At 37.2% G+C, this 69276-nt stretch overlaps 2 protein-coding genes across 2 annotated transcripts; one reads left to right on the top strand and one right to left on the bottom strand.

Moving 5' to 3' along the window:
* Nucleotides 1-43073: 43073 nt before the first annotated feature.
* LOC106135431 (zinc finger protein 423 homolog) lies at nt 43074-63350 on the top strand. The gene is made up of 8 exons (XM_013335720.2): nt 43074-43176; nt 48997-49214; nt 59298-59440; nt 60282-60489; nt 60655-61290; nt 61530-61799; nt 61981-62295; nt 62535-63350. The coding sequence occupies exons 1-8, from the start codon at nt 43074-43076 to the stop codon at nt 63348-63350; spliced, it is 2709 nt and encodes a 902-aa protein (XP_013191174.2).
* A 1343-nt stretch (nt 63351-64693) lies between these two features.
* On the bottom strand, nt 64694-68209 carry LOC106135430 (phenoloxidase-activating factor 2). The gene is made up of 7 exons (XM_060948785.1): nt 67900-68209; nt 67507-67821; nt 67238-67377; nt 66799-66896; nt 65801-66061; nt 65231-65432; nt 64694-64855 (listed from the first exon to the last, which is right to left on the bottom strand). The coding sequence occupies exons 1-7, from the start codon at nt 68207-68209 to the stop codon at nt 64694-64696; spliced, it is 1488 nt and encodes a 495-aa protein (XP_060804768.1).
* Between the last annotated feature and the right edge of the window lie 1067 nt (nt 68210-69276).

The raw sequence follows: 69276 nt of genomic DNA, 5'->3' as shown, positions 1-69276 counted from the left end.
ATTTTTCTTAGTAGGTTAGTAGTAGCAGGCTATTATATAAAATTATAATAAGTAATATAATAGTACGGCTATATATTTCAAACATTTGTCTAGTTGTAAACTGCTTCGTTGACATTCGTTGAATCCTGCCGAATAAGACTAAATTGGATTAGGTCACCTACATTTTTAAATAGATTACATGACTATTGTAATCTATTTTAAATTTGTACTTTTTCCTATGCTTTGATTTAACCAAATTACTTTCTTGTTTGCCCGCTAGGTGTCTAAGAATGACCATTCTTCATCCATCCCAGTGACCACTGGGGTAGGTACATTATCATGACAATTTCCACTTCAATTTTGACGACGTCTTATGATTTTTTACATACCAATATTTTTTATTTTGAAAAGCAGTAAATCTGTAATCAATTATTTTTAGTAAAGTCTGAAGATCATAATCATCTTAAAGCTTTACAAACCACTGTTACTGTAAACAATATAGTAATTGTAAATATTGGGAGATTCATATATTGTTCAAATGCTTCGGGCGAGAGGTGTAAAGATCACAATAAAACGTATGAATGTTTTATGCGAGGTAAAAGCCCTGGATGGACGTATTTGTAAGCCTTTTGAAGAGGGTTAAGTCAATTTAGCTTTGAGCGTCAACTTTTTCAACCGGCTTATTTAAGTATTTTTACAAAGTGAGCTTATTACTTTATTTCATGGTCAACCAGCTTTGAACATTTGAATTGAGATAAGAAACTTTGGACTCTAGGTAGGCACAATATGTTGATGACACCCTTTCTAGGGAAGGATGATAAGATAAGACTAGATCAGGAAAAAGCCGCTTTCAGCGACCTGGTTCTAAAGGCAAGGAATTAGTTCTCCAGTCCCACAGACCTACAGACCTTGTCGAGGTCACGGGGAATGAGAAGATATCGTGGTGTTTGGCACAGCCATTCAAAGCGTGCTGGGGCGTAGGGGTAGACAATGCCTTTATTGCGCCGCTCTCCCTGCCCATAAGAGGTAAAAAAAGGAAATGTAGGTAGGTAAGTAATGTATCGATTGTATAATTTTCAGCATGAAAATTTTAAGTAGACAATTAATTATTTGAAATAGTGACAGGTTGCTAGCCCATCGCCTAAAACAAAGTTCCCCAAACTTTTTGTGTCGCAGACACCTTGCCATGTTTTTCCGTCACGTGTTGGAGAGGCCCCTACTTACCCGATATTGATTTCCTGTATCCTACAACTTACACAATTTTATAAACATGTATAATAACCACACGGCTCATAAAAGTATAAAGAACATCAAAAACGGTTGATCATATCCACCGCACACAAAATATTTACTCATCAATTTCACGATTCGAATATAACGTAATTAGCTATAACAGCTCCTATTACTGTCAGAATCCTTTATGTTTAACGATAAGAACTTGATGGCCACGAGGGTAGCAGGGGTAGCGGGGTGTCGGCATCCATAAACTTGTAGAGGCCCGCCGAGAGCCGCGGGAAATTTCCCCTGGGTGGCGCGCACCTCCCTTGCCTCTGGGAAATACGGGAAAGCTATATCATAACAATTTTATGTTGATGTTGACCTCTCATCTCGGTTATCGGAGGCAACACTAATCGTTTTAATTGTGTATCTTGAATATCCTTACACTGCGTTATGTTAAGCGCATGTATAAACTTTGTATACTTCTCTTCTTCTCTCGTCCACATTCTATTCTAAGTTTAATTGATATTGTGAAGTTGACGTTGTTGTAGAAAATGCTGCAGTGCAGTTTGTTACCGCTTCTTCTGCACTGACGCCTTGGAAGCGGCAGTAAACTTAGTTTTAAGTAATTTATTTGACGTCAACCAATGTTGTTAAACCATATGTTTTGACAATTATTAAGCGATATGAAGTATCCTATAATAATGAATAAAAATTTTGAATTTGTATTTGACCTACTTGATCTTATTTTTTTTTACTACCTATTTTAACTTTTGCTCAAAAATTTCATTGCTCAAACTCGAAACAGTATTTCCTTTTGCTAGGCCTTTTACGTACCTAATGATATTGTACCAAACAACACAAAATTTCTTTCAAATCTGTTTTGCCATTCCAAATTGCAGAGTTAGAAAATGTGTTCGAATCTTTATTCCAACCGATTAACGTGATTGTAAAATTATCATTGAAGGTGTGAAGTAATAATGAACAAACAAAGGAATTATGAAAAATATAATGGATTCGTGTTTTATTTTAAAAGCTATTTGAAGAAATTTGTTATTGTGATCGAACCAATATACGTATATACATTACGTCTTTATCTTTTACGGGGTAGACAGGTAGCCAACAGTCTTGAAAAGACTGAAAGGCTAACACGTGGCGGTAGTTAATATAAAAAATGACAACCATTCAACTTAGTATTTTTTTTTCGCTTTATGCAATACATTTATTTTATTAAAAAAAAATCACAGTTCACATTTTCTCTCAATACTGTTTTGGTCTCTATGCCATGTGAAATAAGGACAATACGAACAACGGCTCCATGTACGTATGTCAGTATTATGAAGAAAATACGAATGTAAAACATTAATGCAATCTGTTAACATGACGAAGCATTCTTCTTTTTCCATTCCCAACAGACTTCCATAAATCACTCATGTGTTTTCACGCAAAAAATCCATAAAAGGTAACAACAATAAGGATTCATATTACGTAGGTACCGCGGTGGGTTTAATATTCATTTATTTGGTGGATACATAAGTAAGTTAAGAGATGTTGTCAATTAGGTATATTATAACTACTTACATATGAACATGTTATTATGTTAACCTTCCTTTTAACGATATTGTGGATGTGAAAATAATTCTTCGGTATAACATATATAAGTAGATGTGATATTAAGTTTTATTTTTGTAATTTTTTTAAGGAAGTGTGTTTATTTTAGAAAGGAAATAGAAATATTGCGTTACAATTAAGGACAGAAATGATTGATACTTATATATACCTACATATAGTCACGTCTATATCCTTTGCGGGGTAGACCGAGCCAACAGTCTTGAAAAGAATGAAAGGCCATATTCAAATTGCTCATTCCTTAATTTATTGTTTAGTAATTTTAAAGGTAACATTCATAATGATACGGCTACGCTATGTAGCTAACTCATGTTAAAAGGCTATAAAACAGTACTTTGTTTGGTTGTACCACCTAATTTATCATTTATTTTCTAGACCAATCGGCCTATCTTATTCGTACCTCCGATTATAAAACTATGTACCTCTAAAGAGCTTAAACACATCGTGAGATGTTCTCTAGATTTTATTAAAAAATATCACGGTGCCGGCTCCTTGGCTAAGGTGGTGGGTTGTGGAGGCCAGGTCCCTGTGGAAGCGAAGTTCTCGCCCGCCGCCCACGTCCCGCGGGACCCGGCCCGAACAGCGAGCCGCCTGCTCCCGAGGGACTCCCACTCCGTGCCCCTCCAGTCTCTCTGGGAAATAATAGCCTGAGGACTCTCCTATTTTAATTGATATACGTTCTTCCGTAGAAGAGCCTGTTAGTACAAAAAGAGGTGCATAATGTAACATTACAACAGCACGCTATCTAAAGAGAGCCCAATCCTGAGAAGTATACCTGTTATGCTCATATTATGAGTTGTCCATATGTCATATGCGTTAAACTTGCATAATATCGAAATCCCAACTAAATAATATAAATGCAGAGTGAGTTAGTTTGTTACCTACTGAACCAATCTTACCTTTTATCTCGATAAAAACGATATTTCCGTGGATTTCTAAAAAATACTTGTAAGTATTTAAAAAATAATTTTAAAGCTAGTTATTAATTAAATCTAAGTATCTTGATTAAGGTAACGAGTTGATTAAATAGGTACACATTGTCCAGTCTTCGACTAGCCGTAAAGCCCCGGGTTTGGGCTCCGGCCCCGTGACCATCGCCCACCACTGGGACCTCCTCCACTTCTCAATTCCCAGTCGGCATCATACTAACGCCAAACATATTAAAATTACAGTTTCCAAGGATACCCAACCGGCGAAACTACAACGACTTGTTCTGAGATGGGAATTCTGTTATTATTCCTTTGTGCTGCTATTCGCCTGGTCCTTAATCAAAGTTATTACCTACATCGTTTAGTGCTGCCCGTGGAATTGGTCGTTTCTGCATTATTATGTTACGTAACGACTTTACAAGGGAATCTCGGTAGATTTAGAGGTAGGACTGTGGCACATAACCGTTTATAAATTTTTAGAAAATATAATTTTAGACGCAGAACTCTTAATATGAAGGACTTACATGTTCAAAGCCGTGAACCTCTAGTAAATACCATTTGTGGTATTTAATTTAAGATTTGATTAAATAGGTACCCAATCGTGGACTAATGTTCCTAGGACTGCGGAACCTTAAAATTAAATTGTGTCTCGAACATGACGCTCGCTGACATCGTGTCACGCATCACATCGCATATGATAAAGAAACCTTATATATCACATCACATCGACGTTTGGACAAGAAAAGCCAAGGTATATTTTTTATTTATTTGATCCTTGTAAAGCACCTATTCTTTATTATCCGATCTAGACATACCACAAGTCTACCTCTATATCTATTCATTCACATATATACTGCATTGCATTTCTGGAATCCTGATGTAAAATGGTATCGTAAACTATGTAAGTGGCAAGAGCTTTGTTCAGGACAGGACTTCATAAGGTTATGGTCAGTAAGAAAATTGAATTGCTGGCATATTGCGGTGCCGCGTGGCCGCTTTGGTGCCGAATGCGTCCCGCGCGACACATTGCCATCGCGAGTTATGATGGGTAGACGTAACAAATTATAGAAGGTGTAGATAGATATTTCAAACAACATTAGTGGCGTATTCGGTAACACAGTTGGGGGCAAACGGTGCACCAAAGGTGACATGCCTACCCTATAAAATCACGTCTCAACCAGAGGGGTAGACAGATACTAAGTTTTATTCCCACTTGCCAAGAAAGCTTCATGCGTCTTTCGCTTTACTCGTATGCACATTATAATTCTCTTCAAGTTCGTCTGTTTGATACCCTTGACCTTTTCTTTCATCCAATTTGTTATTAAAATCCCTGCAGCCACAATGTTAAAATACAACAAGAGATGATGGATTTAGTTATAGTTCTTTTAACATGTTATATCACATGTCCCCTTAACTAATATAGGTACTTAGTACCTACGCTATTTACGCCTATACGGCTACATGATATATTAGATGACGATTCGCCTTGTAACTTTTTTAAAGCTGTTTCAATTTGCCGTGTGGTTCCTGGCACCAATAAAAATAAAGAATAGGACCACTCCATCTCGTTCCCATGGATGTCGTAGAAGGCGACTAAGGGATAGGCTTATAAACTTGGGATTCTTCTTTTAGGCGATTGGCTAGCAACCTGTCGCTATTTGAATCTCAATTCTATCATCAAGCTAAAAAGCTGAACGTGGCCTGTCAGTCGTCTTTTCAAGACTGGTGGCTCTGTATGCCCCGCAAGGGATAAAAACGTGACTATATGTATGTATAGTAGTATGAATGCGCTAAACGTCTGTACGTCCGTTGTTTTGTACAACCGTTGTTGCGGATGCTGCGCTGATGGCTCTCTGGTCGCAGCTGTAACTCCTATTTGATTATAATGCGTTAGAACTTAGGAGCCACGAGAGAAACTTAACGATTGCATTTACTATTATGATAGATACTTGTGTCTGAACAAAGCTGTTAAATTTATTTCAGTAGGTATTTTGATTAATGTTAATACGAAGGTGACACATGTACTCGTATAAAAGACTTGGAACGGGAAATTTTACCGAACTATCAAGTATCAATTCAAAGAACATCTTTATTTATTTATTATCTATGTGTCAACGCGCAGGGCTTACTAAAATGCTTTGATTTTTGCGGACATTTGTGCCGGGTGGTTCCCGGCACGTGGCCTATCCGTCTTTCAAGATTGTTGGCTCTGTCTACCCCACAAGGGATATAGACGTGATTATATGTATGTGAACATGTGATTCAGTTTTTTGAGAATATAGTACCTTTGTTACGTATAGGTAATTGCCAAAGTTCTATAATTATCCGGAAAAAAGGCGTGATTTTATGTATGTTCTACAAGTAGGTAGTTAGTATTCATTCAATAAATTAATATTTTATTTATAGGATATCGACCAATTTCTATTAATTGCACATATTTTTTTATTTATTTATTATCATAAGGAAATTTATTTATACTATCATATCATTACAAACTAATTAATTTGTACAAAGAGAGAATATAGTGTTATCATCCCAGAGGGCCAATATTTATTGCTTATAGAACATTCTAATCAATCTCTTATGTGGGTTAATTATAGAATGGCGAATCGTGTGCTAGGTTGATAACCTCGTCCCGGCGCCGAAGGGACCATGGGTTCGGCTGTTACCGGGATTTAGCCCGTGGCCTGCTTTTGATGAATCGATGGACTCTCCCCTGGGTCCTAGCGCGGCTCTCTGGGCGATACCGGATGCTCTGTGTAATAACACGCTATTATAAATTATATGCGTCAGTTATATGTTTAGGTATGATAATATTAACTAATGCAATTTAGGTATTCGTTTTGTTTCTATTAAACAAAATATATACTACAGGTAAATCGAAGAACAACTTCTTCAGCCTTTACAGGCTGAAATAAGAAGTAAGTACCTAATCTTAGCGCATAATTATTTTTGATTTCAACTTGTCACTATTTGAAACTCTATTACATCATCAAAGTCTTTTCAAGACTGTTGGCTCTATTTACTCCGCAAGGGATATAGACGTGATTATATGTATATACAGGGTGACATTTAAAACAACTGCATCTTTTTAAACATAGACTATACCCATGCTTCTGAGCCGTTTCAGTTACATACATACAGGATGACTTTTAATTCAACTGCGTAAATTTAACTGTTAAGTGTACTCATCTAAAGGATATTTAAAAACGTTAAAAGAAAAATATCGGTTCATATTTCAGAAAGTACGAAAAAAAATTAAAGTATCAAAATCCACGATCCTAAATACGTCATATCACCCCGGCCGGCGGAAAAGCGAGGCGTAAGATTCAGAGGTCAACGACACAATTCATTCAGCTGAGCAATCTCGACAACTCTGTACTTTACTTGATCTTGATACTAGAAAAATAATTTATTTTTCAGACATTTATTTACATGTTTAGTATTAATTTCTTTTAGTAGAAAGACAGTTAGTTCGTAGTGACGTAGTTGTTGAGGGTTTTTTAAATGTAAAAATGATGACGTTTAATTTAAATAAAAATAGGCTCAAACAGCTTAGAAGCATGGGTATAGTCTATGTTTAAAAGGATGCAGTTGTTTTAAATGTCAACCTGTATATTGATTTTTAAGGAAATGAATTGGTGGCCGGCAAATTTGAGCAGACATGAATTTTGTGTTTGCATTTTAGTGAAATGGTAGTTACTTCAATTCAAATCGTTATTCTAAATAGGCAATATACGAGTAGCATACACATATGTACATTGTGTCTGTTTGTGCTCACTTAATTTATAACTGACAGTGAAGCGCCAAAGGACTGTGTAACAGTCAATAAATAACTGATTGGTGTCGTAAGCCTATTTGCGTCACCGCACGGAACCCGATCGAATGAAGCCTCGGAGGTCCAGAGTTAAAATTATCCTAAAGGTCCAGAGCTGAAATGTAATTTCCTTCTGAATTCCAGCAGCCGGCGTCCTGGCGGTTCTTCAGGATGGGTATTGCCTAGTAGAGAGGATGTGTGAGCCAATGTGGTTATCAAAAACTTGATTGAGTCTTCCAGCATGACATTATTCTCTTAGTGATAATTAAATTTGTAGCCACATCATATACGTTTTTTCTGAAAACTTTTCTATGTCGGGAAAAATCTATTTATCGACAAGGACTAAATATTTTTATAAATCCCCTATGAAGATCAAAAACTAAAAATTTTGTTACAATGAACCAAAGCTAGTCATTGAATGAAGGGTGTGGTGGATGGGGCGAAATCACGCCACCCACGCCCATGCTATGTAATTATGTCACCAACCTTCAATTGTTTACCAACGACTAAAATATGATGAATTATAGAATGTAGTTAGAGTGAGAGGGAAGATAAGAGATATAATAGATATATAAACAAACACTCGGTTTAACCGCGTTGGTCAAATTATTCGATTTAACAAAGGTAGACTATTTGATTGTTTTTATTTATATTTTTTTAAAGTAGTTGGAAAAAAATCATTAAAAGATGTAACAAAATAGAGGAAATGAATTCCGCCTTAGTAAAAGCTTAAAAACGAGTTTCTTCAGTTTCTTAAAGTGTGTGTCAATAGTCTTATATAACAGAAGAAAAATTGTAATTCTTTGAACCACACTTAGGTATACTTACTATTTCTATATCATTTCTTACCTTGGACACGGATCGCTAAAAAGGTCATGTACAATAAATTCCATTGTCGAGTGCTGTAGTGATTTCTGGTCCCGTGGGTGCCGCGCGCACCTCGCAGCCCTGTTGCCGGCACTTACATTATCCTAATTAGCTTTCGCTCCGTTTGTATTCATTAGCTTGATGTACTTATTGTTATTTGATTAATCTTCATTACATACTTGTACGTACTGTAAATAAGCGAGGGAGTTATGTAGGGTCGTAAGAAAGAGTTTCGAGCTGCCTAAGACGAAGGTCTAAACGTCTTTACAAAGCCATGTACACATAATTTTTCTAAGACTTTTCCACGAGCTTCCTCCCGAACTTGACGTCCCAAATTCAAATCACTTTACTCCCTTGGTAGTTTCATACAACTTTGCTTCCCTTAGGAGGTAATGCTTCACTTTAAGTTGAATGATATGTGATTGTGATTGGACGTTGTTAAGATGGCGGTGAGTTAAAATAACTACATATTGCAAGATGAAAGTGCTGCGCTTCAAAAAAAACACAAGGTAATTTAAGAAACTATGTACTCGTATTTGAATGAAGAGTTTTATTGTTTGCCATTAAATATTTGATAATGTTTACTTATAAAATATACCTTAATCAAGAAGTTAATAGAACATCTGCCATTTCAAATAATAGTACTATAGTTACAAGAGGCCAGCATCGTTTATTGGGCGTTTACCATTTCAATATTTTACTGTTATCATTATTTCACCCCAGTCGTTTACAGAAATTGGAGATACACAATAATATTACCATAATTGTAGACGGCTTGGTATAAGGGGATTTGCCTTTTCATTGTGTCCAGGCGTTTATTGTCCACACAAATTTTGTCGAAAATCCCTGGCAAGTTGACAATATCATTGGCACGAATGATATTTTTTCTTAATGTGTTATTTGGTAAAAAATACTTAAGAACTATCATAGATAAAATTGCGTATTTATCCCTAACAGGGTAGACAGAGCTAACAGTCTTGGAAATACTGTATGACAACCTTCAGGTAACATGTAACAAAATTTAAGTACCGTTTTTTATTAAAAAAAAAAAATATTTCGTGATTTTTAAACAAATATATTTTCGAAAATAGTTGAATTCAATATTATAAGGAGAAACACTTATTTAATCAAGGTCTGTTCCTAATTCCATAGACAAATTTTCTAAAGTACTTAATTTTGTTACAGCGGACGAAGATGAATGGACTGAAGATTCCACAGTCAGAGAAAAGGTTGTTGATAGAGATGGTGACGAGCAGGATGAAGAAGATAGCGGGGATGACGAGAAAGCGGATGACGCAGAAAAACTTATAGAGCAATGCTTTGAAGGTAATTTACATTTGTTTTTAAATAATTTAACTATTAGTGGAAAAAACTGCATCAAAGAAGCGGCAGTCGGAAGGAGAATTGTTTCATATTGTAACGGAATCTCAAGAATAAAAAATTATTTTGGTAATAATGATTGATTTGATAATAATGATGATATAGAATGAACAGACGATTGCCACATAATATGATAAATTACCGTTTGATAAGAAAGAGAATACTTACAAATTAATTAAGAAGAGATGAGAGGACCAACAGTCCCAACTTGTCCTATAAACACTTTCGCTTAAACTTACAAACTTAATTTCGTAAGTTTGTTTGTTTTCTCATCACGCGTTATCTACTGAACCAATCTTCTAGGAATTTATATATAATTAAAAGTCCAAAAAAGGACAAAAGGTTCCTTTAATTTTCATACATATGTGTACATACATATAGTCACGTCTATATCCCTTGCGGGGTAGACAAAGACTAGTAGACTAAAGAAAGACAGGTAAGACTCTGTCTACCCGACGTTCAGCTATTTGGCTTGACGATAGAATTGAGATTCAAATAGTGACACGTTGCAAGCCCATCACCTAAAATAAGAATCCCAAGTTTATAAGCCTATCCGTCTGAAGAGAACGAGTGGTCCTATTCTCTTTTTTTATTGGTACCGGGAACCACACGGCAGAATTAATTTTCATTCCGGTAAAAAACTATAGTTCCCGTGGGATTTGTGAAAAACCTGTATTCTTTTGTAAGGTGACGCTAACTTCGCGCGTTAGAAGCTGCTATTATATAAGCTAGTAGAATATATTTGGAACTCTAATTGAAGCTAGATATATAAACGAGATGCCTGAAGTACAACAGCTATCTAAGTTTGAAATAGTGTGAACATTTGCATATTCGGTCACCCAGCGTCTGACACAGACATATCGTCCTAGATAAAGCATGAGCGATTGAAGTACTTGATCGTGCATGGGTGCGCTTGCATTATCACAGATTAACAAGAGTCCAGATACAAAAAATATTTGGCATTGATGAATGATGGTAAAATACATAAATGTATGAAAATTTTTAATAACTACAAAATATTTAATCTTAACTCGGGGTGTTCCGGGAACCTCCATTCCATCTTATCCTTTAAATATTATAAACGCAAAAGTTTGAAAAGATGAATGAATGTGTATATTATGTTTGTGACTCTTTCATGCAGAATCTACCCTACTGATAAAAATAAATGAATTTAGGGTAGAATGACCTGGAATAATATATAGGGTAGGTACCTATATGTAGGCGCAACTTGTGTTTCATAAAATTACTAATTTCATAAATTTTGCGTTAACTATAAAATTTTCATATCCCCATTAATAATAAAAAAACATTTGCATTTTTGGATGTTTGTAACGAATAAACTAAAAAATTACTGGACTGGTTTCCATGAAATTTGATACATATATTATAGAATAGACCTTTGGGAGTAACATAATCTATTTTTTTTATTTTCTGTAATTTCTAACGAGAGCGAAGCCCTGGTTAACGAAATATCAGCCTTTTACACTTTATCTAGAGCAACGGTGGTCGACTGATTAAGCGGTCATATATCAATGACTCTTTTCTTATTTATGTAGATTAGTTTGATTGCTAACCGGTACTTTTATGGCGAGAGAAACATCATGAGGATTAAATTTGCGTATTTTTCTACGAAGCGTTTTTGCTATCCTCTCTTTATTTTACGCATTTGTGCAACGTGGCAGTCGCGTCGATGTGCGGATGACAGATCGTCCGTTCATCGCGCGTCGTACGTCTACTGCAAATGCGTCTGCGAGCAATGTTTACGATTATTGCCCACTAAAGTTGAGGCTGCATTGTTCAGATGCTGTATTCTCTGCGTGATCAGTTGGAATTGCCCTCAGTAGAGTTCCGAGACGTCGGATGAAAAGTATACAAATAGCCATAGACATACATCCTAAAGTAGTAAACGTATTAAAATATAACCTCATGGAATGAAGACAGACATGTATAGAAAATAATTTTTTTTGGTCATATAGCTTCTTTCTAATAAAACGAGAGTCTGTCTTATTTTCTTTCAAATTGCAATCGAAGGCAATAAAATTTCCTTTGAACAACTATATGCCTTGGTATTCCATTTTAGCATAGTAACATCCATACCATAGTCTAGGCTTGTACATATATGAAGGTCTTAATCAGTACGATCCTGATAAATGACTCATCAACGAATCTGGAAAGTTGATCCTGGCTGCGGTGGCATTTGGCACCCAGCACTTAGTCAAGTGTCAAGGGTACCGATCGCCCGGTGGCATCATTTATCTATAGATTAATCAGTTCCAACTATTGTACATCAAATTATCGAAAACTAAGCTTGAAACCAGTTAGCGTATGTCAAGTTCTATTAGTATTGGCATATTATTTGGCATAGGTGTTTAAAGACTGTAATAGTTGAGTTAATAAAACCTTTTTTTTTATACAGAAAAAATAAACTGCCAGTTATATATTATAATATTTTTAAGCATTCTTGAAGACGTTAAATCTCAAGAGTATTGAGTAGAGAGACATATATACATGTCTCATGAAGGGGAAAATCTGTGAGTTCGATGCATTTTCTTATTATAGACATGGCACTTACTTGCGTATTGTCTTCATTAGGTATCTTTTCTCTCGGGTATTGGAATTGCAAAAACAACTGCGTGTTTTATTTCGGTTCATTTTGTTTCTGAGTTCTATGTTTTGGTATGATACTATTGTTTTAAATTATATTTCACCTCTTACAGATGACGAAGACGAAGAAGAAAACCAGAATAATTCTACAGAGCAATGCAATGCGGACATCATGGCTGGTGAGTGGCTAATAATATACATAGTTCCCTAAGTATTCAGATAAGAACTTTTGTAGATATTCTTACGTATACATTTATATAAGGGAGCTCGATTAATATCGTCGTAAGGGTTGAGAGCGCGTCTCATTACGGCGACGTCTTCATTGAAATTCATAAGGAGGCCACTAAAATAACGAGGCGGCCGCGTTGGTGATGCGTTTTTACTGTGGTTTAATGCTCTTTTTACAACTTTGCCAAAGGGAGTGGTGCGGGCAAGGCAGCCCCGGGCGCGCCGCCCGTCGTGCTTTACGACCCTGTCCTCGCTTATCTGGCTCGTTCGCGATAAATCTCAGCCAGGATCCTTGGACCTCAAATATTTACATACTAATTCGTAGCCAATTCTGCACCCGAGATTATAAATAAATAGGCTGCCGTGGCTCATCATCGGCCGGCGTGCTGCCGCTTTATCTTTTATAACTCCAGTTTTTAAAGACTCAGTTGAAGCTATAATTTTGCTGCTTCCAGATACCTTATTAAAGTTTATGGGTACTCCGTAGGGTAAGAGAATTTAATTCACATAGATTAACATATTGTATTCTTTCTCCTTTATTAACTCTTCTGAAATACATACATACATACATATATATGGTAACGTCTATATCCCTTGAGGGGTAGACAGAGCCAACAGTCTTGAAAAGACGGAATGGCCACGTTCAACTATTTGGCTTAATGATAGAATTGAGATTCAAATAGTGACAGGTTGCTAGCTCATCGCCTAAAAAAGAATCCCAAGTTCGTAAGCCTATTCCTTAGTCGCCTTTTACGACATCCATGGGAAAGGGATGGAGTGGTCCTATTCTTTTTTGTATTTTTGTATTTGTATTGTATATGAAATATCATGAATAAGAAAACATTATTATTATTATAACATTTGTATGCATTTTAAACAAATCCTGCGTACTTAAGTTATAAATTAATGGTTGTATGAAAACTTCTCAACTATCAGTGCACAATTTATTTACCTATCAACTTTATTGAATGAAAAAAGAAAGGAAGAAAGAAAAATCGTTTATTTGGTACATTAACAAAATATAAATTGGAATCAGTGAATTTTAAAAATTTTATTGACATTTAAACGCAGAATTTTCAGTAGTTCATTTATACTCGTAGTATAGCTGTGCCGGATTTCGATATAACAATCGGAGATTGTGTAGTAGTAATATAAGAAACGAAACAAAGCCTCTTTTTCTCTATGGCACCCTTACAATTATAAGTGAATTACTTATTGTTCACATTTTATTGTGGATCTTTATCGTCTATCGTTTGCAGGCAAGTGTTTCCGCTGAAAGGGCATTAAATGTGAAGACGTTTGCTTTGTTTCGCAACAAAGGTTTTTAGTTTAGGACACTGCATATAGCTGGTATTATAGGAAAACGAGTAATTTTTCCCGGTGAGTGGCTCCCGTTGTCGCAGAGTCGTTGTTAGGCCAACACGAGTGTTGCGCAAATGTATTCTCTGCGGGGGCGAGGGGGGCGCAAGGGGGGGCCGCGCCGCTGAGCCCGAAGTTGGGCGCGCGGGCTCCATCCCGCGGGACCGCGCCGCAGGGACCGTACTCGCACTCAAACTTTTTAAAATTATTCTGCTTAACGTATATACTTCGCAAGTTATACTTTAATTATGTTTACTCTGCGTCAAAATATTTGCAGAGGAGTTGCGGTTATGGTCCAATATTCGATAATGCTGAATTTGACAAGTTATTCTGTCAACTTAGGCGGGTAACAATGCGAGGTATGCTGTCCGGGTAGAGGATCTTTCGGTCGGCACGTGGGTAATTAAATGCCGATGTTCGATCGTCGGTCATTCGGGGGTGCATCGGGAATGCCGGCGGCGAGGCTGGAGCTAACACCGCGCCGCGTGCCAGCCGCCGCCTGCTGGCTTGCCGACTTCACAATCTCGAATTGTTTGCGAACTTGGCCCAAAATCTGTGATTACTACCGAATATTATGAGTCATAATCGTATTTATTGCTGACAAGAACCTTATGAAATGAATGTACTTTTTAGGATCCACTTGATATTATAACGAAAATGTGACTGTCAGATGATAAATGTTCACAGTTTATCTTTTGTATCTATACAAATTTTACTTGAAATTTAAATATAAAAATTAAAAAGTAATTATATCTTGATTTGTGATTAAGTTTATCATTGTGTTGTTTAGACTTGATAACACTGCAGTATCCAAGAATACTTAAAATTTTCAGTCATTTTCCATCCAATCATTCTTTTGAATATTTGAATACACTCTACGAATTATTTTTTGAACAACGTGATTTTTTTATTTTTTGCTTTATATTTTCGTGAAAACTCACGCAGTTTTATCGGCCATACTATGAAGAATTAATTATCCAAGAAAAATTCAATTGGTATAAATTATTTATTATTAAATTAATTAACATTTATTAAAATGCCCTACATTCGTGTTAATGCGAAAGCCCCAAATTCTCGTAGCAAGCGCTACGGCGTAGTCATGTAGTCTACGTTGTAGCACTTTTCGTACAGTGTCTAACATAGGTTAAAAAGTCATTAGGAAATCGATTATTTGAAAAGTATCGTTAGTCCAGTCTTGAACCTATACCTGAACGAACAATCAGCGCAGGAAGAAAAAGAGCTCATTGTATTTTTTTCTGCACTTACAACCAGTACAGAAATCGGTGATCATTAAACCTTGTCGATACAAGGTAAATATTATAAAAATAAAACTATTTCTACTACAGCTACACAATTTTTGTTAATTTATAATGCTAGGATCATGTCAACAAGATAAAGTCTATAGAAGCCCTCAAAATATTTCAGTAGATTAAATACATACATATGATAATGGTAAAATTATTTAAATTAAAAAAAATAATTATTACGCATCGTATGCGTACCGAGTCCGTCCCTGGCAGATCCCAGGTGGCGCGGCCGCAGCGTTTGGAATTATCACATAGTGGAGAGGCGAGCGGGCGGCGCGCGGGGGGTGGCCGCTCGATACATTCGTCACAGGCCCAGCAGCCATTAGGCATTTAGATATTATCAGCCGCCACAGGGGATGACCCACGACCTCAGGCCATCGTTTCACAGCTTAATTACTAAAAGTGTACCGTTGTGACAGTTTTCTTCTAGCATCTATTCTGTTACTGGTTAATGTCTTGCACCCCCGCGGCCCCAGGTGGTGCCGATCCGGCCACACTTCCTTCCGTCCCGTGGGACTGCTCCTCGACCCACCACAAACACACACACACACACACACATGTTATGCACCCACATTTATCTCCGCTATTAGTAATGAGCGTAGACGGAGAAGGGGAAACAGATCTTATAAAAATGAAACTAAACTTACTTTTATTTAAGTTGCAAATGTTTTATATGATCTGATAACGTTTGCAAGTAACAAACACGTTTTTTTTTGTTTAGGAAAAAAAATTGAATGTATTTTCTATACTACATAGGTATTATAAATTTGTAGAAGGGTCAATTCTGTACATAGAAATTCACATTTGCCTGTAACAAAAAAAATAAAAAATTTAAACCAAATATTTTAGAAACGGAATTTGTGTCAGCTCAAATATTTTAAAAAGATGTATTCTAGTTCGAAATGTTGGAAGTGATTAATGCGGCCTCTCGGGGCCATCACTGATTGCCAACGGACCTCTCCGGACTCCGGACATATTCATATTCCATGATCATATTCCTACTGTACTAAAAGTGTACTGTGTTGTACTAAAAGTAATTAGGTACTGCAGGACTTACTTTTTATAGAGATTTTCACTGTTTTTTAAGTGTTACATACATACATATAATCACGTCTGCATCCCTTGCGGGGTACACAGAGCCAACAGTCTTAAAAGACTGATATGCCAAGTTCAGCTGCTTGGCTTAACGATAGATTTTAGAAAAGTGAAAGGTTGCTAGCCCATCGCCTAAAAAAAGAATCCCAAGCTTATACGCCTATCCCTTAGCCGCCTTTTACGACATCGACGGAAACGAGATGGAGTGGTCTTATTCTTTAATTTTTCTTGGTTCCGGGAGCCACACAGCACCAGCAGAGCAGTTTCTTAAGTGTTTCACATAGTTATCTCGATGATCATCTGAATAAAATTAGCCAAAAAGTCTTTCCTAAACTATCGTACATTACTTTAGATGCTGAACGATGCTTTTGAGATGTGTGAGAAAACAAACACATTTAAGCAACTGAATGTTTAATGCTTCGAAACATGCTCCAAGTTGGGTCCAAGGATAGACCCAGTTAGAAGTGACTTTCTTTCTCCTGAGTCGTAGTGATAGGCGGATCCCAAGTCCTGTTCAAGAAGGATGCAACCACAGAAAAGGGTTGTATGAATATATTTAATTTTCCAGATCAAACAAAATAGGCTACTTCCTTTTCTGGAAATTTTAACGTGTGCAAAGCTCTCGAAAAATCTATTAAAAAAGAAATCAACAATTGATAAATAAAATTTCATAAAGAATTTAAATAAACATAGCTTTCTTGTTAAAAAAATATCCACGTGTGAATGAATGGTTGAAAAATGATGCATAATAATGGCAACAATATGTAACGCGCAGTGCCCGTGAACTCGCTCTCGGTACAAAGTTATAGGTCAGGAAACTTTTAATGACATTGGGAAACTAGTTTTTCATTTACAGAGCTCACGTGTCATTTTATCATTTACTGTAATAATATTTATTTGTTATCAATTTATTTTGTTACAAAATATTCTTATACTTATATGTTTTGCATTTTAAGCAGAAAAAAAGCGTTCTTATATTTTGTCTCCTTACAATGACATATGCAGGATAATGATGTCATGAAATCCATGTGGAAATCCATATAATATCGAATCTATGGTTTATTTGCAAATGAAATATTTTACAATAACGCTCTCAACAGTTTATAGGGAATAATTAAGGTTTTGTTATTAGCTTTCTAATTCATTCTAAAGGCGAATTCATATTCAAAGCATTTTTTAAAAATATTTTTAGGAAATCCGTATTTGGGAATTTGGACAAATCTTAAATACTAACCTTTTACAATATTAATTAAAAATATGTTCAATAATAAATATTTTTAATGAGACATACTATGATAACAAAAATAAATATTTTTACATAACAGACAAATACGTAAGTACATCCTTACGTATATCTTTAGCTTAAAAGCCCCTAAGATGAAAAATTTAAAGCGAGTATTTTTATTTTATTCTAAGTTACGTGAAAAAGTTTTCTCGAGAGAGGCATATCGGCATCAGTCCGCGGCGTTACCGGAATAACACCTTCAGTCTGAATGGCTACGCGAAAGGTAGCGTGCCCCGGGGGGCAGTATGCTCAAGGCGGCAGAAAATTAACGGGCTCCCCGGGGAAATCTAGCGGAGCCTTAGAGCCTCCGCCGGCGCCCGCTCCGGCGGGATGTATTTAATATCTCTGATGTCGTTGGCGCACCTGGACCTGCTTGGCTTTCAAATGTATCACAATGGGCTACCTTATAGTTAAGGTTCGATGGATATACGAGAACAATAAATTCCATGCACTCAAGGTTTGTGAAATAAAAATAAAGACGACGCATTATAGGTATAAGCCGACTGAAAAGAAGACTACATATAAACGTTATTAACACTAATCTTTGTTTTAATGAATAATTATTTTTGTAACAATACGATCTAGACAATGTTCCATTATTTAATAAGTTTTATATTGTTGTTAAGTTGTCCTGTAAATACTTACATGGATATAGGTATTGTAAGTAAACGTTAACGTTTAAAGACAATTAATGTAATACACTATCGCGCAGATTAATTTGGCAACGTCAGAGCTGGCGTCCCTGGGGTTACTAATTCAGGGAATCACAGGAACCAATCGCGGCGCCTTCGCTCATTAATGTTGCACGCACTCTCTCGGCCCTATTATCTCGTTTCACTTAGGCGTAATAATAGATCTCAACTGCACTAAGATCTAAGTGTAAGTAACGGTGATTTGAAAATGTATAAAAAAAATCATACTATATTTTATGCACAAATTAAGGAAAAAATATTTTGTTTATTAAGTAATGAAAATCCTGTTGACGGCAATAACGTTTTTTTTAAATTAGTTTTCGGGTAGATTACCTTAGTCCTGGTCCACAAGAGCCAATTATATTGTATTAAGTGAATGCCTATTAGATTTATTAGATTTAAGGTAATGAGGGGTGGGTATTCATTATTTATCTGTGTTGGCTTGGCCGATGTATTGTTCGTCGTCAGCTGGCCTGCACGTCAGGATGGCAGTAACGAAGTCCCAGGGGGCGCGAAGAGCGCGCGGAAATGCAACCTGCGCTCAGTTTCACAATACGTTTCGTAGTGTCGTTTGCACATTACAAATTATGGTTTTATCATTGAATTTTATTCAGAGATTTTTAATATTATAATTTTTTACACAATGGTTCTCTACTCTCTTACATTTAATTTCAACTTGTTCAGTTACACTCGCAGCAGTCGCTTTCGTGGCCAAATTTATATGAGGCGCTACACCAAAAGTTTTCCGGTATTTTTCTACAATTTCCATAGAACAAGATGCTTAAATAAATTGTATATTAGCCCATAAATAACGTGTTGGATAAATTAATAAATTTTCATCTAAATTAAATATACCATCACCTCTTTTAGTTTCCAGAAAGTAGTTGTAGTACCTAACTACAACTACTTTCTGGAAACTAAAACACAGTCTTTATCACATAAACTATCAAATAAATACAACATTACTAAACATTCTAAGGGACACGAAACTCAAAATTGGACTAAAACTTTAAACTGGATCACCTATCCGAATTGGAAATTTAAAACAGAAGGAAAAGTACCTCCGAGTGGCGTATCGTGCGCCTCACAAGTGGATTAGAGCGGCGACCGCAGGCGACCGCGCCTCGGGCTCCGACTGCTGGCACAAAATAAAGTAACTTCAGAAAAAACCTACTGATTTTCGTAGACCGTAATGCTTTAACAACAAAGATTTTGTAGAAAGGAAATGGACGAATACTTGAAAACGAACGAAAGCAGCTGTTCTTTAAAATAGTATTAATGGGAATTTACCTTTGGTCATAATCGTCTAAGTTCTTTTTTGTATAGTCTAAGGAGTTATTATAAAATTGACAAAGGTTCATATATATCTAATGAGTTAGGTTAATCAGTATTCACAAAAAGATACGACTCAATTAAGTTTTACAAACTTACAGTGTACTGTCTTATAATCAGAAGAATTAGGTCAATACATTTATGGCCATATAATTTTGCAATCAGTTTACTCAGTAATGACTTATCAAGTTGCCATTTAAAACAAGAAAAAAGGTCGGAAAAGCAGTCAGTGAAAACAAGATATTGTATCTACTTCTGTGCTCTCCACAATAGTGACCACATATTCGTTCCGAGGTCCTCCCGCATTTGCTATAACCAACTTTGCTGTGGTCCACTCTTTCAACTCAAAGAAATAACTAACTTTTAACTTTTTTCCGTAATTTAATGACTATTGCTATACAAAGTAGAGACGCTTTGCCCGGAGGTAAGCCGCAGTATGAGTTCTCGAAAATTCTACTTGAGTAACCCGTGAATAGTTATGTAAATTGTATCAATTTATATACCTTTGAACCTATACATACAAACATATAGTTTATAGGCTTATTAAATTTGAAATTTTTATCCGTTTCCTTTTACAGATATGGCTGACATCAAGTCGGAGAGTATGGACAGCTTTGAATCAGGTGAGCGTTCCGTCCTCATCTTTTTATCGATCCAGCAACAAAACAAAGAGCGCCTCATACATAATGTCTCTCGTAAAACTACGATAAAAATAAAGTTAAGCTTAAATGACAACGGCTGCGTAAAAGGAACTCTCATATTAATATTTGAATAGTGGAGAGTGTAAAAAGTGTTGAAGCCGGAGGTGGCAGGGCCGGCCGCGGCGTTAACGGAGCCCTGGAGGGCCTTTGGTGAAGTCCCCGTTTCGCAATACAGCCGAAAAGATAAAATGAACATAAAGTTGAGGAGTAGATACTCTGGCTCGGAGGAATCGTAGTTTTCCCTCCTGTTGACACTAAACCGGCTGTAACACGCACTATGGCCATGTTTTTGAAGGCTACAAAATCTATGGTAGACCTGAATAATTAAGTATTTAATTGATGATATTCAGCTTAACATCGAATTCGTTTATTTTACGACAACATTTTAGAACAAATTGAAAAAAAAAATGGACTTATTGCTTTTTTAAATGGAAAGGAGGACCAATGGAAATTGTAAGCCTAAAATTGCATTGCAAATGCGGTCAGATCCGAACTTACAATTAAAACGGACGCCTGGAATTGTGTACAGCGTTCGTCACTTAGTAACAGTGACTGTTGCGCTGTGTTGGGAGATCGCGGAGGCTTTTAAGGACTTCCCAAATTGGATGATTGCATATAAAAGTGAAAGCAAACACACCCACCTAAGCTTCAATAATGATGATGCTATTAAGGGTAAATAAGAAATTGTCCTGATCACAGAACAAAATTAGTGGTTGTACATACATACATACATACATATGGTCACGTCTATATCCCTTGCGGGGTAGACAGAGCCAACAGTCTTGAAAAGACTGAATGGCCACGTTCAGCTATTTGGCTTAATGATAGAATTGAGATTCAAATAGTGACAGGTTGCCCATCGCCTAAAAAGAATCCCAATTGTGTAAGCCTATCCCTTAGTCGCCTTTTACGACATCCATGGGAAAGAGATAGAGTGGTCCTATTATTTTTTCTATTGGTGTCATCGTTATTGGGTCTTTTATGCGTTGTTTATTGGTGCTTTTGTTTTAACACGCTTAAAATGCAATGCAAATGTCTATTATCATTGTATTCTTATCAACATGGTGAAATTTTTACAAGATAGATAATTTGTTGCTAATTTAAATTAACTAGGTTTGCCCCTGTCTCACTCACATGGTAATTTGAAGAAAAAAATGCCTATATAGTCAGTCAATCAGTTTCCTCGTTTATATGGATAAAAGTATGGATAAACTTAACGTAATAGTACAAGTAATGAAGAATTGCGTTAAAAATAAAAGCCAGATTATTAATAACTAACAGTGTAATAGTGCCGTCTAGTTCCCGGCACCAACATAAAAAAGAATAGGACCACTCCATCTCATTTCCCGTCGATGTCGTACGAGGCGACTAAGGGATGGACTTATAAATTTGGGATTCTCGTTTTAGGCGATGGGCTAGCAACCTGTCACTATTTGAATCTCAATTCTATCATAAAGTCAAACAGCTGAACTTGGCCTACCAGTCTCTTCAAGACTTTTGGTTCTGTCTACCCCGCAAGGGATATAGACGTGACTATATGAATGAACAGTGTAATGGGCCAACAACCCGACTCCCGATCAAAGTGACAATTGCAGGCGCGTTATAGCGGGCGGTAATAAAGCCAATTATAGCGCCAAAATAAAGTGACAGCGTGACTTTTAGCCGGGATAGTAACACGACTCTGCAATCAGGTGCAGTTTAAAATGTGCATTTGAGATGTATCGTGGCGCAGCGGGCGCAGGGCGCGGACAGAAATGCATTTTCAATAATTGAGGGTCAGACAGGGTGGTGGGGGCATTAAAATGCTCGCTAAACTTTCCGATCGTCATTGGACCGCGACACGACGGGCAGGCTAGATTTGGAAACTAATGGACCACGGAAAATATGAGCAATTTTCAGCTGTACGCGATAGCTTTTGATTACGCGACTACGCGAATTGGATCATTACAGAGTGTAATCATAATGTTTTATTACGTATAGCTTAATTAGATCCCATCCATTTTATAAAGCTTGTATAAATGTATAAAGGGTAAATTACACAGATTGAGTTAGCCTCGATGTACCCAAGTTCGAAATTTTTGTTACGAGATTATATAAAAAAAATATTGATTCTCATATTTTAAAGCTTAATCTCGTAGCTTATCTCCTTAGTAAGTGGTAACTTTCATAGTTAAATTTTTATGCTGACGGTATTTAAAAAATATGAGACGAATGGCACACAGAATCCAAAATACTTTTATTGTGTGCGTTTTGGCCCTGGTAAAACTTTATAGGTCGTAACGCATACCAACTCCTAATTTTCCAATGGTTGGCTCACATTTTCTTAATTAACTAACTAACTACTTAATGTAGAAGTTCCCCACCAGTGTACCGTTCATAGGATGTGGGTAATTTATAACTACAGATCTGAGGGAACTGTCTCAAGATGCATTTAACGAAGCGACAGGCTTTTAAGGCGATGGAAACAAGTAATTAAGATTGTACGTTAGCTGCGATTAGTATTTGTATTAAGATGTGTTGCATAATTACTAAAGGTAGGTATAGTACATTAAGAAAAGTAGTTGAAGTCAGTTGGAGGTATTTCGATTTAAAAATTACCATGTTTTGTAAGCAAAAAAAGGATAACGCAGACTTTAAAGATTGTCTAGTTATTGTACTTTACGACAAGAAATAAGAAGACCGTGTGGTTCCCGGCACTATTACAAAAAAGAATAGGACCACTCCATCTCTTTCCCATGGATGTCGTAAAAGGCGACTAAGGGATAGGCTTATAAACTTAGGATTCCTCTTTTAGGCGATGGGCTAGCAACCTGTCACTGTTTGAATCTCGGTTCTATCATTAAGCCAAATAGCTGAACGTGGCCATTCAGTCTTTTCAAGACTGTTGGCTCTGTCTACCCCGCAAGGGATATAGACGTGATCATATGTATGTATGTATGTATGTAAATAAGAAGACAAAACAGTTATCCCGGTTATTTTCTCTGGGAGATCACGTAGGCGCGCACCTCATCTGCGGCGCTCCCGCAGCGGCGATAAAATTTAAAATTCAAGGCCGCGTTAACGAACCGGCCTCGCGAAGAAATAGATATTCAAATGTGAGAAGATCCCATATTAACATTTATGGCAAGTTTGCGGGGACGAAACAAAGGCCAGGCGGCCCCCGTGGAACACTCCGCTCTCAAAACAATGAGAGTGCAGAATTGCTGCTTCATACATTTTGTAGATATTTTTTTAAATGACTTCGTCGAAAGTGGAGGAAATTTTCAAATTGACTATTTTGAGTTTATATCAATAAATAAGAAAACGTAATTGTATCGCAAGTTATAAAACTCTATAATAAATAATTATAAGAAACAATACAAATTACAAATACGAAATGCGGTTCCTACCACAATTAGATTATATAAATCTATTTTTAGTATACCTATAAGTAATATCGTCGTGGGAAGAAGTATAAAAATCTTTATTTTTCTCATTGATTCTCCCACTCAAACAAAATTTCTTAAACTGTAATTACCTGCATATCTTGCATTCTATCCTTGTGGACTTAAAGCATGTCCTTCACTTCTGTATAAATTTTTATGTGACTTCGGCCGCGTCCAAATTGGGCTGCGTCGCGAAGATGACGCGTCGGCTGGCAGCATACGGCATTCGGCGGCCGACTCGCTACATTTCTAATGTTTCGTATACTTCAAAATGCAGCACCCCAACCAATCATAAATATTTGATTTATTTACAACGAGAGGTACCCATTTTTGTAGAATACAATGAACGCTGACATAGATTTACACATACTAGCAGGAAGTTCTGTTAGCAGGAGACATACCTATACCTATTAGGATACATTATATAAGTATTTTTTGTTTTAAATCTTAATTCTCAAGTCTGCATGTCATGTTCTCATGTCTCATGCTTCTATTTTAAAAGGCGCATCTGGTAGAAGTGAACTTTGTTATGTCATAAATAATGTTACATAATGGAGAGGGATTCGTGGACAATTGTTTGCTTACCGTGATATACGAGTAACTTTCTACATCGAGAGATAAGTAAGTACTTACTCTTTCGATCGATGACATTGTACTGACTATGTATACTAAATATAAATATGTACTAAACAACCTTCATATTCAAATCTATAAAAATTTCCAAATCATTAAGTCACAAAAGAGTAGAGAAAGAGAAGACAAAAGATCCGCATCTTTGCGTTCAACAGAACACTCTAAGACAAAAGTTTTCAAGAAAACAAATCAAAATCCCAATTTTGCTAGCTGCATTATTTATGTGATATTGCTTGGTGACGGTGCGGTGTTCCCCTTTCTTTGCTACGAATTTGTGAAAGTATAATTCACGCTTTCCTAACTTTGCCTGTCAATAGTTAAAACAACAGGGCTTTGTTATATCACTTATTATATATAGTATTCTGTCGATTTCGTATTCTGTGATATCTACTCGAAGCTGAAAGTAAGAACAGAGCCGCATCATCTGAGTTAGTGTGGGTACACACGTTTCTTATTAATATCAGGCGGTCGGAATGGTCGAAGACGTCCCCAGCGCCCGCTCTCTCCCAAATAAAATTGCCGCTATCTAAACAAAGAGCCCTAATTATTCGGCCGTGGCGGGCGGGGTCGCTCTCTTATGGGTGTTCTGGGGCCCATTTCGCTTCTCGTATAGGGCCCTGGGGAGCAGCGGGCGCCGCCTAGCCAATCGCCGGATGGAGGAACGAGCGATCCGCAACCTTTTTATATGCGATATCGGCGTCGGCGCCGGACCTATCCCGCTCCCCCCACGGCTCCCGAGGAATTAAAAGTTGGAAGGCGCACATCTGATTACCCCTACACACATTACTCTGGATCACCAATCTCGATAAGCCACTCACAATTTATTAGCGTCCGCTGACGAGATGTTTTTGCCTTAGCGAATATAACATATTGTTACACAAAATATGCCATGTGTCAGCTTCATTTTATTATCTCGTTTGTTTTAATATCAATAAGATACCTGATATCTACATTTACGTGGTTTTTGAATTTGGTATTGTTTGAATCAAAAAAATATTGGACTGGATGTGATTGGGATCTCTTCATTTATGAATGCTTTATATTCGTTCCTTTCAATATTTATAAATGGTAGTAGGTACCTATCTATCATCGCCATTTGAATGAATAAGAGCGCTTAAAACAACATGGCTGTACTGGGCCTTCGATTCAATACTTATATTTTAATTTGCACCCGATTTTATTTTGAGACAATAAATTCGATATAAAGGGTTTCCGAGCGGTTTTACCTCCGGGCGCATTGTCTTCACCCTTCGGCTTTGCGTATGTATTGTGTAGGAATTATGAAATAAAAAGGCGATATCGTGTGTCGGCGGCGAGAGGTGCGGCGGCGGTGGCGTCGGCGACAGCGGCCGACATTCGACACCTAGCTCGGCCACGGCAGCGCTCAGCAGCCATTGTACGGCCACAATGCACCCTCCGCCGCCGCTTGAGACTCATATTAGATTGCAATGTTTTAAGCATTCGATTGCCCTCGCCATTAATAAAGGGTTCCCAAGGAGCACGTACAATATAAGACTTTTTTTGCGTTTTGTAGTCTTTCACCCGAGCGCCGAAGGGTACGCTTATTGTTTCTATGGTGAATTGCTGCGGATGAATGGGTTCCGAACGTTTATGCCCAGCACTTAGAGATTGTTGGAAGATAATACGGAGCAGGCGGGTAGGGCTGAGGTGGCAACAACAATCCTCCCACTGAACACTTAGAAATGGGGTTCGTATGTTTTATTAATATGTAAAAGACAGACAATTTCTTAGTGCTTTTGATTAGCTATAAACCCTGACCTAATTTTTTCCCTATTATTACATAAATGATGGCAGAATATTGTGTTGTGAAGTTGTCATAGGAGCTAACGCGGTAATATCTCAAGACGCGGCCCGGCGCTTCCCCGGGGACCGCAAGCACACCGCACGCCGGGGCTGGCGATACATTTTTAGCAATGCATGAACAGCATAGCTAACTTTGAGGCTGAACCACACATGCTCTTAAATATGCTGGGGTGAATGAACTCGCCAAAAAAGAAGTCTTTCTCTCATACGTTTTTTTCTTGGGAAACGCTAATTAACTTCTTCTTTTAGGCGACGGGCTGACAACCTAGTATGCAGCTAACAATACACGATTAAAAAAAAACTTCATATCGCTTAATAATTGTCAAAACTTTGGGTTTCACAACATTTCAACAAAGTTCAAGTAAAAGTAGTCTATTCGGAAATAGCAAAATGAAATACTTATCTGAGGTATAAATTGGTATGTGCAAATTTTGCTGGACAATTATTCAGCCAAATTGTGGGCAGTTGTAGTAGTGCGTGTCAGGCAGTGACCAGTGAAGGCGAAAATTGTTGGGAATCGCGATTTCACGCCGCTGCCTCATTATACATATTTCTTAGTAATACCGTTACTAAGTAAAACTATCAGTTAAATATTTATTATTAGTTTTCCTTTTGGTAATGTTTTTGCCAAAAGTTGATAAAAACAAGCAACTCTTTTAGATTGAAACAACATATTACGTCTTTATTGACTTTTACAATCTGCACGGTATCATGCTGTGTTTTTTCTTCGGTATTAGACAGTATGGACTTGCTTGCACTGTCCTAGCTGAATGTGCCTATCTATGCCTTTGGTTGTCTTGACATGTATAAGAAATAGATATGTAGTCCTGTACCTGTACCACAATGTGAATGGATTATAGTACAAGGCACATTGGCTTTTCCGAAATGCTTAAGCTCAATATAAAATCTTTGAAACAAACATTTTACTTAGCAATCAGATAGTGTGATAACATTTCTGATTAACTTGAAAATTGAGTATCAGAAACTTTGGCAAGCTCTCGTATTTGGGGCCGCGGTATCTCCGGCCATGCATAGTTAAGTGCATCTGTGTCGACGCAATATCTGGCCTTCCTTGGGGTCCAGAGCAGCTCGACGATTTAACTTCTTGGATGGTCACCTCTTGAACTGAGAACAATGCACGATCAACAGTATATAATCGAATTTACGGATTAACTTCTTTTGTTTAAGAGCTTTTGTTGGTGGAATTAAATTGAGCGTCTTCCATTTGACTTAATTTTATATATTATACTAGCTGTGCCCGCGACTTCGTCCGCGTGGAATAGTTATTTTGTCAGGCGGTCACGCGTATTAGAAAAAACGCTGGTTCGCCGTATTAAATGTTTCGCTGCAAATTGCTTATAACGACTATATCTCAAAACCTATTCGTCTGATTTATATACTGTAAATGGCAATTTTAGTCTACATGAAAAGCTAAAAGTAATAAACATATTTATTTGGATAAGGATTAATACTGAATTAAAGAAAATTGGTTTCAAAATAACTTATGTTTATAATGAAAAAATAATCTTAAAAAATTAACATAAAAGTGGTTATTGTAAGTAAACCTTAAGAGATAGATATATGCTCTCGCGGACTTTTTTGTGGCAAAAAATGAGTACTTCACATCTTTAGTACATTGTTTTACTATATCTTTGTTGGTTTGCGCAGCGTTCGCGTGGAAAGCTCGCAGATGGCCGACTCATTCAACTTTCACGTGCATTGTTGACGTTTCCCGTAGGAAATCCGGGATAAAATGTAGCCTATAGCCTTCCTCGATAAATAGACTACCTAACAGTGAAAGAATTATTCAAATCGGTTCAGTAGTTTCTGAGATTAGCGCGTTTAAACAAACAAACAAACAAACAAAACAAACTCTTCAGCTTTATAATATTAGTATAGATAGCCTTACCTTACATAGTATGAGAAACCCGATGCTAACTTATCCTCAAAAAATATCTTAGAAGTATTTAGATTATAATAAACTAAAATAAATCTATGGCATATTTAATGCCTTAACTATTCAGTCAGGAGAAATGATTCCTATTGAATGTTCTTGATTTGTTGTGAGAACCTACCGATCATCTTAAAGCTTGTAAGAGGTGTAAAATGTTTACAGTCAAAAGTGTTATGTTGCATCTGAATAAAAATCTTAAACAGCGTTGGTGTTGCTTTGGAACTTTGTAGGTAGATAAGTATGGTCTTCAGTGTAATTGAAAACTCTTGCGGAGCTGTCTCGTCATCAAGAACCTATTAACGTATTGCAGATTGCATTTCAACAGCAGCAGCTCTTAGATCGGGAGCTATCTTAACACACTGCAAGTATGAAAATGGCAAAAATTGTCTGCCTTACACCAATGGGAATAAATATATTTAATGATCGATTTCGTTATTGTTCACCTGATTCTTTTTAATTCATGATTTACCAATTGAAGACAGAATTCGGAAAAAATATAAGCTTATTATAATCTTCATTGGAGCGCATCATAATCCATTTTGGGCTAAGATCACGAACCATTCACCAGTAAATACGCAGTGACGATTATAGCTTTGTTTGTTTGTAGTCTCGCAGTAGGGTTACGGGGAGAAACGAAGCGTGGGCGTGAGAATCGCGAGGTCGCGTCCCTACACAGATATTGTGTAGCAGAATTGGCTAAGTAAAGTTTTTCCAACCTACATTTTCTATAATGTCTTTTAACTATTTCAGTTTTAAAGATTACCTTTTACCAGCAACTTCGCCCGCGCGAATTAAGCGCCACCTTCAAAATAATACTGGTTAAATTTCACGAAGAAGAAGATCGGTTCAGTAGAAAACGTGTGAAGAGACAACAAATAAATTTCCTTTCGAATTTATTTTAGTTGGGATTTATAAAAAATATTAAGATTTCGTAGCGTTTTATTAACGTGATCTACTTACTACTCTTGAACTTAACTATAAATAAATAATTAAGGTGTATCCCAAAGGTTCCATTTAAATTTCTTAAAATAATTAATAGTTCTGTCGTAGAAAAACTCCTTAAATCACTGATAAAAGTATACAGGACAAATTAATACATGAGTATATTCTATGAAAAAAAAAATTAAATGATTGTTCACAAAAATGTTTGTTTAGCTTATTACAGCTAAATTCATACTTAGATGAAATAGAAGATGTTTTATCAAAGATTTGATAGAAGACGCGTGGCGGCGCGGCGGCGAGGTGGCAAAGGCCGCGATTCTATCAAAGTTCCCTTCATCTCGCCGCCGCTTGCGATGCGACATCACAACCTGAAGCCACTTGATTGTAATCACTTTATTTAAATTGTATTGCTTTATCTTTATTACAGCTTAGAGTTACAAAGACACTTAAATCTCGGTTCACCTTACAAGGCTTCGAGACCCTCATTATGATCTAAATACCTACTTATTATGGTTATAAGATTGTTATAAAAAGTCATTGACAAAATTTATTAATTTTTGTTAATGAATTTTCACGTCATGCCTAAACCACTGAACCGATTTTGATGAAATTTGAAGAAATATAGTTGACCCTGATGAAGAACATAAGCTACTTTTTATTGCGAAAAAGGGGAACAAAGGAAGGTACGTCAATATAAAATACATAATGTCTTGACATAAAATGATATGAACTGAACTAAAATTTTTAATAAAATTCATAATCAATTTTTTGATTTTATTCAGAAACTAATTTTATATTAATCTAATTATTAAATTTTTATTTAATTCATTTACAAATGTTTAATTATCATCATAGTTTGGCAAATTCTCCAGATGTTAATTTTTGTAATTTATGTATTCAATTACATAAAAAATTATACAATTAAACGCACTTCGGACTTTAGCACACATACTGTAACGCGCTCTACCGTCAAATAAACAAAGCAAACCTTAGGGGTTGGTTCGTGTAGGGGTGGAGTTTCCTCGAGTATAAGCACTGCGTACCGACATCTACCGGAAAACTATTGCATTTCGTAACATGACTTTTCCGAAGACTTGAGTAAAGTTTACTGACCTGTCGGTTTTCAACCTATTTTAAAAAAATAAGTTTCTGATCCCTAAAATACAGTATTTTTTTTTGTAAAAATTAAACAGGGGCTAAAGCGCACACTGATTAACTTATCAAAACAAAACCAAATTACAAACTGATTATAGAGATTTGAAATATGGCATGTGTAGGTAGATTCCTTATATAGTAAGGGGGTGCACTTAAAGAGGAGTTATTAAAATTTTTAAGGAAACGGAAATAGACGGGAATTTTTAAATAGAAATAAATATTTTTCTTTCACGACTTTTTACACGGGCGAAATTTCGGGCATATTCTATAGGTAGTATTAGTGCTTTTGTCTATGTCGCCTCTTAATAAGAGGCAATTTTAAAATGCAATTTCTTCGACTCTTAGGACAACTGCAAGAAGAAATTGCGTGGTATTACCCATCACTATTATAACATGACTAATAACAGTCAGACGTTTTGAACTTCATTCCTCCACCATCTTTTTATAATCACGAACAAGACATAAGTACTAAGTTCATGGTTGTGGCCGAAGGTGCCTGTTAAAGTCTCTTCTTACATGATCCATGGGAAAGAGATAGAGAGGTTCTATTATAAATAAAGTTATTGCCGGGAAGCATATGGTTTTCATTTATATACCTACTTTCACTTCACACATATTTTCCTCGACACTAATTTTCAGAAGTTACGAAAATAGCTTTTTAAGTAGTGGCATATAGTTGGATGCAGTGGGGCGTGGCGGGCGCTGGGCGTCGAGGGGCGGGCCGGCGACGCCCCGGCACCCACGTGAGCACCCATGCCACGCCTACATACTATTTGTCAGTTTGATAATGTGGATAAATGTTCAGAAAATGTAAGTTATTTATAGAAAACAGGTCCTAAATTGAATAGACTAAGGTAGGTCCTTGTTTTTACCAAGTGCCCATCATCAGATGACTCATTTACCAGATGTTTATGATAACCGACCGACTAACCTAGTCATAAACATTAGAGGGTATAAAAAGAAAACAGTCGAATTAAGAAAGTCCCTATTTGATGTTGATTGAAAAACCATTGATTAGGTTTAAATATTGGAGAGTTACGAGACAAGAGCAGAAAACTTAGGTACTACTTACAGAGTGATTGTTGTCTGAGCTTCTGGATTTAAGTAGTAAACGATTGAATCTGCATTAAGTGCCTCTATAGGTACATACTTTAAGGATTATCTATAATAAATATTTAGGTACGGGATAGATTACACGGATAGTTAGCCGCGAAGTAAGTAAGTTTGAGACTTGTGTGAAACTCATAAAAAATAATTTATAAATTTTAATGTGCATTTACACTCTTTTGAAATTACAATACCTATAATAAATTACAACGTCTTGAATTAAATATATAAATAACCGGAAAATAACTGTATCTTATCGTTCACAATGGCCGAGCTTCCTATTTTTGGGTGGTCGGCGCGTCGAGCGTTCATTTCACGCGTTTTAGTCGTCATTACCGTCTGCCTTCCATGATCACGGCGAACAAACATAATTACCTATTTAACTCCTGTTTTACGCGAAAATGGCAATGACGATTAATATTGTTAATTTTATTATTTCAATTCTATTTAAAAGTAATAAAATTAACCCGTAGTATAGGAGTTCAATAATGCACAAATGTTGCGACATTCACCAGTGGTGGACTAATAGTGGACATGGGGAGTAAAGGTGCTCGAGTGTTGTATTTTTTACTTCTCTCTGCAACTGATAAACTTCTCAGAAAAAAATGTCGAATAGCTTGTGCCCCAATAAAAGCTATTACTAAATTAAGTACGTACGTACGTTAATTATTGACGCTACCCAAAGCGAAAAAAGCGTCCAACTTTCGAAAACATGTCAGCTTTTTCAATTCTCTTAAAGTGCATGTATATTTCCAACTATTGTACAAACTTTGCCATTTGATTTATTTAAGTTAGGTATATATGGTGCCTAATTTTATGGGAAAGATAATTATAAGAGCATTTGATGGAGTTTGCGGCGAACACCAAACGCGTTGGTCACGTTTCTCGCCGCTGGAAAATCGGCGTATTCATGTCTTCATAGCTCATCAGCAAGCTCATTGTGGCGGAGATTACGAACGCTATTACATTTCATATTTCTCATTCAAATTAAGCCATTTATTTGATTTTGTAGCGGTAAAAAATGTTGCTATAATTTTATAAAAAAATTTTGGTTCGTCGGTTACGAGTGCAATTCGTTTGATAAGCACGAAAAGAGAGAAAGTATATTTATTGTAAGAAATCTATTTTTTAAGAACTTGCATGACTTGCTTAATTACCTTTTTTCTTCCCGTCACCTATGCTCCTTTGAAATCAATATTTTATGATACTACATACATACATATGGTCACGTCTATATCCCTTGTGGGGTATACAGAGCCAACAGGCTTGAAAAGACTGATAGGCCACGATCAGCTATTTGGTTAAATGATAGAATTGAGATTCAAATAGTGACAGGTTGCTAGCCCATCGCCTAAAAAAAATCTTATGATACTATTAATTTAGAATCTTAGAATTTTATGATACTTTTAGCTGATTTCCGCGGCTCCGCTCATGTGTCGGTCGCTTATCGCGTAACCTGAGGAAATTATAATTATCCAGACCTTTAACAGACTAATAGTTAATTTCATAGTATCCTATTCTTGTGCCAATTATCTATTAAACAATGGAGAAATTCTAGCTTTGTCTAAATTCACTTTAAAAGTTTTGAAATAGTGCTTGAAGTAAATTTTCAATTGACCATAATTTGTTATTCGCTTAACCGATTTTGATAAAACTCCTAATTACAACGTTTTCCACGTTGACAACGCTCCTAATTATTTGTAATCAATTCATCCGTTGAGTAGTTACTAAGTTATAAAGTACCTACCAGAGTCATAAAGACCACCAAAAATTCCAAAAAATGTTTTGTTATATCGGAGTTTTTTGAAAATATATATTTAATGTACAGACACTCTCTTTTTACTGTCTTATTATATTATTAATAAGTAGGCTTTTATCAATAACTACTGTACTTACTAAACTCTCAAATCACAATTAAAACATTTGATATCTGGTACTGTGACCGCAACGCATCCCTTCCAGGTGGAGAAAAATAATGGCAACAGGTGCAGGCGATAATTATACCGATGTCTTCATCGACGCGTGCGCAACTAATCGCCTTCACCCCTTCATTTACTGGTAATCTGTGGTAATCGCCAATCAACAATTTGAATTTCGAATGCCATTGACTATCGAAAGGTCTAACTATTACGCTCTCTATAAGGCAATCAAATCAACTTCCGTATTTTTTAACCACATTAATGGCCTACTATTATAGGATGGTGTTAAATTGGGTATTTAGCGCTGGTTTTTTGTTATGTTTTGATTTGGTTTTTATTTCTGCCTTTGACTAAGGTTTCTAAATTAAATCCTAATAAGAGATAACGTGGTTGCAAAATGTATTAAAGTAAAATGATAAGCAAATATTGACCAATACACTTTTCAACTAAATTATCATCAAGTATTAATAACATAGATTCCAACGCACGCGATGATGTTTACAAATTAATTTCGAGTTTGATCCCGTCCATTGTTATAGCTATTGTGCGTGATAGTTTAGCGCTTTCATCTCGGTATCCCCAGCATTTCCTGTAGTCTATTGTTATTGTCTATGCCGAGGCTACGATTGCGAGTTTATAGTTTGAAATTCTACACCGAGAGGACGCATTTCCGATCGCATTTACGTACAAACGATGGATTCGTCTTCTGTGTTTCGTAGAAAACTACGACACTTATGTTTGGGTAAGTTGCTTTTTAGTTGGCCATAATTCTTTGCTTTTTCTATGTTGCTAACGTGATAACTACCTAAGGCTAGTTTAAAAGGTTGTATGTTTACTCCTACGTGTAAAAACTTCTTTAGAGCGTGACTTATTCGAATTCCCGTTTCTTTGTCTCTTTACCTTACTTAACCTTCAATGCCTACAATCCTAACAAGGCAAAGTGAAAATACTGAAATAAAGCATACCTAAGTATTTTAACAATATTTTCGACTCTAAAACAATTACAATATTCCTCCAGAAGTTGAGTAGCTACAAAATAATAATAGAATACAAAATCACGTCTCTATTACTCGTAAGGCTTATAAATTTAAAGCGATTGTATTTTACCCCTGGTTATAAATAACGGACAAAGAGGGCGGTGTCTTGTAAGGAGCAGTTAAAAGGCGGAAGTCCATCTAGTGGGCTCCAAGTTGTGGTCTCCGGACGTTCGGACCACTGCCGGACGCGTTGGACCTACTTCCGGTCGGAACGGAGGGCTGATATTAGAGTGTGTTACCCTAAATGGAAGTATCTATTGCGTTAATTAGAAAGTTTTGATTTTTAAACGAGGCAGTATTTCTATATACTCATTTATTTATTTATGCCTACTGAAAAATACTATTAAGGATGCATATTTCATACGGTCGACTTCTTGTTTACGCAACTCAAATTGATCCTTAGATTAGACACATTCCTTTAAATTTATCAACTCCCCTTGCAATTTAAGAATATCCTTACTTTTCTTTTCTTATCCTTAGTATTCTTGTGGCGTTGACATGATCAAAAGAACGGGAGGAACTTTATGTAAATCCACCGCTGCAAATATCGGAAAAAGTTCTCTATTCCCGGATTTCGTCAAAAAGATAATATCATCGAGGTCTCTGGACATACTCTTTTCACTTTCTTTCCTCCGCATTGGCTTCTTTTCGCATTCGGTACTAGCTTATTGTGCCACGGAACTACGGAATAATACATATTTTTTTAAGGGAGTACCACTATATAACAAGCCGCCAAATGAGCTGAGGACATGTAGTAGCAAAAATACATATACAAAAAACTGATATAATAAAATAAGCTATACATCGCGATTAGGACTTAATTTATATTATTAGGACTTAATTTATATATTAATTATTTTTAGTTTTTTTTTTCATTTTGAATAAAAATTTTTTTTCTTATGAAAATAAAGTTGTTTAAACCTAAGACCTTGCGTAAAAATATGGCTAGGAACCTCGTCCAAAAAAATGTAACAGTTTAGCGAACGTCCTAGCATAACGAAAAATCATAATCATTTGCTGCCTCTGTTTCTGCTGCTTCCTACTAAATTTCTTCCCCTACAAAACCACAATCAGAAAGCATTACTTTCTTTATCTTCAGAGGTGGTACTGATTGAGCAGTGCGTGAAGTACAGGTGTTGGCGACCAGGCGAGACCGCAACCCTGCCCACCTGCCGCCGGAACTACGTGCCGATTCGCCTTGCGCACGCGCATCGCACCGCGCGAGCAATCACCCACAAATTGTTGCGAGGTCTCGTTGAAACCAATAGATACTGCCAGCTGCCAACTAGAAAGAAAATTAGTTTAGCGTAGCATTTGATAATTTGTCATTCGATATAGAATTTAACTATCAAATTAATATAATGTGAAACGGTAACACTACTTTTCTCTTCATGTTGCTTCAAAGCTCAGAATCCGCTTAATTATGCTGTGGTACAGTGAAATCGAGAATTAACCTACACACTATACTCGTATATCCCTATTCCTTCTATAGCCCTTATTGGGTAGATAGAGCTAATCAAATGAGTGTGTGGAAACTACAACTACTTATGTATCGTTGAGTTAGTTCCCATAAAACCAGTTTAGGACTTTTAAAGCGGCTTTCCAAGCTCTGTGTAATATGTCATGTATCCATAATCTAGAAGTTTACTATTTTACTTGGGCAAACTTTTATAACATACTAGGATGGTTCAGATGTTTATTGGTTACAGCGACAAACATCTTTTAAAATTTGACTTAAAATAAGCCAAGGTTTGATTTAGAACTTCGCGCATTCATTCACTGTCGACGGTTTATTGGTGCTTTTGAATTCTATTGAATCTATTTTTAACCAGAAAGAGTAGTGTTAAAGTCACGACTATATTCCGAAGTAACAACACCAAGTGCTCCAATTTATTTTTCTGTAAAAAAATTCAAATAATTTCAAAGAGTGTCACCAAAAGCGGCGTAGCGCACCAGGGTCGTGCGACCTAATGCCGTAACTCACCAATAGCTGGTAAAAACCCTCGTGACTGACTTGTAGCGTGGCAATGCGAGATCACGACTAGACAGGGCCAACAAACGCATTGTCGCAGATTCGATACCACTGGTGTAAATATCATTTAGGAAAATTATTTTGGGATTAGTCAGAAGCTATTTTATGTTACAAATCAATACTTTTTTCTGTTATTCCGCGAATGGAATCAATTTGAAATTCAGTCAGACAGTTCCATAGACATCTTCTAAGGAAGGGCTTTAAGTAACGGACAAGGAATATTTGGTCGAAGTTTTATACATTTGCTCTCTGTATATAGTTCGGTTTACGTGGGTTGGTACTAATGCTCCGGAAAGTACATATGTTTATTAATGTTTTTGATTTGGCTACGGAGATTCTTTTTGTATATGATAATATTTATTTAATGACAAATATTAAAAAACATATGTTTGATTAAAATCTAGAAGATTATATCTAGTTGGACAACCTAGCTTCGGGCGCTGCGGCGACCTCGGCGTATTAGGCGACGAGGCCACGCAGATTGTCACCTACAGCGCATGATTTGTCTTTCGTTCCACCGATCTCTCTGCAGTCGGCCATGGTCTGGAAGACTACTGTTACCACAGGACCGATTCCCACGGATCACTGCGCTGTTCAATGACTTCAGAAAACTTTGCGGTCAGCATTCGTTCCGTGATGACACAAAGGACTTAGCATTAGATAGGTATCCCACAAGTGATTCATGCGAATTGGTATGATAGGTGAAGCTAATCAGCCGTCGTCATTGATGTAGTCAACTGGCTTATTGCGTTTATGACCTGTGGGAGTAACACGTCAGGGTCTCATAGGTTATTAAATAAAATTTTCTCCATTTTTCAAAGGGTAGTTTGACAACATCACTCGTCGTAAACTTCTTGCTAAACAGTTTAATCTATTCGTGACTCCGGCGGCCATTTACAATATACAAAGGCGTGAAACGTAGCACCGCATCATATCATTTACGGAGATCAGGCGTTACGGTCACGTAAGTTTCACTCCCACGTCTTAATTGACCTATTTCGTGTGAAATGTAACGCGAGCAACAGAATACGCGCCGTCTGGGATACCATCTCCGCGGCGACGTGACGTGGCGTATCTAGTTCGTCCTCGCGCACATTATGTGACTTATTTGGTGGCAAGGAAGCTAGCTTCATACCTATGTCGTGGGTAAACGAATAAAGAGTCGTAACGATCTTGATGGAAAACGAATATATGTACTTATAATTTAGCACGTATTTTTTCTGTTCCTTTTTTCTTTGTAGTAACTTATTTTAATTTTTGTAATATAGTTTATACAATTAGATTTCTTTTGAATCACATTAAATGATTAATACCCAGAACCCATAATGCTTCCCTTTTATTATTCTTTTATCCAACTTTATGACTTTCGTTAAGTTGTACATAAGTTAAAGTTGAAAGTGCTACAAAAGCAAGGCTTAGGCATAGAATATTGAGTTAACACTTATGTTTCGAGTATCTCAGGGCTGACAATATCAGGCAGCCGCGGACACATTTTGTGGAGAAGTGTTTATTATCAGCATTTACACGACCGTGATGGCATCTCGTACATTTGTGGTCATGTGGGTTAACATTCCTCACGACGTCGCCTTAACGCAATCACCTCTCAATTTACCAAAAGGTGTTATAACTAAAACAACCCTGAATAACAAGAACTTCATCAATCTTTTAATTTGTTGCGTAGAGACATGGGTACACCAAATAATGATTTTCATATGTTTACTATGCTCAGAATTTTAGTAGTTACTTTAATATAATTCGTACGATATATATTTATAAACGAATATTTACACCTATCATAACTTCATAAATTCGATAATTTGGTGTATTCCAACAGAGTTTATATAAATATTATATATATAATAAAATTTTCAATTAAACATTTTATGTTTTTCACCCTCATTACAAATATAAAAAAAACGTATCTGTAACAGATTAGTAAAAGGGTGGGAAAGGGTTAAACTTTCCATCAAAATTTGAAAGCTCCGAAAGCGTAAAATACGGGCCACACAAGACAAACAATTGATAGGGTGTCGTTTTTGTACAAAGATTGCAGGCAAAGATAGCGCCTACGGGGTGGTCCGGCGCATGATACGGCACTTCACCTGGTGGACATCAGGGACCAGAGGTGCCATTGATTTACTAAATGAAGCATCTTAAAATAAAGTAAGAGTTTATTGAAAAAAAAAAAAACTGATCACCACTTAGACCCTTACAGATATGTATTCTTTTCAAAATATAATTCGACTAAATTTTACTGAAGTCAGTAACAAGTAAGTATCTCGTAAGCTCTCTCAAAAATTATTCGTAAATAAAAATACTAAAAATAAAAAAATATAAAGGAAAAAAAAGGTGTTTTTTTTCGTATGTTTTGCTCAATTTTAATAAAAGCCGATATAGATACCTAAATTTTTCACAGAATATTAAATGTACTTACGTTACCTTTCATAAAAAATAATAAAATAATAATAACTAAATAACATTTAAGGGAGGCTTCCTTACAAAAACGCAATTTTATTTTTATAGATAACAACAGTACGGAACCTTTTGTGCGGAGTTCGATTATCACTTGGCCGGTGTTAGTAAATCATTGACTAGAGCCTCAGCTTTGAAGAACTTTTTATGAGAGTTTATATATCAGTAAGTATATCTCTTGATAATTGAATCCAATTGTAAGGAAACATCCACTAGAACTAGAAAACATGTTGTAACTTACCTAAAAGCTAAAGGATTACAAAAGAATGGTGTTACGCAACAGCAAAATAAAAGGGAGAATAACGACGTACTAATCCGTCGGAATGACAGCTCCGGCCTGTCCCGTTGATTTATTGGGACGCAAACAGACGTGCGCGTGTCCCATCCCGCGGGACAGCCAGGTAGGAACGCAAAAAACGATGGGTGTTTGTTGACATCGCAGGTTCGTCATGCTCACAGATATCTCAACATAGATTTTATTCAGTTTTTAATTGAGTTTACATTGTTTTATCTTACTTTTTGCGTGTTTTACTTAAAATTGATTAGGTATGGCCAAAATGATTATTGAAAAATGGTATTAAAAAGACAAGAACGTTACCATACTCGTATACATTATTGTTATTGATTCAGCAGTTCCAGAGCATCTTGATCTCAGATTTATTCGTGATTATGCATTTACCAATAGTCGAATTTATCAAATACTATTGGAGAAATGAGACATAATAAAATATTAACGAACCGATAGCGCTTTGGTTTCGGTAGCACTCGTAATGTCCAAATCAAGGGTTGAATATTAGCATCTTTCTGCCAGAGGGCCGGAGTGCCAGCTCATGAAATATGTACCGGCCTTCGCGTTTCAGGCAAGGCTCTTGGGATTTTCTGAATGACACCCCTAATGTATGACTGTAAATAGCTATAGATGTAATTGTTCTTGTTTCCATTGAAATGTGAGTAGTGAAATTAGGGCGATTAGAATATGCCTTGTGAAAATATTTACATTAAAGTCATTTGATGCAATGTAATCGCTATTTGTAGCTAAGTACGTGTAATACCTATCTAATAATAAAGTAATCGGATAAAGTAATAAAAGTAAAAATCTGTTTAGAAGTATATTTTGGATTTATACACATCTCCTGCGTCGATAATAAAATTTAAAAATATGTTTTACGGGCCATGGTAGAAAAGGCGCAAGCCTATTTTAATAATTGTAATATTCTTTTTGGTAACTCATTTATGTAAATATAAAAAAATTTACAGTAAGGCCTTTAACAACCCATGTGTGTACTGTCGCTGCCGTCAATGTCCATTCCGAGCTTAAAGAAGCAAGTGAAAATATTTCAGACCCTCATCACGCGGACCGCGACGGAGGCCGGACGGGACGATAAGGAGCACTTTTTCATAATACTTTATTCAGGCCGGAGATTTGGCTCAGTGACAGACTAATCGGCCATGTCACTAGCGAGGTGCGCGATTAAGTATTAATGTTTAACCCTTTTGTATCCAGCGCCCGACAACTCGGTGTCAATCCCGAGCGAACTGTGAATGCTCTGAATGTTTAATGTCCATTAATTTGTTATTGCGCGAGCACGTCTTCTGCTGATCTACCAGAACAATTAGTCAGTTAGCTAACAGACGTTAAATGAGAAGATCACATGGCCGTCCATCATTTATTTGGCATGTGTACAGATTTATTGTTCTCTTAGTTGGACAGTTTTCGGAACCATAAACACAATACAACCTTCAACGACATTATAGTCGCTATCGTTATGTAATGTGCAAGAAGTATTGATTTATTTTTTATTGTAACCTAATTTACCCATTTGTAAAGTACTATCAATAGGCGGACTTAATGCTAATAGGATAAGTCTATAATTATAGCATTGTTTTTTAAACAATAAACCGTTTATCGTTATTGGAAGGGTTTGGAATAGCTTTCGTCTAAGTAAGTACTTACTTATGTAATTTAGTATTTACGAGAACTAAAAATCTTGATTAAAACTTTTTTAAGGGTGGTGTTCGCACCCCATTATCAAGTTGTGTGTGTCTCAACACCAACCAATCGATGAAAAGCATGTAAAGATTTTGTGTAAATTGATAGCGCCATAAAAATTTAATAGGTATGTAAGAATTAAAGTTACAATAATACAGCACGTCTACTAAAAAAAGTATTTTATGAATTGTGACTAGGTGAGCTATAGAAATATCGCGAATAATAATAATTGAAAAAACATTGTTTCCCAACAGAAAATCGCGTACATGTTTCGGTGTCCTTTAAACCTTTAAGTTTGTAACAAATCGCCGAGGGGCACTTGAGCGTGCAATGCTGAGTTTATCCTCAAAATTACAGCAGTTGGTGTCGTCTGTAATCCGGTAATATATTCATAACTAAAAGGCAACGAAGACCCAATCGCACCCCGAGGAGCCATCGCTGGACATCGGGTGACCGCCGCTTCCGCGGCCTCAAAATGATCATAACATTTTGTTCCTGATAATATTTTCTGAAGACAAACCATTTTTCACATAGACCCATCATTTCTTATTAAATAGTTAATACTTTCGAAAGGATAAGTATAGCCGATAGGTTACTTTTATTATCGCTATAAGTCTTAAGTACAAAATATTATTAAACTAAGTACAAAAAATATGTATTTAAAAAAAGAATAAAAATAAATACATTAAAAATTATGAGGCCAACATACCTAACTAGGTAGGTAGTACGACAAGTTTAAAAATATAACAGCCAATTTATCACGAAACTAAGCAGCTTGTCAGCTTTATTTATAAACCAAAAACATATAAAGATGTGCCGTGCCGTGAGGTTCCCGGCACCAATACAAAAAGAAAAGGACCACTCTATCTTTTTCCCATGGATGTCGTAAAAGGCGACTAAGGGATAGGCTTACAAACTTGGGATGCTTCTTATAAGGTAATGGGCTAGCAACCTGTCACTATTTGGATCTCAATTCTATCATTAAGCCAAGTATCTGAACGTGGCCGATCAGTCTTTTCAAGACTGTTGGCTCTGTCTACTCCACAAGGCATATAGACATGACCATATGTATGTATGTAACATCTAAAGATTAACCAACGATGAGTTAGTAGTAAAACATAAGCTAAACAAAAGCACAATGAGCAATTGAAACTAAAAAAAATATAAGGAATAGATTTTGTTGTTTGTAGTGCGGAAGACAGATGCGGGGCGCGCGGGGCGAGAGCGCCCATTGGCCGCGCCCACCCGCCGTGGGTGGGCCGAGGAAAATCCGCAGACAGTTTTCCTCCACAGTGTACGAGAATGGAAAAAGCTTTTAACATCTTTTAGCGCCAGTCTCCTGTCATTCGGCTGATTAAGCTCGGTATATTCGCGACGACGTCTCGTATGAGTTTATCAAAATTCACGCCTGTCAAGCAGACGATTGATCAGCTTGGTAGATAGGTAGGTACCTTGGGAATTATTGAACTCGCATTTGTAAGAAAATTTTAAGAAACACTCGTTGTTATTTATTTATTTATATGTACTAAATTATTTGGTTCTTATTAAGTATTTAATGGATTTTCAACATACAAAAATGTGATATATCCTAAAGCACCTAATACTCTTGAATGAATAGTTAACACTTGTACAGGGTAAAGGTAACATATTTTTGGTTAAAGTTGTACATTTTTGATACCTTAAAATAAATTTGTCACAAAGTGGGTGCAAGTGGGGGGAGTTGGTGTGGGCGGGGCGACCAGGCGGGGCGCAGGGTGCTGTGACCGAGGTGCTGCAGACTCGCCCACCGGAGCCCGGAGCCCGGCCCGCAGTCGCGACGCACACGCCGAGTTTGACGCGCGCACCGCCGCAACTGACAACAATCGTCGCGACACAAAACTTGTTGACTCACAAAATTATTATTACAGACATTCGGTCCGATAATAGCAATCACCTGTACCCGGAACATAAAGGTGCACGGCAATGACGTTCGCTAATTAAGGTAGCAGGCACCCAAATAATTACCGTGAAGGAAGCTCGAGCGCCCCTCAATAAGTGGCACCTGTCGGACACGCGTCGCATTAATTCGCACTCACGATAACTGCATTCGCAAAAAAAGCCGAAATAAAGTGGCCGGAATGCACCTGCGATCTGCCGTGTGAGGTGCCGTAGCTCACCCGACATGATCATGCTATTCAAGGGTAATAGCAGCAGGCTGGAGCATCTCATAGAGAAGATTCAGGCCAACAAGGAGAACCACGAAGTCACTACTGACGATATAAAAGGTGAGCCTAGTGAATAGGAACTTACTATAAATTACGACTGTTCCCAATAGGAACTCAGTTATCCTATGATGATTGAAGCCGTGAAGCTGATGAAGGAACTGATGGCAAAAAAATTTATTATAGCAAATGAGACTTGACTTAATATTGCATTTTAATATTGGATTTTTAAATAACATTTATCATGGTTGACGATGGCGAAAAATAAAATTTGTAAACTAAATCCAATATTCCCATAATAAAAAAAGTTTAAAATATGACGAAACATATGATATGTTTAAGTATCTGGTGACAAAGAATTTGTATATCTAAATTCCACAAAGCACTCGTAAATTAGCTAGAAGCTGAAGTATTGGAAACACCTAGTTTTATCTTACCACTAATGACAAGTAGGTACCTAAGTACGCGTTAGTGGTAAGTGGTGATTGTATCCCTTGAATGCAAATTTATAATATATTGTGGTACTTTGTAGTTATGGAATTGTAATATTCAAATAACTTAAAACCATCCAAGTGTAAATCGAACTCGCGCACGAAGGGTTCCATACTATCATCACATTCACATTTCTGCTCGTTTAGTAAAATCCACTAAAGAAAATCTAAAAAAATACGTAGGTATGTTGTACGGGAGCCCATCCTAAATATTTACTTTATTTCTTTTGAATTTCGAAATGAATCCGTTTATTGTACGAGAATGAGACCAATAATATTAAAAAAATATATATGTTGTTATAGCGGCAACGGAAATACATAATTTGTGAAAATTACAGCTTCTAATCCATCTCTGGTTGAAAGGCTGTATGTATCTCATAAAGCCATCAAGGTTTATGAGATACATACAGCCTGGTGGCAGACCGACGGACAGACAGATAGAGGCTTAGTAATGGGGTCCCGTTTTTTTCCTTTTAAGTAGGTACGAAACCCTAAAAATCACTCTAATTTGTAATTTGAACTAAATTCTGCAGATTTTACCATTACAGTTAAATATATGACTAGTTCTTCTTTTGCAATACATACTATGACATTTGTGCTTTATTAATTACTAAGGCAAGGCTTGTAGGTAATATTTGCCAAAATGCTGTTTCTAGTGAAACCCAACTATCAGCTGAAAATATTATGAATTTGAGGTTTGACTAATTATAACCTACTTTTTTATTTTGACTATCCTAGTTTAATGATCGAATGTTTAATTAAGCTAAGTTTAAAAAGGGTGAACTTATAACAGAACGTCACTGTATGGACTTGAATTCAGAAATATGCAAACACAAAAGTTACACCTCAGAAGTACTTTTTCAGCTGCCGGTAAAAATTTTTTTTACTGGCAGCTGAAAAAGTAAGTTTTTTTAGGATATTTGAGTGTATCAATAAAAATTGATATGCATAAAAAAAGAGTTATAAGATTACATATGTTTTAAATTAGTTACGGCTTTAGATAAAGACTAATCACGTGCAATTACCCCTCAATAACGTATCGAAGTATATAATTAAGATCTGTTGATCAATTTGTTACTTTTTCAGCGGCACGTTACGTTTAATCGACTTGAAAATTACAAGTTTATCTGATGAGTACAACCTTGGCTGGTACACATTAGAAGTAACAAGCTTTGAAATGCAATGCTAATTGATTATTTTAAAGAACTATTGTAAGTAATTGTTTTTGTAAAGACTTCGCTTTCACTCAATAAGATGTATAAAATGGTTGCGTTACACACAATTCCATAAAAAGATATTATTGTGTGAAAGGAAATTAAGACATGAAAAAAATTTTGAGGAATGAATGAACAGAATTTTTCGAAATTCTGATAGGAATGGAGGTATTTTCCATGTAAATATTTAGGATTTTGTAGCCAAATTACAAAAGCAATAGTTTCGTCATGTCCGTATGTCACAGCCACTTTAATCAGAAATTATGTGTGCTTAATAAAGTAACAATTTGCAGTATGATTTTGCATAAAAAGTACCTACTAAGGGTAACGTAGCGTACCTTCCTTGCTATTCAATAAAACGTACCCAAAGGGATGAAAATTGGTTTTCATCAAACAACATTTCATTTCGGAATATAAGATATGTTCATCATAAAATAGACGAGTAATAAAAATAATCTTCATTTAATTAGGTTTAAACAATTTATTCTCATAAAAAGATAACAATAAATCCATTTACATGAGAAAATAATTAATTAATTGCCAATTTTAACCTCATTTCCCTTTAGGAACTGAACGCGGAACTTAATTTACACCTCTCAAACAAAATACCGGTTTGGTGTTTATAATTATGGATATACCCATCTATACGTTCGTCATATGTGGTTCTCTATTTTAATTGATTTATATTAAAAGTATATTACGTAGTTAATGTCTACTAAAATAATCCGATTAATGCGGAAAACCCCGAAAAACCTGTGGAAAAAACATTATCATATACTCGTATAATGTGCTACTTTAATTGCTCGCTTCGGAAAATGAAAACAGTTAAGGGTCTGGGTTAGCATTTCATTTGTTTGTTTGTAGTATATCTTTATTGTACATACGAAAGAACACAAAAAAAACAGTAGATAAATTTATAAAACAAAAATACAAAGACGGACTTATCCCATTTAGGGATCACTTCCAGTCAAGAGTTACTTGAATAGGGCAGAAGTACGTACAAATCCTCTTTATCCTTTGAAGAAGAAGTTTAAAGAGGTCCCGTGTTGGAATCCCGGAAAGGGCATGATGAGAAAAGTTTTTCTGATTGGCCTAGATCTTGGATGTTTATCAATATAAGTATTTATTATAAAATATAGTATCGTTGAATTATTATCTCGTAACACAAGTCTCGAACTTTCTTCGAGGCTAACTCAATCTGTGTAATTTGTCCCGTAGATATTTATTTATTAAATATTTTTTATCCTTTTTTGTAATTCTTTAGTATCGTAAGCAAAACAGGGGATTTTTTCTTATCTCTCTCATACCATACTCTTTGTTTCTTTTTTTTTTGTTAAAGTTCAAATTTTTTTGTTTTAAATGTTACTTGATTATATTAATACCGTGGAAAGGGATATAAAATGATGTAAGTGGAATAGTTTTCAAATAAAATGCATGATGCATAATAATGCACAGGTTTAAATCCTAACGCAGCCATACCAGGGGCTCTTTTCTTTTTCTGAGTTTCACAAGTACCTTCAATCGTTTGATTTGGTGAGGGACAACCTTTATGAAGAGAATTATGAATGAAGATGAACCGAAAGAAGTATGCAGGGATTGTGGCAAGTGGAAAGCTGTTGTCTCAGCCTACCCTTATGGGAAAGAGGCCGTTGTACATAGGCGATGCCTTCGTTTTCTTGTCGCGATAGCGAAAGATAGCCAACAGATAGTGTTTCACCGCTATTAGATAATTTCCAATTTTAAGTGTGCTATTGGTGTTGATTGGCGAGGCGCCGGTCGAGGTGTCTCAGACGGCTCAATTAGGAAGTGAGCTTCCGCCGCCCACCGCCGCCGCCGCACGGCGCCACCGTCACCAACACCCGGGGAATTGCTGCAATCGGTGCTAATTACGGATAACCTTCCATTTACTACTGTCGGGCACACCTACACAAACAAAGAAATGACCTAGCGTTTAGTTATATATCTTACGTATCACTTAACCCTTAAGAAGAAAAATACAGAAAGCTCCTTTATGCCTTTCATGCCAGAGAAAGTCAATAGTGACACGATTTGGAGGGCTGCGTCTCCTGGATGCTTTATTGTTGATTATGAAATTGAGATCCAGTAATAGTGATAGGTATTATCCGAAGATGATGAAAACGGGAAATGCACAATTAGCTACAGGTTCAAACTGTACCTAGAAAAATCGCTAGGAAGATAATAAATATATTTTATTGTTCAAATTCACAAATTCCTAGTAATCATTGTTAAAACATCACTCTCAATCAGATCTTAATTAGATTCAGAGCAAGAATGTCAATATCTATTTTTTTTTTTCAAATGCTTCGCTATACTCAATTTTAAGTACAAGTAACAGCAAAGCAGAGTTAATATTGACTCCATTAAATACTCTTATACTGAGATGTAAGTAAGTACTTGGGTACGTCAGCATGCTACCACCATAAAACAACCACATTAGTTTGTTTTAGCTGATGACATATGTGTTATGTATACATGAAAGATATGTTTGAACTTTCAAATACCAAGAAAAGTGCTTTATTTTTTTAAATACTACCATTTAATTAAAAAAAAAAGCACTTTCTATTGGATTTTCCATAGGAACCTATAAAGAACACTTTTTCGCATAAAAAACGCAGAATTTATTTCATTCAAAATGAACTAGTCATAAGTAGGTATATTTATATCAAAAGGCTTTTTCTTTTTGATCTTGTCTGAGTGATCCCTATCAGAATAGCCCCTGCAATTCTTTATTTTTTTTTAAACTTTCATAGTGCTGTCTGCCAGCTGCTTCGTGTCCCGTGTAGATTGTATTGGTCAATTGAAGGAAAGGCAAATAAACATGGGTTTCTTCTTTTTAAGGATTTTAGCTAGCTGCCTGTCACTATTTGCATCTCAATTCCATTTAGTCTTTCTTTTTAGTCTTTTCAAGACTGTTAGCTCTGTCTACCCAGTGAGGGATGGAGACGTTATTGTTAGTATGTATGTAAACTTAAAATTTTGATTAACAACTTCACCAAGTTTAAAAAGAAATCCCGTGTTTGAAACAGCTACACTCAATAAGAAAAGTCAGATGGCTAATGAAGTCGACATTATTTTGACCATTAGCGCGGGTCGTTACGCGCATCCGGGGCGTGTGGAGCCCGGGGAAGGAGATTGATATAAATAGTTCTGTCTATTAAATGCGTTCGCGGGGACGCGAAATGCCCTGCAAGAAGAATGTTTATTGTGAAAAATTTTACACTGATAAATTATTATTACACCTGCACATTTTACTTGTCAAATTGAATAAATTTGTCATTACAATATTTAATTTAAAATGAGTTTGCTGTTTTGATTTGATCCAAAGTAGTGTTTTTTAATATAATCTTCTTTGGTACGTATCTTTTTGTTCTGATTCATTGAGATTAATTTCAAAAGTCGACACTATACTTCCGACTTCTTAATAAATTGCTACTAGTAGGCAACTAACGACAAAACGCTACTGAAACAGCTGGATTGTAATGGTTTACCAAATTCCATAATTTGCAATATTGCAATGCATTTTATAATCAGACAATCATCATATCGCAAAAGTAAAATATTTTAGATTCCCGAGAATGTAACGTCCTGGAGTGGCTTCGACCAGTCGTAGGCTCTCACCACCGTTCCGACATTAGTCATCATTTGTGCCGACGCTCGTCATCGCGGCCCATTCAATTTGTTTATATTTCACGCCACTCCGAGGTGCTCGGTGATGTACCGCCCTTAACGCGGAAATATGGGGCTTTGCTGCTATTTATGATACTCGTAGCTCTATCTCAGCCCCGAGCCGCCTCCGCCAGCCGTAATGTGCTTTAGTGTCTGAATGTTGCAATTCTCATATCTCATTATTATCTTACCGATGCCAATGCGTTTGTGTAAAATATTGAAGATACCTGTAACAATTTTTCAGATCACCGCGTTGAACATACATTTATAGGAACGTAGTGAACAGTCGCAAGGATTTTATGATGCTTAAATCTCTCCTATTTTTACATTTTAATCAAGCCTTTTGTCTTGATACATAGAACTAATCACCAATACTCCTCTGGTAGGCAATATATATAGGCATATTAAATATCACCTAACATTCTAGAATTAAACGACCTAATATATTCGGGTGAAATATTAACTTTCAAGTGAATAACTTTGCCTGGCAGAGGCGCTGGGCAGCGTGGGCAGTACGGCGGGCAGCTCGTGGCCGTCATCGACGCCGGAGCCGTCGCCGTCCCCCGCCTCTACGCCGACGTCGGCCGACGCCGCCGACCCCGACGCCGACCCGCCGTTCACACTTGGTGTCACAGAACATACGCCCTACCAGTGCCAGTTCTGCGATAAGGCGTTTCCGCGGTCATCATATTTGAAGAAACATGAACAGGTACGTTGAGCGGAATCAAAATTTGGAAAGGCTCAAGGTTCAATCAAATCTGTGAGTTTTTGCAGACCGAAAACACTTCCTCTAGGCGCATCTCGTTTGCAATACCAATAAACTTGTTGTAATTATAACAAAACATAGGAAATTGCCACTACAATGCTTGAATAGATCGCATCTCCTGTTTAAGCATCTTATGTTACCTTAGAGCTACACGGTGTGCCAAGGTAACATCTACAGTCATAAAGCAACTGCTTGCAACATGAACAGAACGACTATTGCGGCTGTCATATCTACGAATTCATAGTCTAGTTTCGCCATGCAGGTCTGCGCTTCATTAGCAAGTTGATATCCAAAACGGCCCATTTACAGAGCCCGAGTATAGATATGCATCGCACTCGCCGCGCCTTGCACTGAGTTCTGAGGGCTGTGACGTGCTGGCCATTACGCGGCCCGTACATCTTGGTCTCTTTGTGCAAAGCCGATCTCGCCGCGTTACGATTGCGACACACTGCAACGCGACAGATCTATTCGAGATAGGGTAAATAGAAACATCACTTTGCATAACACCGCCGTAACCTGCGACGCGTGGATACGCATCGGGCACGTACGCGTGTCGAGTGCCAGAAACGCCACCTGAACAATTAGGAAGGACGTTACGTGGTTACCAAGAAAACAAAGAACTGGTTTAAAATTAATTTGATTTATCATTGCAATTGCGACGATAGCCGCGTCTCCAGAGATAGCGATCAATGCATGCGCCGGCGCAGGCTGCTGCTGTGATGGTGTTCGCCGACAAATGTATCGGGCGATAATCGCGCACCGCTCACGCGACAGACTACTGACGGCCGGAAATAGGCTGAGATAACAACTCCCAGCTCTGGTTCGCACTCCTTTATCATCGCACCGCACTGGGAAAGGCGGTCATTATAAGAATAAATCAATTACACATACTCTAACATAGCCGCCATTCAACTCAGACTTGTGTCGGGGAAATAGTAAAACAGTTAAACGTAGAAAGCGAACTTGCTTGAATTGTTGATATAATGGGAGTGCGTCTAAGTTAATTAAGCCCTGTGATATGTATTGTAGTGGTTGGTGGATCGATCTGTGTTCGCCGTCAAGTCGCAATCGCGGTCGTAAAGCTGCTGCGCCATCACACCCACCGCCCGTCACCAGTTTCTGTTTTGTTTTATTTTCGATTTGATACTAAGGCGTTCTTTCTAATTAATGTTATCTATTAGTGAACTCATTCTAGAAGAACAACTAATGATTTATACCTTGACGAAAAAAAGGGCTGAATCTGGACAAAGGAAATTCACAGTCGCTGACAATCTGAACACCTTATGGGAAATAGGCATGATACGATACGATGCGAAATTAAAATAGTAGGCATTAATTAATCATTATGCAATCTTACAAGTTATGTCTCGTATAGTGACTCGTACCACTTAAGCCTGGCAATAAAAATATGTGTGTAGTCAACCGAATAAATGTAAGATAGAATCTTTATGGTTAATAGTGCTGTTTGTACGAGTATTAGAAGTGCACCAACGTAATAAAGAACGAAATACCATTTCAGAGAATTCGTCTACCATGGGAACAACTTACCTTTGATTAACTTACCCACCCAAATAACACTACCTTGTAGTTGGTATCAAGATGTTTTTATCTCATAGGTATGCTTGCTGGAGTTCGGCGAGGATAGCTTACGCTCTCCGGGGATTTAAAATGTCTGTACTTGTCGCTTCTTAATAATAACAATCTCCAAAAATTCCATATTCTTTATTTTGGTGGTCATCAGTATCTGCACATATAACAAAGGCATATATAGACAACAGAAACAAAAATAAATTAAATTAAATAGATTCTATATTACCCAGCACACACACAGCACATATGGAATTTGAAACATTTGACTTTATGAGCTATAAAAGACGAAGATACATATCTCACGTGCAATTTGCAAAAGCGGAGTACGGGCGCTGCACGGAGGGCCACTTGACCCCGGGCCGCGGCACCTGGCTGTGTGAACCGGCGACGTTATTGCAGGGAAAGCCGTGGTAGCCGCCGCTGCCCATTTCGGCGCTTTTATTGGCTATCACGTTCACCTCAAACTAGTTTAGAATGGGTTTTGGTGAGCTTTACGCGGAAAACATACCAACATGGGGTTCATTATAATATGACCGCTCTCACGGCATTCGTAGTAAGTAATAATAATATAAAAGATGATATTCGCGTGCGTTGTTACTATAAGTTGGTGCCGCGGCGTTACCTGCAGGGCGCACCCAAGCAGTGCCGTAAGACGCCGATATATTTTGTTGAGTCGAGTCTCCCGCAGCGGCTGTTCCATGCGATTATTGAATTCTCACACGAAGTGCACGATGATAAGTAGGCTAATAATAATTGACTTATTATCGCACTCATGGCTGAGAAAACTTTAATAAAATCTTTGACCGTCCAATAATGCAAATCAATTTTGATAAAGATGGGAGCAATATAATTATTTGTTTGTTTTATAAATGCGATTTCTTGAACTCGGTGTAGTTCCCGGCACCAATAGAAAAAAGAACAGGACCACTCCATCTCTTTTCTATGGATGTCGTGATGATGTCAAACTCAGTCTTATAAACTTGAGATTCTTCTTGTACTCGTAGGCGGTGGGTGGTGGTGGCGATAGCAACCTGTCACATTTGAATCTCAATTCTATCAAGCCTTACAGCTGAACGTGGCCTATTGGTCTTTTCGAGACTGTTGGCTGTCTACCCTGCAAGGGATATAGTCGTGATTATATTTATGTATGTAAGTAATATCTATATAATTTTACACGCCAACCTAGGAGTCGGATATGAATTTATGTTCAGTATTCATTGTATCTTGATTATCTAAATGGAGTAGCTTCATGTATGTATGATGTTCCAACACACAATCCGGTTATAGTGAGGAGACCAATTACTACTTATTGGTGTGTTTTGAACCCGGTATTTTAAAGATATTTACTACAATTTTACCTACAATGCAAGGCAAGGTATATTACGTAGGTATAATATTATATTTAGGACAAGGAAGAAAAATATATTTATAAAAATATTGTGCGTGAGAAGTTTCTTTTCAGGAGTTTATTTAACAAATAAAATACCTTCACATCTACATTTTAATTTTTTAACACTCTGATCAAGTTTTAACTATATCTTATCGTATCAACTCCATATTTCATTACTAGTAAGAATGTCAAAAAGCAATAGGTGTTATTTTTATAAGTGATATTTACATGCAATGAAAATATTTTGTTTTATGACCAGCTTGCAATGATTCATGAAATTTGATCATAAAACAAAATATTTTCATTGCATGTAAATATCAGCATTTTATCTTCCATAGAAGATAATTCTATTCTACCGAAAATTAAACTGAGTCTGAACAAGTTTAATTAGAAATGATTTGTCACAATCAAAATTATAAAATATGCATTTTGGCTGAAAGTCATGGTAATAAGAATGCGTGGGCCCAGCGCTGGACAAGATTTATCTCCGGCTGACGATCGGATTTATTAATTCTGTCGGGGGCCGATTGCTCCAATTAAGCGAGCGGAGTAAACATGCCGTGGTAAGTTTATGCGTTCTGCCGGCGAGTGGTCGCTTCGCGGTAACACTCGTGCGTCACTCAGCGCTAATCACAACAGCTGATAGATATCGCTGATCGCAATCTTATTGCCACAATAGATGTATCGCGGATGTTAATGCCGAGAGAACATGTGAATAGGCTGGGTTTACGTATCTAGTGTTTTGTGTGAAAGAGGAGAAAAGCAAATGGGTCTCTTATCAATTTTTATGAAGAATAATTTGTATATCAATCATTACTATTTCATTAATGACGTCTGTTACGTGGCATGAAAGTTCATAGCAACTTGAAACCACCTTAATTTATTTTTAAAGCATTTGCATGGCATACATGGGTACTTTAAAATATGTTTGTGAATAATGTACTTAGTTCATCAACGGCGAAAATGTCCGATTGAAGGAGGATATAGTAAAATAGTCAATTACCTAGATTTATAGCTGAATATCCTTCGAAAGTTAATAGAGTTATTTATGCAAATATTTAATTAAGAAAATTAAGTTGGTACCAGTCTTCTAGATAACAAGCTATCTGGAAGGGAAGGGGCGATTTGTACACAGAAAGTGACGGCGGAAGGGCTATCACTTAGCACAATTAGAGCCGACTGATGGTCGCGTGGATTGCGTTATAATTGGCTGTTGACCACAGATACGTCTGGCTTCAATCTAGACGGCATCCCGGTATTTGATGGCACTGTGGGACGCTTAGGAACTTAAGTTGGCCCGAGGAGGAACCCATTGTCTATACAATGAATTGAATATGGAAGAAAAAATGACGCGTCTCTATAGACATGTATTTTTTCTTCCATATTCAATTCCTGCCTTAAATTAAAGAAATGTTTGGAATGATATGATTGATAAAGAAATTAAAAATAGTTAAGTTGCACTTTGATTTTCTAAAAATAAGCGATTAAAAACATAAGAAGATATTAAGTATATATTAGGATTATATTTCATCTTGACCTGATCATGTATTCAAACCGGAGTTTATCGTTTAGAGGCTATAAGCAAAGCTACATTTTATCCAACCAAGATATCAGAAAGGTTAGGTCAAGAGTAACCGAAATGACGAGCTTGCATGAAGAAAATTATGAATTTGTACTCGGAGATTAGGCGGAATTTAAAGTTATATATAGACAGAGGAATAAGAAGTATTCAGATTAAAGAAATTATTTTCTATAAAAAAAGATAACTAGATAATGATGTTTGTTTCTCGAGTGGGCTGCGAGGGGCGGCCTCGAAGTAGCATGGTGGCGCTAACAGATGGAGCCATGCCGCTAATGGTTGAGCTCTAGGCCGTGGTAATTGGGGGCGCACGGAATCGCAAACCCTCTAAACTAACACGTAACGTCTACATTCGTTTTCTATGTATCATGTACATATCGACGCTTTCGTTCTGCAACCTGAATTCTAGTTCACAGCCTTTAGTTTTTTACGTGCACAACTAGGTAAAAATATTGCTAGGCTTACGATTGCATGAAGCTCGATCTTATCACTTCTGAAGATTTATTTCATCTTTGTTATTCTCTCTATATCTTAACAGTGTTCCCTTTTTTTATATTAGTATATTTAAGATGGACTTTATTTTTTAGTGTTTCTTCATACAAAATAGGAATAATGTTAGATAATGTTTGTACTCAATAACAGAACAAAAATGACATGTAAACTAGACTATGTATGCTCTAAATTTGAAATTAGAATTTGTTTGTTTTGTAAAAGAAAAAAAATGCTTTGCATATTATTTTAACAACCGAGAGACGACAAGTCAATCATTTGTTGCGTGTTTAGCATTATGTATACTAAATGTATACCGCGTCGAGGTGGTCAATTAGTAAAAGCGTGAACTGGTTGTCATTTTGGGCGTCTTTTATATTGTTATTCAGTATAAAATAAAGTATGAATGAAATGAGTATCGAGCTTGTAAACGTTTTTTATTAAATTCAATTTCCTCCGTGGTATCCGTTAGCTGCCGCATAGCCTCAGAAGTTTACTCGGAGTCGTCGTCTTGTGCCAGTTCGTCTAAAGAATAGTGTATCTCCATCCAGCACGTAGATGCGAGATGTTTTTTACTTGATTTTAGCCAAAGAACATAAGTGCCTGTTATACTTCCTCATAGATTCGTAATTTTTACAATTTGTTATGCAAAGTCCAGCGAATTCCAACATCATACTTGTACTGTAAAAACATAAATGCCCATCACAAAGACTGCACGTCTACCTGTTCAGAAAACCTGTACCTTTCTGTTACCGTTCAGAAAAAGGAATGGTATATTCAGGATTTAAAGATTCCAGATAATGTTTAAATGAGTATTTTTTATTTACAGAGATTTATAGACATACATACCGTTAACCCTAGTGTTGCCCAAATGCAAGAACAAGACGAGACTTAGCCAGTCTTGGTCTTGGTCTTGCGCCAATACACCTGGTCTTGGTCTTGGTCTTGGTCTTGCGCTCCCAGTCTTGGTCTTGGTCTTGGTCTTGCAGCAAGAGTCTTGCAAGTCTTGCAATTACCTATTAGTCTATTACTATTTATTAAAGTTTACTTTAAATCTTATAAAAACGTATTAGAATTGGAACATTGTGAGCTTGAATTAACATAGCCATAGTAAAGATCAAGCAGATTAATAAATAACTGAAGATTTGATAAGAAATTCGAAGAATCAACTGACCTACGATATATGTCGTTTTCCATGGAAGTAACTGTTTCTTAATAAACATTTATGATTATAAATCATAAATGTTAGCTTACATTTGCTAAAACATGTAAAAAAACAAATTAATTACAATAACTTGACTGTATTTTAAAGAACAATACTTATCTGTCTAGGAAGAGATTGAACCCTCAACTTATAAGAAATTTAATATTAATAAAAGAGTTTTACGATTTATCATTTATTTGAATAAAAAATAAAATACAACACAAATCAACAGCTTTATCATTAGGTTATGATATTTTATATCAATTTTTTTGACCAAGAATTAATACAAAGTAACCATCTGGCTGACTCATCACTTAACCTATTTCTATGTTTTCTAATTACTAATGATGCTTTAGAAAATAACCTCTCAGCAGCATGCAGCAATGTTTAAACATTTTGTCTTGAGCTGCTTGGAAAGCTAGAATGAGCCTTTCATCCACTTCAGATCGATTAGGTTTCTCATCTAACTGTTTTACCATGGATTCAATTTTATCTAGCAAGAGATTGAATGATACAATGACTAGCGGTAATGTAACATATTTGTCTCCACCAAGTTTTGTACTTAAAAGTTTAAAGTTTATTAGTATACCCTCCCTATGGCGGCAATCAAATAGTGTCAAATGTTATGATTTCGGCGTGGCGGCAACGATTGTTTTAGATTTTAAAAGAAGCCGCCGGCGCGTGTATCATAACCATGTACTTCCGAAAAGCGGCAAATTTCTTTGAGAAGTAAGTACAAAACCTTTGATGCCGCATTATCAAAGTGCCGATGGTTAAAACATAACTATGCATGCACTCAGTTTGATTTTAATAGATATTTTTTTATTCGCTATGTTTATGGTATTAGTCGTAATGCGCATAGGTCCAGTTTTTCATATTCTTTGATACAGTTTTTTGCGTCTCATAGAATTCCTAAGCGTACCTACCTATACACAGAACTGTTACACCTAACAACTCAGTGAAATAGCGCTAAGTCCTAGCTGCAAGACGCAAGAGTCTTGCAGGCTATGTCTTGTTCTTGCTCAAGTCTTGCACGGTCAGTCTTGGTCTTGGTCTTGCACCAATACACCTGGTCTTGTTCTTGGTCTTGGTCTTGCAAAAACGCAAGAACAAGACCAAGACTGCAAGACCAAGACTGAATTTGGGCAACACTAGTTAACCCTAATAATTCAAAGCACAAATACATAAAATGTTCGCTTAAGTATCTAACAAGTTGGAAAAACCTTTATTTAAATCAAAAAGTATAATCTATCACACGATAAGCTAAAATCTACCAATACTTACTTAAATCTTAAAAAAATATAATCTTCCGTGTCCAAGTTTGACCTGTCGAGTCTCTATCTACCCCATATGGGATAAGCACGTGATGTACGTAGGAACAGAGTAGTTCTGGAATATCACTATTTTGTGCGTTCAGTTCAGCTAGGTTAGGCTCGTCTTCAGTGCGAGGTGGTGCGAAGGCCGACGGCTCCCATTATCTGCCAGCTAAGATTCATTTACATACGCATTATGTACAAACAAACTTATGAATGCTTTCGGTAAAATTAGATTTTTTATAACTAGGGTGACTAAGTATTTTACGCCAGAATCATTCAAATTGGTGAGTTAATTACTTACTGCAGCTTATTTTCATTTATCAACGGTATAAAGTTAATTGAAAAATATTTAGAAAATATTAATATATCATTTTTAATGGCACCATTTAGGTATTAAATTAAACTTAACTTCATACACGCTGAACCGACATTAAATCGGACATGAGTCAGAAAATATTATAAATAGCCAGCAATTTTTTAAGACCAAGCTGCTCACACAAATGACACTGTTTTGTTAAACTAAAAGAGATTAGTGAAGTCGAACGTACTTCTCATGTAATGACGCATTATTGTGTGGGATACGCGTAGGAACGATTAGCGTGAATTAAAATGTCGTTATGATTCTCTCTATCTATGCGGTGATAACTTGGCGCCTATTTTTATAAATTACTAATATAAACGTGCGAATGTTTAATTACCTTATAACTCCGACGTAGGTGAGTTTTTAAGTACCTTTACAGCAAGATTTTGATGTCTTGTTCTAAGAATAGAAGGACATTAGAGTTTGCGCTTGATGGGACGTGAGATGAGCCTTTTAACTAGGAAAGAACCGAGTTGATAAGCCCATAGACACACCGCAGGAATGTTATCGTCAAGAATCATTTTATTCCCCTCAAGTATGTGGACGATAAATCTATTAATCAATTACAAATGTATTGGTCAATGGCAATATTCTATAAAGATATAATAATTTTTTACTTACTCCTAAATCTCGACTTCAACACATTTTACATTTTAAAATTATTGAAAAACTGCTACATAACCATTCCAAAAATGTTTCAATTCACTCAAATTGACTATATCTAGCGTTCAAGAATTTTATCCCAATCACTAATTTTTCGAGTTCATCATAAATAACAGAAGAATAAGATTTATACCTATTTAAACGAACTTAATATCCAACAAGAAGTCGAACAGTGAACGAACAATTAACTTATCGACTCTAATCGTTCCATCGACAAGTACGGCGATGCCTAATAGTATTGATATCTTATTCGAATGCCACGACTGCCTACCATCGTTCCCACTTTTTGCCCACTATTGACACAATGCCGGCGACCACTGGGGACCGAGAGGCCGCAATATATTGAAAGCGCAGATGTGAAGCGTCTTCCAAAACATTATTCAAAAAGAATAATTCTTCAAAGTATTAACATAATAACATTGATATTATGTTAATACTAACATAATAACATTGATATTAAGTTAATATAAGAGATGATTCTCATTAGCCAGTTGTCGTTATTGCTGCTCGATAACTTATACAGAGTGTTATGAAAAGTGCAACAACCATGGTAACTAGAGTCGCGCAAACATAAACAGGACACTGATCACCAAAATTAAAATTTAATAAAAGTGACCCGGTTTTAGCATTTATTAATACTGGTAAAAAATTAATAAAATATACGACATTTTAACCATTGCAATAAACTGTTCTATTTTCGTAGGTTTAACTGAAGAATTCTACCGAACTGAATTCAAAGAAGCTTCTTTGAAGAAAATGTCGTATATTTTATTAATTTTTTACCAGTATTAATAAATGCTAAAAATTTGAAGTGCCCGCAACGTGCTATGTCAAACTTAATTTAATATATTATCGCCATATGTTCAATTTGCATCTTACTCAAAATTACCCATTATGCCAGAGCATTTCCGCGTTGGCTCTAATTTTGAAAGACGTTCCTTCCTTACTCTCATTAATTTGTTATGGTACTACTAGTGCTCATTGTACGATGATAGTTCTCACGATAGTTTTTTCGATCAAAGCACCCGGAGTTATTTCGTTTCAATCACTGTATGACTTACACATTTTAATCGTTACTCATACCTCAGGCTGTAGATTAAATACCTCGATTGAATACCAGACCTACAATTTAATAACGGTAGTGGGACATTTATCACTCTCACATCTCCATTCCTGTTGTTATCAATTTAGTTAGAGCTAATCTTTGACTTACTCAATCTGTGTAATTTACCCCGTATTTATTTATATAAGTTTTTATAGACCTTTGTATTTGTTTATAGATATTTATATGTTGGATTTTATAGTTTCTATAAAAACATACGAGTATATTCAAATAATTGCATATATTTTACAGCCATGTGTTTTCCTTTATTCTCAAAATTGTCAGGTAGCCGAACGTCACAAAATATATCAATAAATTATTCTCATTTCTAGACCCACTCGGATCAAATGCCTTTCCGCTGCGAGTTCTGCGCGCGTCTGTTCAAGCACAAGCGTTCGCGAGACCGCCACGTGAAGCTACACACTGGGGACCGCAAGTACCGATGTGCGCACTGTCCAGCGGCCTTCTCTAGAAGGTAACGTTCATTAAGTACTAACATCCCCCTTTATCTGCGTCTGTTCAAGCACAAGCATAATGTGAAGATGTGTGAATAGTATTTAAGTAAGGGTCTCTGGTTCTTGCTTATTACTTAATAATAGACCACCAAAAATGGGCTGATATTCTTAGTACTTATTCCATTGAAACGAAATCAAACTGTGTAGGTAAATACTAAACCGAACATTATAGACTACCAAATTGAGAATTGTATATACTCCATATGAGCTGCACCGTTTGTGTAAAGAGAATACATATTAATACTAATCCGAAGCCATTGAAGGCTAAGTGAGCGAGCGGCTAGCCGAATGTCGGAGAGGTGCGAGGCGAGTACCACAAAAGCCTGTGAAGATTGATCACCGTAAGTCATAGCACAAAGCTCGTTCCTCCGCGACGAGGCGACGCGTCACCTTTTTCGTCACCTCGTCGCGGTCACGAGACTAATTCCACGCAATTTGTCGACCCAACGAACCTCTGCGTGAAAGGAGATGATGCACTGACAAATGACGTCGAGGGTCTCACAAAAATGAAATAATGGCCCGTACCTAAACCGGCACGGCGAGCGTGGCCATTAGTGGAGGTGTTTGGGCGAACACCTCTATTCTGTAGTTCGTTTGAAAAGCCTCTTTGTTAGTTCTGTTTGGTCCGTGCTTTATGCGGGTACTTATGTCTCATATGACAAATTGTCGTCTCGTCACATAAAGGTGATTTAACTCATTTCATTTTGAATAGTTTAGCCGTATTCTCATGGGCTTAAGCGTTTACATTTTGGATTAAAATGTCAAGTTGGAATGACTCATGTTTTGATTATTTTGTTTTAGCGATCACTTGAAGATTCACATGAAGACACATGATAACCAGAAGCCGTTTCAATGCACGGTCTGTAACCGCGGCTACAACACTGCCGCGGCCCTCACATCTCACATGCAGGGTCACAAACGCGACCGGGAAGGCCGTGAACCTGATCGTCGGAGGGCGCTGAGGTGCTTGCGATGTGGAGAGGCCTTCCGTAGACCCGACCTTTTACAGGTATGTTACTTTTGCTAACTATATTGGTACTATTATGTTATTTTTACTTAATAAGACTCCATTTCACGATAACTATATTTACTTGATATTGCGGATATCAGTTAATCAGATTTGAAGGTAGTGAAGATGTAATATTAATAATGTCTATATATATCTCTATTGTAGGCTCACATGGCTAGTGCTCATGGTGTGGAAACAGCAGCAATGACTCCACCTCGACGTGTAGCTTCTCAACCGCCGCCAACTCTTCTAGCATGCATATACTGCACACGCGATACATTCACCACCATGGAGCAATTACAGTTACACGTTAGAGCTGCTCATTCTGCGTTACTGAATGGTGAAACACCACAAACTGTAGATCAACCAGCGCCTACAGATCTCAGCAGGCGAGCTACAGAAGATATGCCAGTGGTAAAGAGGCCTCGTTCTGGATCGGGAACACCGCAGACTGCATTATCGCCAAGTACTTTATTATGTAACCAATGCGGTGCGGCATTACCTGATTTCGAAGCGTTCCGAGCCCATTTGAAAGGCCATTTGGAAGAAGGAGGAGAACTTAATCGCTCAAGTCCAACTCCGTGTGTTCATTGTGGTGCAACCTTCGCCGACGCTGCAGCATCTGAGCGTCATCTTGCGTCATACTACTTGGCCGTTTCTTGTGAATACACATGCCATAGCTGCAGTAGAAGCTTTTCCTCGCCAGATGAATTGCAAAAACATCTTCTCGATATGCACTCTCAACATTTATACCGCTGTTCTCTTTGCAAGGAAATATTCGACTCAAAGGCGGCAATACAGGTAATTAAAATACTTAGTTGGTTCAGTGAAATAACACCCATACACAAATGACGTCTTTTTCTCTTACGAAAAAGACAGAGTCAAGACACAATACTTAAAGGTCAAGCCATAGTGTCAGGTTGCTAACTACGCGGAGAGAAAGAGTATTTTCTGAAAAGATGGCATTTCATTAAGATAATAGTTAATTTGTTACGATATGAAACGTGTATGACAAGAAATGAAGTTACCCCATTTTTCAGGTCCATTTCGCAGTAGCCCACAGTGGTGAGAATAAAGTGTGGATGTGTCGGTCTTGCGGTGCGGGCGGCGGCGCGCTTCGCAGCGAGGCGGCCGCCGCGGCGCACGTGCGGACACGGCACGCCCCGCCGCGCTGCGCGTGCGGCGCCGTGTTGGCCGGCAACGTCAGGCCGCCACGGGCCTTCCGCTGCCCGGTGCCCGCTTGCACAGACACTTTTGCGGTTCAGTACCTTCTGGAGAGACATATGCAGGCCCATCACGCTATACCTCAGGTAACATTTGCACTTATACAACAATTTGTGTACAAATTTAATGAAAATTCTGTAGTGCAATTTCAAGGTGCAAATCTAATTCTGTTCACGTTGCGTCAAGCTAGAGGTATTTTTCTTCAATACTTTATTTAATAAAGCCTTAGCAAATTCATCATTTTAAAATTTAAATACGTAATCTCAGGCGCTCAACGGCGACATGAGCAGAGTGAAACGCGTAGAAAACAACAATACTGCCGAAGGGGCAGACGGAGCTTGTTCTCCTTGCACCACTGGAGAGAATGCTGGAGCAAACGCCGGTGATGAGCGAAGAAGAAAAAATGGAGTGGTCGCGTTACAATGCGCCTATTGTGGGGAACGTACAAGGAGTCGCGCGGAGCTTGAAGCGCATACTAGAGCGCACTCCGGCGCCGCGGCCGCTAGGCATAAGTGTCTCATTTGCGATGAGGTCCTCCCATCTGCTGCTGTATTAGCGGAGCATAAGCTCACGCACTGCAAGGTATAATTTTTTTTCCAATTTCCTGCTAAGATGTATATTAATCCCTATTAAAAAAAGAAGAGTGTTAGAAGTATGATGAAAAGGCTGAGTAGAATATGAAATGAAAGGATTTAATTTGTAGTTTAAGGCCTTGAGAAAGTCGTACAATAGGAACTACCAATAATTTTGTGACAATAAGTGTTACGCATTAACACAATTCATGCAACATAGCTTATTTAAAAGTATCGTTTGTGTTCTAGGTGGTTGCAGGGGATATATGTGCTAGATGTCGCGCGCGTCTTCCGTCTGAAGAGTCGTTCTTAACCCACATGGCACGACACCACCCTGCTCTGCCCGCTCCCTGTGTCATCTGCCGGCAAACCCTCGCATCGGAGGCCGAAGCACGTCTGCATGCACGATTCCACCTCCGCCCTTCTGAAGACGAGCAGAGATGCGCCATATGCCTTCGAGCTCTACCCGATACAGAAGCCGGTGATGGGGCCCGCGCTTGCGCCGACTGCTATGCTCGCCATGCTGGCCCTAGACCTCCTCCTCCAGCTGACAATGACTGCCGACTCTGTCGTCGGGCACTCGGCTCTCCTACTAGACTACAAGCACATTTGATCGAGCACACCTTCGCTGGAATTGATACTTTTACTTGCTACTTATGCCGAGCTGTATTCACCAGTGCTGCAGGATTGCAGCGTCATCTGCCAGAACACGCTGACGTGCCGAGGCCGTTTGACTGCGGCCGTTGCGGAATGAAGTTTTTCTTCCGCGCGGAAAGGGATAATCATGCCTTTGTACACCTTGAGGAGGCCGAGTTTGCACAAAGGGCATTTTACGAAGCGTACGCTAGGGGAGCTGTATCCGCGTGGGCTGCGCTTGCGCCGCCAGATGCTCAACAAGTCGTCACGCCGCCAACAACGGTGGACGTCAAACAGGAACCAGAGGTGAAGGAAGAACGGAACACAGACGAGTATATTGAAGTATCTTCCCCTCCTCCTCCGCCACCGGCCCCAGCCGCCCCGTCGCCTTCTCCCGTAGTAAAACAGGAGAAGCCCGACGAAGACTGAAGGGGCTGTCCACGCAACTTTGTCGTCCTACGCGGTCTTCCGCTGCAATACTAGATTACGTCCCAGCTTATAGTTATGTTAATGTACCTATATCGTTAATGTTTGCGTTTAGAACGCCGCATCTTAGGTATTTTGAACCTTTAATTTATGTTGATTAGGAATTGTATGTTTTATAATGTTTACAATGGCTATTTGTATAAACTGTTAACTTAATAAATTATTATGTTAAGCTTCTTGGTAGTACGTTTTCTTGATTTACTTTCGCCAATATTGTCACTAATTCGGTTGACGTCGTGTGTAAATTTTTTGAAAGAAACACTGCTACGATGTTACGACTGCTTAGATGCTACAAACTGCTACAGTGCTACGACCGCTACGAAGCTACAGTACTACGACAGCTACGATGCTACTGTGCTATGACTGCTACGACGTTACAATGCTACGCCTGGTACGTAGCTAAAACTTCTACATTGCTACAACTTCTACAGTACTAAGACTAAATCTAAAACAAATGCTACGGTCCCACAGATAGAATTATCGGAATATTCAAACACTTATTATACAAATAAATACAATATATAATACAAATAATTATTCCTATTTCTGTGGTGCTCCATGATAAATTATATAAATAATTAGAGTAAGTCAACGGGAAAAAAAATCTTTTAAATTTAGTATTACGTGTTAATAAATGAGTTAAATAATGTGCAAGTACGCAATAATTAGCCTTTCGTTGCTCATAAAATTAAATAGGTATTAGGCGTATTTTTAAAGTAATTAGTAAATGAGAGTTTACGTTGTATAGTTTATTTTTATACATATGTTTGCTTCCGTATTCAATCTTATTTTTCAACATCAGCATATTTATATAGCCTTTCGCGTTCAATTAAATTGATGACAATAATGCTACAATGCAATTATAGCTGTACAATTACTGCTTTCTATGTATAAGAAATACTAAGTCAAAATAGTATGATTTAGATAAACATGCAGTGATGTATGTGCGGAATTTCGCGAAAAGGATGCGTTAAGAACTCCTGTATAACTCATATTCGTGACAAAACAGACGAATGCAGGGGTACCGCCTAAGACTCCTACGCCAGAACGGCGGTCTTGCAAAAACTTGGAAACTATACACAATAAATAACTAGCATTAAATCTCTGCTGGGCTTAGAAAGGTGGGGTAAGCTGAAGAAAACCTGTCTCGATGTCGCTAAAGCCAACGGTATTAAAATAATGGTCTAAATTAATAAGAAAATATTATGCTTTATTTCGCTTTTTAAATTCAATATCTAAGATATTTTAAGTTTGTATCAAAAGTTCAGTACATAGGTATAGGTATATTAAGGTGTAGCAACTTGTTGCTGAATCCAGGGCAGCAGCGCCGCGATGTTGACGTAAGCAGCGGGCACGTTGGCCGCGGCGCACCCCAGGCCCCACGATACGAGGCCCACTACAGTCCATTGGCCATTCACATTACACACCAGTCCGGATCCACCATCACCCTATAAATTTACAATAAAATAAAACCCTATAAAACCTTAATTAACTTTAAAAACAGAGGAGGGTGCAAAGATGAGAGACCCCTGTCTCTAACAAAGAAAGGTCCACTAGGTATATTGGCGTCGTACGTACGTAGATAAGAAAGCTTTAATGTGGCCTATATATTACTGATTTCGTAATCCTTGCAATATGGTCGCCATGTCAGCTTTACCAGACAGTTACCTAATGCTTTTTAAAATTATTAAACTCTATTTTCCACTTTATTTGCATATGTTGAATTTGTTTTTTTTAATATATTTTTTAACTATTTATCTCTTTTATACGTTTATAATATTTAACAATTACAAGCTACTCGTATTTAATTTGAAGTATCTTACAGTACAAGCATCTTTGTTAGCCACGCCACCAGCACAAATGAAGGACGTGGTATCCAAGACATAGCTAGGTCCAAGGCGAGCTGCCTGCAGTTGCGACTGGCAAGTGGCAGGCGCCACTATAGGTACGTCTACCTTCTTCAGAATCTGTTGGAATTGGCCTTGGACGCCAAACATGTCTTTGCCCCATCCAGCCACAAGGCATCTGGAAAATATCGGCATGATTTTATAAGAGATTCAAGATAAATTGATTTGCATAAATTAGCGAAAACATACTCGTGTCAGAGAAGAATGTAATTTTTTCATGTTATACTCCAGCTATTCTAGAGGTTGTATTAGTTATAATTAGATTTAAGTTATGTGACGTCAATAAGTGATACCTTGTATCCAATTTTGAAAATAAATCTATTCTATTCTATTCTGTTGCGTAACGGACGTTAGGTTGTATTGTTGTTGGTCAGTTAACAGACCTGGGTTATTATAGGATCCACTTGTTAACTTTTAAATAATTACTGTTCAAAGTATTGCGAAGCTTATTAAAAAGTATCATTTAAGATACCTACTGAAACTTACGTTTGTCCATTAAAGGTGGCTGTATTAGATGCAGGCAGACACGCTCTGTTTATAGTCGTAGCTGCTCCCGTCGCCGGAGTGAAAGGGACAGCTGATGACAGTCGCAAAATAGTGATGTCATACTGCAGGGTATTAGGATTGTAGGATGGGTGACTGAAAACTTTCTGGACTGCGTACTCCTGGTATGGAACCGGCTCATAGGTACCAGCGGCGTCCCACTCGCCAAGCCTTACTTTCACGTTAGGCGCTGTTCCTGATACTCTTAAAAGTAAAATGTCCTCACTTAGTTTTGTGTAAATCTAAATATTAGATTAAGAGAGATATTTGTTTCCAGAGCGTAATAGGAAAATTATTTTATTGGTATTTATTCTGTATGTTTGTTTGTACACGCTCATCTCCGGAAATACTGAATGGATTTCAATGAAACTTTTTTGTTGTGTAGCTCTTATGCCTGACCAACATAAAGGGTATAATTGATTTTGGAATCTTGAATAGCTGAAGTCAAACCAGCTCAGCTAAACTATAGGAAATATCGAAAAGACGTCTTAACAAAAGCTGTTCAACCTGATGAGAAGATCTGATTCATGTGGAAGCCAAAGGGCCAGCTACACTGTAATATGTACGGAAATGACGTCTTAGCAAACGTTGTTTTACCTGATGATAAATCGACCCATTAGTTTTTGAGTTTATTATACACAAAAGTACGATTTTTTTTTTTCTATATAATACTAGTACGGATTATTAAATATGTTATGTCAACTGTATGTGCCCTGGGGCTCCCTTGCCGTAAGAATTTCGGGATATAAAGAATTTTTGTAAATCCAAATTATATCTTAGGCCTAATGCCAAATTTCGTTAAATTTTATTTCGGTGAATTTGATTTAATTTAATAACCTTAACCTTCGCATTTACACGCAAACGGAGTTGCGGGTAACAGCTAGTAACAAGAAATGAAAAAAAAAGAACTAAACAAGCTGTTCCAACTGAATACTACTTACATATAAGGCAGCAGTCTATGAGTGACGGTCAACACATTCAATGAATCAATCAGAACCCCACCGGCTATGTAATCATTTTGTTTAGTTAAAATGAGAGCCTGTAACAAAAATGTAATGTTTACGTAAGTTCCGAATAAAAAATCTTATATCGTTTTTCGGTTGGTTCATTCTATTCACTGCTTTTTCGTTACATCTTACATTACTAGTATAAGTGTAACTTTAAGCATAAATGTAGCGTAGAGTAGGTATATCAAGTGCCTAAGCACAAAAACAAAAGCAAAATGGTTAAAAATTATTGACAGATGGTTGCTTTGTACATCATTCAACTATTTGCTTGTTTTTTTTATTTTATCTTTTATGAAAATTACTGTTTGCTAATATTCTATTTTCACCCTCCCAAGTCCGAAGTCCGTTTTTCTTTTAAGACAAGATTAAATACCTGCCAGGGAAATTCTCCAAAATTAGCTTGTCCCGCCGCAGGCACAATGGCCGTGGCTGGCACAGTCTGTATTGTTCCACAAGCTATTTGTGGTAAAACAGTACCACAACAGTATTCCTGTCCTGTGGGACATTGTCCTCCTGGATTTCCACCGCCCTAAAATTAAACATATCTCGCCTTTAATATTTTTGTGAAAATATAATTATATGTCCACAAAAATAAATTACTAAATTATGTTAATAATTTCTTTTCATGTAAAATACTAGTACTTACTGGTGTTACAATTCTTATATCAATCAAACCAGCACCATTGTTAGTACCACCACTGACGCAGGTTCCCGCTGGTACACATCTACAACTCTGTCTTTTTTTAATAATATGATTTTTATTATCTTCGTACTGCAAGCTGTTCAAGAAGTCTTTTGCATCCATCTTATTGCCATCCAAACTTCTACGTTCCCGTGGGAATTTTACTGCCGTGTCGTACGAAGGTATTTGACCACTATATGCAGTGATAGGAGGGAGTTGTAAGGCCGCTGAAGGAGATGGAGTGGTGCCGAGCCTCGGGTCAATCGGGAGCGGTCCTGTAGCGTTTTCATCGGGATTAGATATACAAACTACATCAGGATTATTACAAAGGATGACAGGTAAAAGCACTCCACCTGTTGACGTTGTCGGTCTTGCTGTAGTAGCACCGGTCGTCGCAGGCGGGGTAGGTGCAGTGGTAGGGGCCACTGTAGGGGCCATTGTAGGGGCCACTGTAGGGGCCATCGTTGGAGCAGTCGTCGGTGCCATAGTGGGCCGCACTGTTGGAGGCATCGTCATGTTACCTGTTGGAAGCGTGGCGGGAGAAGCTGTGGTCGTTGTGGTTGGCTGCAAAATAGGAGCTGGAGCGCCCACTACAACTATATTTTGTTGCGTGGGGTTTGTGGGTAACATCCCCAAACATGCTGTTATGAGCCACAGACACATCACAGATTAAGCGACCGACGTTGACCAGAACGGGAGTAGCAGTCGCGGATCGCGGCTATTACTATTAAAATCGCAGGTGATGATGGCCCAGCATTAAATATGTCCTTAGTGTCCACAATTGATGGTATTCCCCCAACAATTGCAACCTTCATGCTATAATGCGCATGATCACCTAGCGATAAATTGTTGCAATCATCAAAATGTGGATTACTAATCTGTCAAACCGAATGTCGTAATGATGATGAAATATTTTATGTAAATGTCTTTATACATCCTACATAAGTGAGATATTATATCTGCTTTAAATATTTAAATCGAGCAAAAGAAAGTTTTTGGAAAATAAACAGCAACTCATTTTTATCATCCGCAATCTGCAATAATGCTTTGAATTGATACTCAAAAATAGAAATGTAGGTATAGGTAATCTATATTCGAGAAAAAGATAGTACGGCCGTGCCGCTTTTTATTGGCTCGACTTGCGGGGGCACTGCCGTGCCCCCAGATGACTTACAGAAAAGTATGAGTAGAAAAGAAGGGGCAATAGGCTGGCCTGTTCTTTGCCAAAAAATTGTGTGGTGATACAAAGACGCAATGCGGCCAGCATTTTAGGTATGCATTTAGATTTTAAAGATTGTTTGACCTATCCATAGACATTAATTCATTCATTCATATGGTCACGTCTACGAGTATATCCCTTGCGGGGTAGACATTAATGTTTACAAATATGTCAAACGATCTATATTATAGTTTTAATTTTTTTATAGTTTATTATTGTTCTTACTTCGTCGTAGGTCTAAGTAGTACCTACATAATTATATTCACGTAGGAAGGATGACAGATAAACTAGGCGCTCCCTGATAGCCCAAAAGCAAATTTTTGATGGGCTAAAAACCGAAGAAATTTGATATTAGATTTTTTCATGTTGTGAAAAGATGTGGCAAAGACTTTACATACATATAATCTTTATCCGTTGCGGGGCAGACAGAGCCAACAGTCTTGAAGAGACTGAAAGGCCGCGTTTAGCTGCATGGATTTATAATAGAATTGAAATTCAAATACCTACCTAG

The sequence above is a fragment of the Amyelois transitella genome, chromosome 3 (genome assembly GCF_032362555.1).
Source record: "Amyelois transitella isolate CPQ chromosome 3, ilAmyTran1.1, whole genome shotgun sequence".
Lineage (NCBI taxonomy): Eukaryota > Metazoa > Arthropoda > Insecta > Lepidoptera > Pyralidae > Amyelois > Amyelois transitella.
This window is presented reverse-complemented; position numbering and strand designations above follow the sequence as displayed.

Excerpts from the sequence above, each read along its gene's own strand:
- LOC106135431 (XM_013335720.2), top strand. The coding sequence starts at position 43,074 with ATGATCATGCTATTCAAGGGTAATAGCAGCAGGCTGGAGCATCTCATA. Across the intron at positions 59,441-60,281 it reads CCAGCGGCCTTCTCTAGAAG|CGATCACTTGAAGATTCACA; the intron begins GTAACGTTCATT and ends ATTTTGTTTTAG. Across the intron at positions 61,291-61,529 it reads ACTCAAAGGCGGCAATACAG|GTCCATTTCGCAGTAGCCCA; the intron begins GTAATTAAAATA and ends CCCATTTTTCAG.
- LOC106135430 (XM_060948785.1), bottom strand. The coding sequence starts at position 68,209 with ATGTGTCTGTGGCTCATAACAGCATGTTTGGGGATGTTACCCACAAAC. Across the intron at positions 66,062-66,798 it reads CATAGACTGCTGCCTTATAT|AGTATCAGGAACAGCGCCTA; the intron begins GTAAGTAGTATT and ends TTTACTTTTAAG. Across the intron at positions 65,433-65,800 it reads GCCACCTTTAATGGACAAAC|ATGCCTTGTGGCTGGATGGG; the intron begins GTAAGTTTCAGT and ends GATATTTTCCAG.